Here is a 58,112-nt window from a genome sequence, read left to right as displayed (position 1 = left end):
GAGAGCCCTTATCATAACTCTTCAATTGGTGTGGTCAAGGGATCATTGTATGATAATATATTTGCCGTAGATTGTTTTGGGCTCCATTTAGATGAATTGATTGGGGTATTCACGAAATATTTTAGATCAAATAATATATCTACAGATTTCTGATCTTGGGCAGCTATTAGCAATGATCCATCACGGTGAATGTTACGAGAAAACATTGATTTTAACATTTTGAAAATTGCAACCCTTATTGTAGTAATCTTTGTTATTTCAAAGGGGGTATTAGGAGTAATTTTGAGGTAAATGCCTAAGTTTTGGGAAGGAGAAACTTGGACAGGGGGAGGGGAATTACTTTTGATTGGGGACGTTTTTTTCCTTTTTTTGGAGCTACTAGAAAGGACCACTTGAAATACATTATCATCTATTGTGACATTAGCTCCAAAACTGATAAGTGTCCTATTCTCAGAATTTTAGCTTTCATGTGAGCTTTGTGATAGAGAGCTTGACCAGCCAAGATGGGTCAAAAAGTGATCAATTTCATTAGTATTTAGGGTGGGATCCGGAGGGAATTTTTTTAGGGGGAGTTCTTTGCATTGCCTATTGGAATAAGCTTTAAGCTAAACAGGAAAAGATAGTAATATGATCCAAGACCGTCCGCACTCTACTGTGGGGAAAACTTTACCATCCACAAAAGAAAACACCACAGTTTGGCCCTGAGGAGGATTTTGAGCACGATTGGTTCGGTACAACTACTGATAAATCGAGACAATAATTCGCAAGAAACTTATTTTTAAATTTCTTAAAACGTTGCTGCTGTGTTGGTGATTTTAGTTGTTAATGATCGTGATCGTGATAATGATTGTTAAGCCTTATTTGTTAATGATCGTGGTGTCGCAAATACGTCCAAAAAGCGAATTTATTTCAAAGCAGGTTCGGGCTAGTTTACATGGACCATTTTTCTATTGAACTTGGCATTAGAAAATTAAATTCAAAATTTGGGCACATGCTTTCTTAGTGTTATATTTATCTGGTACAAATGTCTTGTTTTGTGTCTTTTTGTTAACTTGGAAAGCTTATGAGTCATGAATTGGGAGTATACCCAATGGATAATATCTAAAAATTTCTATTCTATAGAATGTAAAAATAATATCCAACCACACTTAGTTATTGCCAAAATTATCCAACTAGTTAGCTATCTGAAAAATCCTTCTAAGCAAATAAGAATTCTATCCAACTAGGAAAATAATTAAAATTTGAGAGAAAAATAGTTTTATCTTGCTAGCCAAATACAATAAAGCATAAGAGCCAACTTAGTATCTCTAACTAGTTGGATAATACTTTAACTTAATGTTTCTGATATATTGGCTATCTAACTAGACAGATAGGCCTAAGTAAATTCTTCATACAAACTAGTGATAATATCTAACTGGTCGGACATTGTTTTCTCTTAGACATAGCATGAACGTCTAACTTGGTGGATATATCAGAAGATCTAAGACTCAGCATTATCTACCTAGTTAAATATTCTTGCAGTGCCTAAGAGAAACGCCTTCTCTGGCTAGTTGGATATTATCCCAAAACTGCATAGCCTAATGGAATTTACTTAGGCTATCCTCCTAGTTGGATATATATCAGGAGTGTTAAGACTTGGTATTATCCACCTAGGTAGATGTTCATGCTGTGCCTAAGAGAAATGAATTATCTGGCTAGTTGGATATTAACCCCAAACTGATTAGAGAATCTTTTTATCTGCCTAGTTGGATATTTATCAGAAACGCTAAGGAACATTATTATCCCACTAGGTAGATAGCTATTGTCTCTGGCTAAGAGAAACAATTTATATTGCTAGTTTGATATTATCCAAAAACTGCAGAAACGTATATAATATAACATCCTCCGCGTTTGATAGATATACAATCATCTCAGGAGTGCCAAGACTTGGTATTATACACCTCGGTAGATGATCATACTCTGCCAAATAGACATAATTTGTCTGTCTTGTTGGATATTTTCCCAAAACTGATTAGAGAATCTTCTCATCTGCCTTGTTGGAGATATATAAGAAACACTAAGTTACATTATTATCCACCAAGTTAGATATTCTTGCTGTGCCTAAGAGAAACAATTTATCTGGCTAGTTGGATATTATCCCAAAACTGTATAATGGAATTTACTTATCCTCCTAGTTGGATATATATCCAGAGAATCATGGGTCTAAGACAGATGCAATAATAGCGGCCTAGTTAGTGACTTCACCTTCCCTTAAGAGAAATTTCAAATATCCAACCATGGATCTTTTCTACCATAATACCATAATCATGGAGTTACTCTTTAAATATGACGTATATAATTTTGGAGACCACACTGCCTTTCCATGACGATAAATAAAAGTTCAAATAGGGATAAAATCCTTTTAATAGACAGTGATGATGACAACAGTGATAGAAATTCACAAAAATACCAGATATTTAGGTCACATATGCAGTGACTGTCATCAGTAATAAAACTAAATTAAAATAATTTAAAACAATAGTGTAAATAAAAAATCAAATAAAACTATATATTGTTTAATTCTTTTCAAAGCGAAGGCGGAAGCTAGCCTCTTTGACCTTTGTGAATTTGGTTCATTAGCATCCTTTAGTTTACTCTTTAGTTTTAAGTAATGAGGTAGCAAATCAGCAATTTCAACTGAATTAGGAAATTATAGCATGAGTTCAGTGTCTTCTTCTTGTTAATGAATTAAAGAATCATCCGATTGATAGGACTTCTCTTCTAACTTCAGATTTCGTTTACAAATCGATGTGATTATTACTATCATATATATTCTACCCATAAATAATTTTCATTTAGGACTCGTTGTGATACTTATTGTTGTATGTCTCCTAACCACAATCTAGTTTGGTTTCGTTTTGTTGCTTCATTACCTCGGCTATTTTTATATGCCTTTTGCCTGAGCTGTTTCGAGTCATTATCAAGAATGCAATCTTCTACCTGACGTCAGAGATAACAAATTTTTTTTTTCCCAGATGCTCCATAATTTTCATATTTTTCTCTTAATTTCATTGTTACCTAATTATGTAACGACGATAAATGTTCCAATGCCAATGTTCTATAACTCATCTATATTACGTGTTTGCATAATCACTGTTATAATCTTTTTTTTCAAAGTCAGGGGGTAGCAAATCAGTAATTTCAGTTGAACTAAGAAATTCCGACATGAATTTATTTCCTGTTTCGTGTTTATCCTGTACAGATCTTTAAACTAGTAAATGTGTATGATTCATGTATGTATGTATGAATATTTTTTTTTCCTTGAAAATGGCTCCATATTTTCTTTTTTTTTTAAATAGTAACCTTGGATTTTCTGTCCGAAAAAATTATTTAGATAGGTTACAAGTGTCTGTGTCATGGCTTTAGACTTTTAAAGTTAGGGAAGGGGGTCGTAGTCTGACTCTTGTTTGTAGTGATTTTGTTGGCTTTAAGCTTGATTTGCATATTTAATTTAAGTTTGACTCGTTTTAAGGTTTATTTATTCATTTACACTAGTGCCTATTGTATGTTTGTTTCCTATGAGTATATACTTTATTTCTTTTCGTTTTGGGTTTTATTTGTTCTCCAATAGTTATTCTTTTGGTCGTTTGAGTTTGATTTGTTCTAGGAATATATTTTTGCTGTTCTTAATTTGAATATTGCCTTTATTTTGAAAAATTTCTTTTTTGGAAACTTTTTTTATTGATTCCTCTTTTTTTTAATATCAAATGTTTCAAGTTTTCTAACATTCCCATTTAAAAATCTTTTTTATCAACAATAAAGCTTTATCAAAGCATCAAAACTCGTGTCATCCTTACGATATTAAAGTAAAAAAGTATTAAAACAAAGAAAGTATCAAAGTAAACAAAGAAACAATAAGTAACTTGCATAACTTACAGCTCTTGCGCCATAAAACAAAGCCATCCCGTAAATGAGTAAATCAAAGTAAACAAAGTATCTAAGCAACAATAAGCAGCTTGTATAACGTATTTCTCTGGCCTGCGAGCTGGGGGTGGGGGGGCTCAACCCCGGACTCATAGTTATTTCGGCTTCTGAAAAATTCAAACAAAATTTCTATTTCTAAATTATGACCAGATATGATTGGGGAAAAAGGTGCGTGGGGAGACTGGTTGCCATTTGATAACTTTTAACTATTAAAAAAGGAGCTGGAGCTTTCAATATCGAATCAAATTAAACTTGTCCAAAATATATTCGACCAGTCGCTCCATAAAACAGGGGAGAACCCCCTGAAAGAGCCTATAAAACTCGTATCCGAAGGTTGTATTGGTCCATGAGGTTATTTTATATTATATGCTGAATAGTATATAAAATAAATAGCCATAAACAAAATGATAAGGTAACGTTTTGGACCAGTGATTGTGAAGGGGGGGGGGGGGGTGTTAACCTGCTTTCAAAATTTAATCATAAAACAGTTAAAAAAAACTTTTGATTTTATGTTGAATGAGCCCCTTCTGAAATTCACCCCCCCCCCCCATTCCATATGAAGTGCCGCGGTGAAAATAAATTATGTTCATTTATATAGGCACCGATATTGTGTTGCCGTTGTTTTTTAGGGCTATATATGCGGGTTTGAGGGGGGGGGGCAATGTGTTGCCAGAAAAACAACCATGACATTTAAAAATAGCATAATATAAGAAATGTAATGGCTCTTTTGGACCTTTTCTTGCCAAAAATATAGTTTCTTTTCATCGCAAAGAAATTCTACGCATACCACAATATTGCATCCTCATAATTGACTAGGAACTGTTATAATGTGTTTCTTGCAATTATGACCATTTCCGTTATTATTTTTTGTTCTGTATATGAGTAAATGTATTTTCTGTTGCTCTTTGTGAAAATGCACTTTGTTTATATTGCTGACGATTAATTCTTTTAAGAGCTGTTTGTGAACGCCAAGTACCAATGATAAGTTCACTTTTTGGCCAGAAGCGAAAAAATATTTCGCCACCAAAACTTCTTGAGCCACCAGCAAATTTAGCTATTGATGAGAGTGCAATTATTCGAAAGCATGGAGATGTTGGTTTTGCAAAGAAAGGAGCATCTGTTGTGTACTATTGTTCTATCAATGACGTTGGATATGCTGCAGAAATCTATAGAAAGAAAGATGCGAACACCAGAAACAGTTTTGTTAAAGAAGCATATCTTCTTTAAACCCTTAATCATAAAAATATAGTAGGTACGAAGTATTTTTGTAAATCTGTGCATGCATTGATTTTAGAGTATTGTTCTGTAGAGTTCCCACTATAGAATGAGAAAGTTCGAAAAATACACACCTTAAAGGAATTTCTAGTTGAAATACAAATGAATATTTGTATTGTGGAAATATTAAAAATAGTAGCAATGGGTATCACAAATGGACTTTTATACATACATGGCAAAGGAATTTATTATGGCGATTTGAAACCAGAGAATGTCTTAATAAATCACGAAGCTGACTTGATTATACCAAAGCTCACTGATTTTGGGGAAGGGAGGAATGAATTAACCAATGCTAGCCGGTTGACAACAACCTCGTGTTCCCAAATCGGTGCTGCAAAAGGAACCATTAGTTACGCAAGTCCCGAACGACTTGCTGGCAAAAAAGCATCTCCAGTAAGTGATATATATGCATTAGGAATGATGCTCTACCAGATGGCTAAACCATCCCTTTCATATCCTTGGGCAGAAAAATTTCCCGACGCTTCTTTTAGCTGTCCAATAGAACAAGCTATAGAAAATGGACTTCGAACATCTTTCGATTCTGTCCATAGTGACTTAGCCACGATCATATGCTCATGTTGGGTGCATGACGGAAATGCCAGGCCCTCTTCGGCTGTTGTTTTACACCTCCTTGCTGAACTTCCAGACAGTGCTTTTGAATTGAACAGCCAGTCAATGGACATTGGTATCGAGTTTCATCATTTGCCTGATGATTCTACCAACCTTGATTCAGAAGTTGATCTAATCAAAGTGGATGATTTGGCTCCTTCCGTTGCTGGTCCGACACACCCTGAGTCACCTTTCAATTTATCCGCAAATTTGGACTTCCTGAAATGTTTAGAATCTGCGGAAGGACCAAACAAAGTTTTTCAGTCCTCACTTGACGAAGGTTTGATTACTAGTACTCCTAACTATTTGTTTTCTGAAAACCGTTCAAAAAAAGTCTATTATACTACTGAAGCTACCTCCATTTCACCAATTTCTCAAAAAAAGGTCTTCAGCCCTTTCGATGCTCGAATCAGAAGAGTTGTTCAGCATACCTGACGTACTTATGCCAGACAGAGAGAAAAGAGTAGTGGCAGTAGGCCTTGCTGTAGACCAGTTCGAGATAAAAACTTTGCGGCGGTTCCAACTTGCAGCAATAAATGTAACAACAAAAGAGAAAGATGTTTTAGTGGTAGCCGGTACAGGTTCAGGCAAATCAATTTGTTACCAAGTCCCAGCTATCATGAAGAACGTCATCACGATTGTCAGTGTACCTACTCTTGCTATAAGAATGGACCAGTTTCAGTTTCTGAAAAGTAAAGGTGCAGTAGTTTATGAAGTAGGAGCTAATATTTCAGGTGATGAGTACCGCAGACAAGAGATTGAAATCACGGAACAATCAGCTACAAACCCAAAAATACTTTTAGGCAAGCCAGAAACATTCATTGGTTCTGATATGTCGGATGGATACATTAAAATTAATGTCACTCTGATAAAGAAGCATTTAAGGTTATTGGCATTTGATGAAGGCTATCTTTTTGTTAAATGGAGAGCTTTCAAAAAGGCCTTCGGGAAAATGTCTGAAATATAGCTGGTAAAACCTGTTCCAATGAGTTCCAATGATCGCATTAACAGCAACACTTCTTCCACGTCAGATTCAGTTGCTTCAGACGGAACGAATTCAAAACCCTGTAGAGATCAGAGGCTCTGATGACAGACCGAATGTTATAATACATTTGCAGTTATCTCACTCCACCTTCAAAATAAGAACATCAGAAATGGAAAACTTCACGGGAAAACCTATCAAATTAATGTGTCACAATAGCAGCCAAAGGAAAAGGTCCAGCTATTATCTATTTTAGCAACAAATCTGATGCAGAACTGTTAAGTTGCTTTTTGAGTCAGAAAGGTATTCCTGCCTCTTGTTTCACAGGAAAGTTCTCAGGCTCAGACCAAAAACAGATCCACTCTAGTATGCTAGATGGAACAATTAGATGTCTATGTGCTACTCCAGCAGATGGGAGAGAAATTGACCTAAAAAATATTCGGACCGTTATAAGGGTCTGTCTAACAAAAAACTTTTCACTCTTGGTCTATGAACACTGTCATGCGGTTCGAGACTGTGAATCTTCTCGTGTTGTGATGCTAATATACAAATTTCGTTTTGTACAGAATTTGACATTCTGTAAGAAATCTGTTTCTGACAATGAAACTAAGACTCTTATTGTGTCTGACTTTGACGAGGACCAAAGAGATATCGAGGAACAAATATCATGATTTTGTCTGTTCAAACACCGCATAAAATATTTCGGAGAAGGACCTGATGACAATACAGTACGTGGGAAATGAAGATCGGGTTGCATGGTAATGCCCTCTTTTAGTACCCACGACAAAACAGAGGACTTAAAAAACATACAAAGTGTGTTTAGTATCTTACAAAGCAGAGGTATTCGTGAAATAGCAGACACGCGTCTATCTGCTTTTCTGCTTGGCAAGACAGATAAGTATTTGGCAAAAAAACTTTCAACTGAAGACTTTCAATCAAACGTTTATGGATGTATGTCTGATGGAAAATACTTGCCTGTCTTGTTGTGACAGGCTGTTGTTTTAGGTTACCTGGAAATGCATTTTGTTGAGCATTTTTTTACAGTGCCTGTTATGAATAAATTATTAAGACTTAGGGTACCAGTCTTAATAATTTCGGATCCAATATCTTTACCGTAAAAGACGAGGCCAAAGACAGAAGCAGAGATGTATAAGAAACAAAACAAGAAAATAACACGAGGAGGATCAGACAAGGTCCTGAGCTCTTAAAACAGAAAGATCTATAGAGACTTGCAACAGTACAAGATTTAAAATATATTGGCTATACCGACAACAGCTAAGACGAGGTTCTCTATATTCCTGACGTAAGAAAATTTGCAGACAATAGCTCCTGTGCTAAAGATTCCGATTTTGCAAAAAAGTTCTTGCAATTAACTCTGAAAAGTAGTGGACCTCTGATCACCACACAGACTCAGCTATTTCTGAATGATAAAGAATCTGATGTCATCCTAAAAATTAGGAAAAACCAATGTGCAGGAGTTAAGCAATGCTCAGGAGAAGCATGTGAGTACACGATGCAAAACTACTTTTCAAATAATAATTGTCTGTTATATCCTTCTTTGCACTTATCACAAAAAGAGTGTAAGGCCAAGATAGTATACATTAACACCTTTGAAGAAGAGAACTATAGAAGGTGGTTTATTGCAACGGGTGGCAAATCTACAAACGGACGACATTCCCACTCAGCGCCACCAGAAAACCACCTGATTCCTCAAGTATGGTGTGACATAGAAGATACCATTTTGAAATATTCCACAATCAGTTTTGCAGCTGTTCAGAGTGGAGTTGGACCGACATGTATCCCTGCCGAGAAGAACACGGCTGCAGCTTCTTTGCCTAGAATTTGAAAGGCAATATCGTATAGAACTAAAATGAGCAAGCAGTTTGCAATCGGCCTTGATCAAGTGTCGAAGACTGTTGATGTTCGGGCCAAAGCAATTTTGCATTTGAATATTCATTCCGATGCAAGGTAAATGCAGCGATAGAAGAGGCACCTGGACAGTACCGACGAACATACTCCTTGGAAAAGGGAAACAGTTTTTGCATCCTGATGTTTGATTTGAACATTGAACTGCTTGCAAAGGCCGATTTTTGTGAGCCTGACGTTACGTATCCCGACACGAACCAACCTTTTCGTTACCTTTTGAATATTGTAGTGTATGATGAAGTGACAATGGCTTACGTGGTTGTGGCAAGAGTCCTTATGTCTAACTTATCTGCAATGGCATACAAGACCGTTTTTGCTGAGATTTTTCGAATTGTAAAGGAAAAATATCCGACTTTTGAGCCACTTGACCTCATGGCAGTTGCCGACTTTAGAAAGGCCCAGAAAAAGGGTTACCTTGCAGCACAAAATGCATTAGGCAACAGGGGTTTTCCAATTACAACGTATTAAAGGATGTGTTGTTCACTGGAAGCGCAGTTACCATAGGGTATTACAAAAACTGTGCAGAACTTCTTTGGAAAGAGCTTTGTTCACATCTATTGCAGACAAGATCCCCTTGGCTAGGAACGAAGACGAAGCTAGTGCTTTATTTAGCATGCTCGAAGGGAAGCCTCATAAAATTTTTTTAATCCAAATTGTCCCAAACCTGAAGGAAACGGACTTCAAGGTGTGCTTGAACTGGACTGGAAATAAGGACTGGGCTGCCTGGTGGAGGCGAGCGAATAGACTTAAAATGATCTGTAAGTCAGTCTCAGACTTCACGGATGAGGAATGGAATCTTATTCCATCATCATCGAATGCCGTAGAGTCGCACAACCGCTTGTCTAGGGCACCAAGAAAAACAATCTCTGCTGCCATAAACTGGTATTTTGCGAGAGATCGACAAGCCATTACCAGGCATATTGCTCGATCTCTGGGTATTGTGATTGATCAGCAGGGCAAGCGTTGCCTAAAGCCTGGTGGGAAGAAGCCGAGTTTAAGTTCTGATGCCCTTTCAACAGATGTATGTGCATCGTCAAATAGTGAAAAGGAATTTATTGGGCCCTATATCCTAGTAGACACTGAAGACGAAAAAAAAAAATACGGTTTCCTGCTTGCCCTCGTATTTGAGCAGGACGATTTTGGCTATCGAGCTCGTTACCATGATACACCCGGCTTTTATGTCGATATTGAGGGCCCACAGGATCCTTTGTAAAGCTTAAGCCTCTTGAATTCGAACCTCCGCCACAAAGTAAGAAGAACAAAATTTGACCTCTTCAATACCATAGCCATTATTTAGGCTCATCTTCTGAAGAAATAAATTGTAATAATTATTTTGTTTTTCAAAATCTAACTTTTTGGCTCATTCTGCTGGGGAAGTGACTTTTATTTTTACATAAATATTGGACAAAAGAATTATTCTCTTACACTAATGGAACTAAAAAACTCTGTCAATTTACTGCATTCTGCAGAGGGATTAACCCACTTAATAGTAGTTTAAATCATTACTTTCGATAATCATGTCAGCTTCAAAACTCTTAAGCCCGTAATTTTGAGAATTGTGGATGATAAACCTTAAACAGGCTAAGTCAAGAATTCATAGCTAAAGTAGTTATTTTAGTTTGTAATGCATTTGCCACTGTTTAAATTCCGTGCACTATCTTATAGTACAACATATGTGCCTTAAAACTAAGAATAGTTTACAACTTTGCCATAGCTTTGTGATCAGGTAGAAGAGAACTCCAATTAATTTTATATTTTGTGCTGTATTTTGCTATTAAAATGCCATTAAAATGGGAATGTTGTATTTTCATTTTGTAAAAATTCACTTTGTTGAATATCCATATTTTCTGAAATGTACCATAAATTTCTTGAAGCATTTGATTCTAAGGTTTCTATAATATATAATCATAATATGGCCCAAAACTTTTGGTACAAATTCATTAGTCTTCGTAAGAAAGAAATAAGATAATGTATTGTGGGTGGGTATTTGTTTTTCATTATGTTTGTTGCTCTACCAATCCATCTGAAAATTAATTAAAGTATCTTTATTACCCTTGATCTTTCTTGAGAAGGAACACAGTCACTATTTGACCATTTTTCAGCAGTAGATATGGCTATGTCTACACTTTTTCTAGGGTGTAAAATCAGCTTCAAAATTCTCAAGTCTGTTAAGAGAAAACAGGTGTGATGAGTGTTAAAGAAATTAAATCCTTAATTCACTGCTAAAATAGCTTAACTCTTTGCTATCTGATATAGTCTTCGTCAGTTCTTTACTGCCTTGTACAGTTTCTTTGCCATTCTATGGTTTAACTTTTGTACCTTATAACCGAAAACATTTTAATGCTTAAGCCTTAGCTTTACAATTAGTCAGTAGCCCATATACACAGACATCAGATTGTGTGTTTCTAGTTACTATTTCAGTGATAAAATGTAAATTTCGTATATTTAGTATGTAATTGCATAGAATATCTATAATCTTTTGGTGTAGCATTGAGCTTCTGGAAGCAGTTGATTTTATGTTTCTCTAAATAGCTGATTCTAGTTTACTTTAACACTTTTTCTCATATGTAATAGCGTTTTCTATACGAATTTGTTGTAGAAATTATACTAAACGTTGATTTATCTATTTTACCAAATACATAAAACTCCTTAATGTAGTTTAAATATTTAAGTTACTGGATGTTTTTCGGTCTTTTTTTTGTGACATAAGTAGAGACCATATCTTTTTTTGTAATAATTAAGTTGAAGGTGATCTCTCCGGACAGTTATTTCTGCGCTTACATTGTTGCTGAGTAGCAGCTGCGTCTTTTGTCTTATAGATAAGTAATTTAGTATACGTTTCCTTTATGTTACTTTCTATAAATCTAAACTTTATTATTTCTATTGATAAAAATGTAAGCAAATTCACGCGCTTGGAGTTTTTGTTAACGATTACCGCTCTGCATATTTTGTCTTGCCTTTCTTATAACCCTTTATAGACCATCAGATCTCAAGCATTAAATACATCTCACAATTTTTATTTTATGATATTTTTATCTAGAATTTGTGCAAAATTCCTGAGGTCTCAGCAAAGTCAAAATATTTAGTGTATGCTTAAACCTGTGGTTTTGAAAGTTCCATTCTAGGAAAATGTGCTTAAGATTAGTCTGTAAATTGTGTTATTTCTTTCATTTTTAGTTGGATATGCTTTAAAAAGAAAAAGTAATTCCGTTTTATCGAGCAACTGTGATAAAAATTGGAAAAAAATTATTTTCGGTTTCATTAACAATTTTTAAGTATTTTGAATTGCCAATTTGCATTTGGCGAAAACCAAGCCTAAGAGCTGAAAAATTAATTAGGGAGTCTCTGAGTCAATTTTCTTTCTTTTATAGCTGTCTTTTATTTCTCAAGAAATATTGGTTACGCATTAAGTTTAAAATGTTTCACTTGTTGTCAGAGGAGTACAAAGAATTAATCTTTGGGCAAGGCCAATAACATTGTACTCCCACCGCGGTATTTTTTTCGATCACGACACTATGATGATGTAAATTTTTGTTCTTATTGGGTAATGTGCACTTAATAACAACCCCCTCTATCTGTTGCGACTTGATGTGTGTTATTTTAATGCTGAAATGTTTTTTATTTTTTAATTTTATATGAAAGAATTTATAATCAAAAAGTTTCATTGAAAATAAAAGCTTTGTGGTTGTGATTAAACTTGGAAAGCCCAAATTAAAGATAGGGCTAGGCTAACATGCAATAGGAATTTTTGTGAGTTTACTGCACTTGTGTGGTTTATTATGTTTACACTTACGACATATAATTAGGTCTCACTGTTATTCCAATCTCCTGATTTCTGCATATGTTTGAAGGCTGAAACAAATTATTTCTTTACTAACAGTAAAACTACATCTGAAACATTTAATAGAATTCATTCTAACATGCCAATTTATAAATTCTAAGGATTATTGCACACGTTTGTTAATTTCTGTGGCATTTATTATCCATGTAAGCACAAATTGATATTTTACCTTATTTGTGTAAGTCTTAGATTAATTTTGTTTTTGAACAGCATTTTAAAATTTGGCTCATACTGACAATATTTTTGGCATTAAAGACTTGCTTCTGTACACTGGAGACAATGAAGGTTATATGTTTGTTTTGGGCATCCTTAGTCGAACAGCAATTTGAAATTGTCCTCATCTTGACAAATTTTTTTCATTAATGACTTGATTACTTACTATAGAGAGGTTGATATTTTTATGTTTTTTATTGAACATCTGTGTATTTCTTATATGTCTTTTTTTTTTCATGATTAATAAATGTTTATATTGATTTGGTATATAAAAAAAAATTGATGTTGAGGGGGGCTTACAAAAAAGCTTTTAAAAAACATCAAAACCTTGTAGATATTCATAGGTTTTTCGTTGGACGAGTCTGAAACTCTTTTTTTTTGTGGTGGGGGGAACCTCCTACCCCCAGGACACAGCTTTAATAGCTGGAGACCAATTTTTTTTCTTTAAATAGTCTTAAAATAATTATCTAGCTAGGTATCAATTAGTATATTTGAGCCTCTCGGAATAATATCATAGTGCTTTTTAAGATTTCTTGTTCAGCAGTTGAAATTTTATCAACTACAGTTCACTGCATCTGCATACCATTGAAATGGTCAGACTTCTCCCAGAAGTCGGCTAGTGTGGCTATGGTAATTAAGTTAAGGAAAAGATATCAAAAACTGATACTTATGGCATTGAACTTTAAAGATAAAGCAATAAGACACTCCACCAAACCGTTCTTCTCCTTTTAAGCATCAAGACATACAAACAACAATTAAGACCCTTTGACCTCCTTTTGATTGACTATGGATTTTTGAAATTCGCTCACAAAGAAATCTCTTAAAAAAATCAAATAAAACAATTTTTTTATTCTGTTAAGATATTTAGCAAGAAATTTAAGAAAACAGGACAAATTGAAGAGTGTCTAATAGTAGAGTTCACAACTAACACTATTTACTAGATGTTTGCTTTAATTTTTATTATATGTATTTAATATTGAAAATTTATATATAAAACGATTTATTATACATGCAATTAAAAAATTATTATAACATAAAATTTATAAAAAATAAATTGAAACTAAAAGTGAAATTATTCAAACATAATTGCTTGTTGCCACTTTTCTGTGTAACGTGTACCAAATAAAATTGTCTTTCTGGTGTTTTCACTTGACAAGAAGAAGATTCAATTAGCAAGCAAAGAATAAAAATATTGGCTGCCTTAGATGTCAATGTAATTGTAAGATCAATCATTGGTTTTGATAAGGTAAGATTGAGTATATTATTTTCCTGCAAGAACATTTATACAAGAAGAATTACAATAACAAAACTTTTCCAGTTTTTGTCTTTAACTCTCAAGCTTATAAACTTTTGTAAAAATTTTTTTAACAAGACAAAAAATATACCCAATAATTTATTATATATGCAGTATATACAGCTAAAACGACCAGAAAAAACAACATACAGAACAGAAAAAAGGATTGTTGGCGTTGGGCGTTATCAAGGGTTATGCTAATGAAGATCAATGAAAACAGTCTTAAACAACTTCTTATGATATTTTCAGATGTACTAATTCAATTAAAATACTTCGTGTGAAATCAAAATTATATCATTTTATGGCTTATGTCTCATTTTTACTAAAGATGAGACAATCCTCTTCTGTCAAAAGTGTTCCTAGCTAATTCAAAATTAGCCCAATTTTGGCGTTTGTCTGCTTTTTTCTTAACAAAAGCAAACAAATGTCATATCTACATGCAATAACTCCCTAAGATAATATTTTTCTGTCAAAACTGGCTTATGTCTCTAACAATGCAAAATAAGACATTTCTGACTGCACCATTTGATCACTCGTGCTGAGTTTTCCCATGACATATGCATAACACATTTTCAACCAAAATCGCATATGTCACACTTTTAATTATCATATCAGAGTGGAACCTGTTCTTTGAATTCTTCACGAGCCACAGAGAAAATGACTTAGCTGGAGATTCTCGGGTAACAGGTGATGAAAGGGAGAGAAGAAGTAAATCCTATTGAAAAAGAGATTCTCTTGCACAGCCAAGGTTTAATTCTAGGTTGGCAGAAGGGAAAATAAACTTTTGTTTCCTAAAATTCTGTTGGCTCAGGTCCTTAACAATTAACTATAGAAGAAACCGAAGAATGCAAGCAGGAACAGTTCAGTCGAAAGATCTGCTGAAAGATATCTGAATATATCTAATAAATATGAGGCAATCAAGCCAGTAGCTCTGTAGCCCACAGAGTGAAGCAAAAGGAAAAGGGCTAAATAGTTTTACTGAAAAGGCCGTCGCTGTTAAATAGAAGAAGAATTATTTCAAAATCGAAATATATTTTCTTCTGATTATTTACGCTTCTAATCAGCAGTTGTACCAAACCAATTCTGCTCAACTCATCCTCAGGGCTATACTGTGGTGTTTATCCTCCCCATAGTATAGTGCAGACGGTTTGATATCTTTCTATTTTCCCTTGTTGTTTTAGTTTTATTTTGTGTTTAAAGCTTTTTCCAATAGGCAATGATTAGAAGTCCTCCAAAAAAAAAAAATTCCCCCCAGATCCCAAATCAAATTCCAGTGAAAGTGTCATAGTGAAAGATACCCATCCTGGCTGGTCAAGCACGCTATCTCATAGTTCTAATGATAGCTCAAATTCTGAGAATAGGACAATGATAAGTGTAGGGGCTAATGTCACTATAAATGATGATAATGGGTTCCAAGAGGTCCTTTCTAGAAGCTCTAAAAAAAGGAAAAAAAATCTCCCCAATCAAAAGCATTTCCCCTCTCCCCGACCAGGATCCTCCCTCCCCAGAACTTAGGAATTTACCTTAAAATTTCTCCTAATACCCCTTTTAAAATAAAAGAGATTACTGCAATAATAGTTGCAATTTTCAAATTGCTAAAATCAATGTTCTCTCTTAATATTCACCGTGATGGATCTCTGCTCATAGCTGTCCAAGATCAGAAATCAGCAGACACAATAATTAATCTAAAATCCCTTCTGAATAACCCAATTACTGCATATAAATGGAACCCAACGCAATCCCCAACAAATGTGGTAGTTTATGATGTTTCCCCAGAAATGTCCATTCAGGAGTTAAAAGAAGGGCTCTCAGATAGGGCTGGAAACACAATCCCTGTTGAAGATGCTATCCAACTTGGCAAACCTAACTCTAATGGCCTAAAAATAAGTAGATTCTTTTCATTTACACTGAAGGAAAAAATTAATATCCCAGAAAAGTTATTCCTATTTGTCAAACCGCACAAGGAATACATACCAAAGCCTATCCAGTGTCAGAAATGTCTCAAACTGGGACACACAACAAACAAATGCAATGAAATTCTCCTAGAGTGTAGTCATTGTAAAGCATTCCATCCCAAAGAGCTGACAACTTGCAACAACACTCAGCCTACTTGTATCAATTGCAAAGGCCCACATGAATCAACCAATAAATCACTATGCCCTGCATATAAGAAAAGAGCACTAACACTCCAAATAACAACAGAGAAGGCCATTCCATACCCATTTGCAGCAATGGAAGCAAATGCTTCCCAACAATACCACATAAAGCCCGTAATAAAACCAACAAAAAACCCCGAGTCAAACGCCCCGAATGCATCAAGTACCCCGTATAAAACACCATCCTCTAAGCCTCCTCGCTCACATCCCTATCCTAAGTACTTTCCAATTACACACGCCGCCTTCCCGTGTTTTATGTGGTCCGTCGGCCCCCCCCCCCTCTCAAGAAGAAACACCACAGACTGACGAGAAGGCATTAATCCGTTTACTGACAGATATGATGGATAACCGCACATGAACTCCCAAATATATGCTTCTTCATTTTCAACTGCAATGCAATTAAGTAAATTAGTATATATAAAGTACATACATCAGAAATCATGGCAAAATTGGAAAAAATCTACATTCCTTATGATATCCTCATTCAAACAAAAGAAGATCTTGATTTACTTTTAATAAAGCTGTACTCGCTATAGTTAGGTCTCACTGACGTCTGTACTACATATCTTGCTTTGTAAAGTGTTAAAATGCTTTAAACACCACAAAATCTCATTATCAGCCAAGAGCCTAGCCAACTATACTTGCACAAAGAGCATAGAAATCGACATCTACCATCTCATAATTGAACTCGAGTCAAAAGAGTCAAAAGATCTACTGAAAGATATCTGAAAATATTTAATAAATATGAGGCAATCAATCCAGTAGCCCTGTAGCCAACAGAGCAAAGCAAAAGGAAAAGGGTTAAATAGTACTACTGAAAAGCCCGTTTGCTGTTAAATAGAAGAAGAAGAAATGCTAAATAGAAGAAGAAGACTTGACAACAGTTTGGTCAATAACAAATCTGACTGTAGGTGAATAAAAAGTCTGAAATAAGATAATATATGTAAATTACTATTACAGTACTACCTTTAACCTACAAAACATAGATTTTTAAAAATTTAAATCATCATTTAGCAGTTCAGCTTATTTGGGAGTCCTCCTAAATCATAATTTTAAATACATAAAACAAGTAAAATCAATGTTGATAAGTTTCAGTGGCCATAAAAGGAGCTATATCAATTCCCAAATGAATTGAAAATGATCAGAAGAGGAGGAGAGGCACCTGCCATAAATATTTTAAACTTCAGTGTTTTGAGCGAAATTAGTCTTTCCTGGCAGTACTCTCTATTCACTTTAAAGCATGTTAGTTAGCAACTGTTCAAAAAGATGATATAATGGTAGAAGAAATAGATTGATGGTTGTATAATTTGCATTTTAGTAGAAGACTTCTTACCCACATAGGTAAATTGTCTCTATGCCTTAGAGACACAATTTCTTCTGATCGTTGGATATAATCGCCAAACTGCAGATAGAATCTTACTATCTGCCTAGTTTTAGATGTATCAGAATCATACGGCACCATTATTATCCAACTAGTTCTATATACTAGATGATTTAGATAATCAATTTATTTGGATAGTTGGATATTAACCCAAAACTGCTTAGAGAATCTTCTTATCTCACTAGTTGGATATATATCAGAGAAACACTAAGCACCACTACTATCCAACTATGTAGATATTCTCTATGCCTAAGAGAATCAATTTATTTGGCTAGTTGGATATAAACCCCAAACTGCTGAGACAATCTTCTTATCTGCCTAGTTGGATATATATCAGAAAAACTAAGCAAAATTACTATCAAACTTGGTAGATATTCTCTCTGCCTAAGATAATCAATTTATCTGGCTAGTTGGATATAAACCCCAAACAGCTTAGAGAATCTTCTTATCTGCCTCGTTGGATATATATCAGAAATACTAAGCTACATTATATCCAACTAGGTAGATATTCTGTATATTGCATAGACAGTCAAATATTCAGCTAGGTAGGTAAAGGTGTAAGAGTCTTTTTCTGTCTAGCATGATATTTTATCTTGATACTAAGTGTAGTTGGATAATATTTTTACATTCTATAGAATGTAATTTTTTTAAGAATATCCATTGGGCACCTTCCCAGATATTTTCTCAGTTTAGCTGTATCTAAATCTCTCATCTCAATGTCCTTATATACTACTACTTCTAGCAACTCATTACACCACCAAGGCCAACACAACTGCAAATGGTCCTCCTCAATTCTGATTTATTCAAATCTTACTGCCTTCCAAGAAGTTTTGGTAAATTTTCAGCAGTTCATATTATTGATTTACAAATAAGGTGAACATACTACTTGATGCCTTTTTATGCTCTTGACAAATATAATAATGATTTTTGTTGGAAATGAATTTTACCCCCACCCCTATATATGCCATTTCAGGGTATATGTTTGCACATTAGGGGGTGGGGGTGAATTTTAAACTTACCCCTCATTTACATCAGAAATAAACTTTACCCCTGCCCTCCTAATGTGCAAATGTATACCCTTAATTGGTATATATAGGCATGGGGATAAAATCCATTTCCAACAAAAATGATTGTTATATTTCAAAAGAGCACAAAAAAGACATTGAGTAATATGTTTACTCTATTCACAAGTCAATAATATGAACTGCCAAAAATTTTGCTATTTTTTTATGTTCCTTCTTATGAACTCTTCCACTCCATTTGGGGGTGACCTACTTTTTGCTTGGATAAAATTCTACTCGTTCTTGTCATTTGGCTCTCCAGAGATGTATATAAGTTTTCAAAAGAAACGTATTGGTCAAAAATTGCAGGATAATTGTATATTTTCTGTTTGTTCCATCCAAATTTACATGCAGGGGCTGTGAATATTATTAGGGACTGGGGGAGGTTGACACATGCTCCTCAGTTGTTATCAGATGATACTGTTGACAAAAATACTTTAAGAGAAGAACAGTATGGTTTTAGAAAAGGTAGATAATATATTGACCAAATTTTCACTCTCAGGTTAATAATTGAGAAGTGCTTGAGTTTTCAAATACTCTGTTGATCTTTTGTTTGAAGGAATCATTAGGTGGGTTTGAAGCTCACCCCTAGATGTTTCCTCATTTGGATGATCAAGAAGGAACTCCGTGCTCAGAAGTATGGTACTTTGGAACCTTGTCTAGAGCCTATAACCTTGTAGTAAAACCTTGTAACCTTATAGTAAAATTAATATTCAAATTTAATTTTAATTATTCATTGTTTTTTTGTTTTTTCCTGTAAAATCAAGTTTATATCAGATATTGCCTTTCAATTGATGGAAGCTGAGCTACCCCCTCCCCCCTACACAAATGTCATATTCTCCCAAAATGTGTCTAATAGAAACTTTGAGATAGCCAATCTATTCAAAATAGTCTAAATATCATATAACAAGGCTTTTTGGGTTGAAACAAATCCCAGAGATTTGGGGCAGGGGTTGTAAGTTATGTCCAGAGGGCATTTAATGTTTTTATGGAAGGGATGGTTGTTTAACTTCAGAAGAGGCTTAGTCTTTATCCATGAAAAAGACTATGTCAATATAAAACAAACTGAAATTAATAAAAAAAAAACTTCATACAAGATAAGTTTAAAAAAAAAAATAAAGAACTCTGTTAAACCAAAAATGAACAGAAATGGAACCAAATAATCTATCAAGCATACAAATACCACAAATCAGTATCAATAAATACATGAAACCCAAAACAAACAGAAATTGAAATAAGTCAAACTCAAAATGAGCAGAAATTATTCTGAGTAGGGTTCTAAACCCTATGCTTTTTAAAAGCCAGAATATAATTTCTACTTTGAACCTCCTGAGCCTTCTTTCTCTGTTGTCCAAATCCATAAAAATGGACAATTCTGGGTTTCAAGGCTTGTGTGATGCCTGGTAGGAATGATCTCAGTTGGCCTCACACCACTATCTTTGTAGGGGAAAATCCATCTTGCCTGCTTAGCTGAAACAGGTCAGTGTCTATATACTGGAAGGGGTAGTCCAGTATTTTGCTCACTATCATTGGCTCATACTGTTGGCTGGGGGCAACCTTTGCACATACCTTGCATTAGCTGACCAACCTTTTGATGTCTTGTGTGATGCTTGGCTAGAATACAGATGTCCTGGCCCTTTCTTTCCCTGCTCCTACATCAGAAACACATAGTTGGTCTAGTATGCCTGCTCTCATAGATCTTAGAATGGCCATTCACAATGAGTTCACTAAGTTCAGCCAATTCTTAATGGTAATTTTAGAATTATCTGAATTTTTTGTCCAGGTTTTTCTTGTTGCTTGACCAGCCCTCTTTTATAGTTTGTATCAGGGGGTTCAATACTTTGCCTCTTACTCTTGTAAGATGTATTTGGGCTAGCCTTTGGCTTGCTATGGGTATGATTTAAGCAACTGAGTGGATCACAGCTTCCATGTGTAACTGTGACTCCATGTCTATTTCTGCAAGGGGCATGTGAGATAGGGCATCCACCACAGGGATAGGGTTTTCAAGTCTGTACTTCAGCTTGATATCATATTACTGAACAGCTAAAGTCAGGCACTGTAGCCTTTGAGGTGCTTTTTTTTATGGATTTCCATATGATAAACTTAAGAGGTCTGTGGTACCTCAGATCTTTCTCCTGAATAGATATTGGTGGGATCTTTTGCAATTAAATGGTATTGTAATCATTTCTTTCTCCATTTGCAAGCAATGCTGATCTGGTTTGTTTAGGGAATAATATGCAAAGGCAACCGTTGCTTTGTCTATTATCAGTTGTGCATTCAGACCTTGCTGGGAAACATAATCATTTAAATCTCCTTGAATTCCAAATCAAAGTTTGAGAAGTTTTGTTGCCTTGTTGCTAGTGGGATTCCATACAAGTTCTTGCTCTGGATCAAGGCTGATGCTGCTTCTGTCAATCTTCAGCCAAATCTAGTTAAGAAGGTTGCATTGAAAATGCATTTTTCTCTTGAAACATACTCCATTGTTGCTTCTGACTTAGAGTACTGCCCTAAGTTTTGCATCATGTACAGCATTGTTATAACCATTGCCTGTTATGTTATCCACAATCAGCCTGACATCTAGTTTGGCTTAGTCATTTGAATAGGTACCAAAGATTAAAAAACCCATTAAGTGGAGTTTTGTTAAAGCTATTGTCTCTCCTTGTTTTGTTGCTCAAGGTAATTTATATCTTTGGATTAACTAGTAATCTACTTTTTCATAAGTCGGATACTAGGTGAATGGTAATTTATTCACAGGGCTAACTCATCACCTCTTTGAATAAAATACCCACCTCAAAATGGTACCATGCAGGGCTATAAGAGCAAACATGAGTTTGGGGTGGATGGTTCTCTGTAGTAACTTTGGCCCTTAAAAATGAATATAACTTTTAATTTCCAATTAAATAACCCCCCTTCCAAGTTTCTACTACCACTCCTTTCATTCAAAGTGGCCAGGGTAAAAAATATATGGAAGACATGGTGCTCTCTACTAAGACACTGCTGTTGTAGTGACTTTTATAAAGTGGCAATTTTTATCTCTTAAAGAAGTAGCTTTTTTGTCATACTTTTGTTTTCAATTTGAGAGGAACTTTCCAAGGACAATTGGATATGAAACCTAAGAGTTTAGGATCAGACAATGTAGAAGATGGTTGAAAAAACTTTAAGAAAATAGGATATAAAGTAGCAGAAAGTATCTTTGGGAGGAAAGTTGGGCAAGTAGAAAAGACATTAAAGTGTGAATTAGGGAAATGTGAAAAAGATGCCATGGATAAAATTACCATGTATCTGGAAGATGCCGCCAAACAACACAGTGGCAAAATATTTTATATAGAAATTGAGAGGAAGTAGTATTTCTGTTAAAGATAGGAACTGGACCTCAATTAGTTATAAAGAAGGTGCTAAAACAGATGGGCAGAACATTTTGAGAATGTGTTAAACAATCAAACAATGAGAATGTTTTTATGTAAATAATTGTTTTTGTTGTTTTTTTGCTTTTGTTCTTGATGTACTCCACTTCTTTTTGTTCATAGTGGGCAATAAATAAATTATTATTGTTATTAATCATAAAGCTGTAGGACAAGATGCAGAAAAAAGTGAAATTTGTCACAATTTGGAAGTAAATGAAGATCTGTTTTATGAGGAGAACTTAGTGATAGTACTAAAAAGATTAAATAAGAAGGCCTCAGGTGCTTGTAGAGTGGTAAATGAGTTTTTTAAATTTCATGGTTGCGAAATTAGAGATACAATACTCAAGAATATGAGTATAGATTTTGAATATGGGGAAGTACCTTGTGAATTCAGAAAAACTTTAATTAAACACCTTCATAAGAAATTGATAAGAGTGTTTACGGTAATTACAGAGACATTTGTATGATTTATGTAGAAAGCAAGTTACTAATTATGATAATGCTTATTAGATTAAGAGATGCTGTAGATACAGATTTAAGCAAGGTTTCTGTAGAGCATACTATTGTGCTCTGCAGAGATTCAGCCAATCAGGAGTCAGTCAGAAAATATACGTTTAGATATCAGGTGATAATTAATTAAGACTTCTAAAGCTGTCTGAATTGCTTGGAGCTCACACAGAAAGGATAGGAGTAAGATTTGGACAGAGATATAGTATTATTAATGAAAAAGGAATCAAAGAGGCAGTATCTTTATCATGTTCTTTATTTAATCCATCAGAGCACACTTTATAATCATCAGGGAAATTAGTGGAATTTTTCAAATTAGAATTTGATATACTACTGCGTTTGAGAAGTATGATATGTCTAGCAGCAAGAGGTAGAAGTGAAAAAAAAAAACATTGTATGGTCAAATTGTTTATCAGCATCAATCCTAGCAGAAACAATCAGTTAGGCTGCATAAAAAGAACTGACTGTACTTTAAAAAGAAATTCTGCTAGTGTATAAGATTATGATAATTTAGCCAGGATTGACTTGTTCATGAAGAAGAAGCAATCAGTCATTATTATTGTAAGAAAATCAGCATACTTTCTGTCAGGGAATTTTTTAAGGTCCATTTGACTAACAAATGGCAACCTGAAATACAATTTTAACTTGGTTGTAGAATTGTTTTGAGAATTGGGAAAATATCCTTGGTTCTTTGAAAATCCTTAATTACCTTGATTCTGATCAGTTGCCCCATCACTTAATTATTGCTCACCAACTTTTAGGGGTAGGGGCTAGTCAATCCTTCAATGACAAGCAGAAGCCTCAAAAATTGTATTTTTTTAATTGAAGTCCCCCTATTTTTCTAAGAGACTATTCAGGTCTGTCCAAAAGAGAAGGGGGTAATATACCCATAATATGCCTTCTTGACACTGAGGATATCAGTTATGCAGTTTGTTTAGAGCTATTTGACTGTAAAATTAAAAATTGGATTTATATGTACATGAGGGGGAGAGAGTAGGTGACATTATATCCAAGATTAATACTGCCCAAATAACCCCCACCTGACTTGGAACAGTGATGACTATAAATCCAGTTCATGTTGTTTTAGTCTTTGATCTTATCAGACAAAGTTAGTTATTAAATTTAAATTTTTTAAATGTTATTGTATGAAATCATGCGGTTTTAAAGGCTAGTAGAAAACTTCATTTTTGTGAAGTTTCAAACTAAAAATTTCTTATTCTATACTGCTTACTAATGTGAAGTTTTGCTTGATATGAATTTATCAATTTTGTTCAAGTCCTGGTCATCAAAATAAAATCAACTTTGATTGGTATTCCATCTTATTCAATTTCACAGCATGTTGATAAATATCTTTGAACAAAAACATACCATTTGGACAAATATTTGTATAACAAGCTCAACCACCAACTTCTACTGAAAAAGAAATCTTTTTATGACTTTTAGATGTCCTTCAATAAAGTCATACTGTAAGAACTTGGAATTTTTACTGTAAGAACCAAAGACTCGCCTTGCAACCTGCCCCCTAAATGTGCGAATTGTGCTGGCGATCATGTATCTTATAGCCTTAAATGTCCTAAGCTTTGTGAAATTGTTGCAAAATCTGATCAGAAATGAATGTAACATATACTAGTATATGCTCTTTTAATATTAATGGAACCAAGGACAAAGATATTTGCATTGACAGTTTGTTGAGCTCTTTTGATATAGTGTTACTTCAAGAATATTTATTGACCAGTGCCAGCGTTAATTTTTGCGTAGATGTCCTGATCATGTCATATTTACCAAAATTGCATGGCGTACACGTGGTCGACCCTCAGGAGGTCTTGCGTGTATCATCAAGCATCAACTCTGCCATTTCCCCCCTAAGTGTTATGGTTCTGATAATCATTATCTCGCAATCAGATTTGGCAATACTGTTATAATTAACGTTTACTTGCCGCATAATAAGAACAATATGCTTTCTTTTACTGCATTTACTAAGACCTGTGTCAAGTTGAAGAATTTAATCGATGGGATCTGTGCAAATGGATATGATTGGTTATTAATTGGTGATTTGAATTGTGATATAAATTCAAAGTCTCCCTGATCCGAAACCCTCTTAAATAGCCTCCCCCCCCCCCCGGTTTTTGGATTATAAATAAAGATTTGCCTTATACATATATTCATAATACTGGTTCTTGCTCTAACCTTGACCATTGTGTCTGCTCAGCCGATCTACCAACATCTAGTGTTCACTTTGACGAAGAAGAGAGGTACTATGACCACCTACCCTTATCGTTACAAGTTTTTATTTCTGCTAATTTGGTGATTAACTCTCCTTGTGTAAATAATTCCAAGTGGTTTAAAAATCGTAATTGGAATCGTACAAATTGGCCTTTATATCTAGCTACTCTAGCCTCCCTGTTTCACAGTATTAAAGTATCATATAACCTGTTATGTTGCAGTGTTTTTTCATCCAATGCTCGAGCCCAATTAAACATGTATTATAATGGCATTGTAGACTGCATGAAGAAGGCTGAAGAAGTCACAGTTCCTAGTGAAATGGTTCGTTGCCGTACTCGTAAACCTATGTGGAATATTAACCCTGAGTTAAAGAAAATTAAAAATCAAGCAAAATTGTGGCTCCGAATTTGGATTGCCTGCGGGCGTCCGTCTACTGGTAATGTTTCTGATATTAAACGGAAAACTAAAATTGCTTTTAAGCGTCGATTATGATGTATTTGGGAATCTGGTGCCGAATTTCCGAAAAGTTCCAATGAATGGAAGCATGTTGTTAATTCTTCAAGACTTGATGGTTCACATGTTGACAATATACCGCAACGATCCTGGATTCAGTATTATTCAGTTTTTTTTTTCTGTTGTAAATTATGCTGTTCAATTTTGAATTGCTGTTCAGTTATGTTTTCAATTCTTTTGTCTCGTTGTTTACCCCCTAAAGTGTCACAACAAAATGCCATTCCCGTTTCTGTTGACGCCAATATGCGCGTCGATTAAGCGACTGAAATGTCAGTCCTATGATATAGATGGTATTTGTGCTTTTCAGTTGAATCTGCATTCAAAAGAGTTGCTATCTCATTTACAGCTTTTATTTCAAATGTGTCTTTGTAATTCACTTGTTCCTGATAGTTTCCTTGGTGGCACGGTTACCTCGATTTTGAAGCGAGGTAAAGGTCCTAATAAGTGTGATTCGTATAGGCCTATAACTCTCGCATGTAATATTAGCAAGTTATTTGAGTATATTTTATTATCTCACGTTTTTGATTTAGTTAACTATGATGCAAATCAGTTTGGGTTTAGAAAACGAATTGGTTGCCCGCATGCGCATCGAGCCCTTTCAGTTCTTTTAAGAGATGCAAGCGTTAAGGGACAAGTTCTGCATATATATGCCCTTGATGTGTCCAAAGCATTCGACAGTGTTGTTAATTCACAGACCCTTTACTATTTATTTAAGCTAGGGACAAACGACTCTATTCTTTTGGTTTAAAAAGGTTGGAATCTTAATTCTTTTGTAAGATTGAATTCAAATGGTAAGATTTTTGGGATATACATGTTCGCCGTGGTGTTAGACAGGGAGGGGTGCTTTCTTCATATATTTCCAGTGCTTGTTTATCAAGTGCCCTTTTGAAGGTACCCTCTACCTGTTTTCCCGGATTTTCGGATGTGTCTGACTTAGGATACGCCGACGATCTGCTACTTATTAGTCGGTCGAAAGTTGGGTTAGCACAGAGTGTTAATAATGTCCGTTCTTCTCTTGAAAAAATTGGTTTATCCCTAAATACTGCCAAATGTGAATATTTGTAGTTTAATGATAAGTTTGGTATGGGTGGTTTAGATTGCCGTCTTTTTATTACTCCCCGTGTTTCTAGTCTCAGGTGGCTTGGGATCTCGATTTGTGATTCAGTTTCAGCTCTCCAGTGAAAAACTGTATCTGATATTAAAGATAAATTAAACATGGGTTATGCTAAGATAGTTGCTAATCTCGGTCGTTATAATAGGCGCGGTCTCACGAAATATTACTCGACTTTTTGTGATCATGCTATACTTTTTGTGTCTGGACTTTACCCTCTGTTTCGAGAAAGCGATCTGAATCTAATCCGCATTTATTATTTCTGGTATTGCAAGTTCCTTCTTTATTTTAAACGTCCCTACCGTAATAAAAAAATAGTTTCTCGGTTTGTTGCTACTGATATTATGCGTATTCTGCACCATCATCAACATGTAATTACTTCTGATGCGTGTTTAAGGCTGGGTCCTCATCATCGCCTTATCCGGTTGTTTAGTGCTGTTTGATATATTTGGTTAATTATTTATTTGTCATTTTTTGTAGTGAATTTATTTTTCATTTTTTGTAGTGAATTTTTATTTCTTTCTTTTCTTTTTTACTCCACTATTTTTGCTCATGTACGTGGGTTATAAATAAAAAAAATAAATAAATAAATATGTGCTTGAATGCCTTTTACTTTGTTCCAGGTAAAACCGTCTGACCCAGGTTCAAAATGGATCTTGAGCTTGTTTATTGTCCTAATTATTTTTCTATTGATGACATTGCTGCTACTGAAGAAAGAGTTCTGTGTAAATTCGAGAGACCCATATTAAAACTAGGATCATTGGACCCCTCGAGTGACTCACCTGATGTACTTGCTGGTACTAAACTGGAATTGCCATTTTGGCTGGCTTCATTTCTTTTTAAGCAAAGGATAGTTTCTATCGAAGTTCCCAAGTTTTACAAAGATTACTACAGGTAGGATCTTACAAACTGATATTTACATATATTTGTAGTTGGTGATGGGATGGTGCAATGGCACCAATTAGCAAAATCATAGAGAGGGGGGAATATAGTTTTCGAAATCTGCATAGGGAGATTTGTTTTTAAATTGTTCAATTAACGTGTGCAGAAAAGAGTTTTCAGTGAAAATTCCAAAAAGGCCATCTTTTAAGATCTACAAGGGGGGAGGCAATTGCCCCAATTATTTGTTATCCCTTTTTATCGTTAATTTGCTGTACTGATGTTTTGATCCAACGAATTAAATTGTTGCATTTCAATAAGGGCTCTCTCAAGCAAGGAACTATAAGATTAAGAATTGACATATGAAGCATAGCTGCTAAATAAAGGGTTCTCTATCTTCATTTTATTTTTCATAATCTCAGCCTTCCTTGCATAGTCTAAATGTATTTTAAATCCATTGTTTGACTTAGTGTACAAGTATTATAAAAAAAAACACATTAGTAGGCCTTTCATCCTTACAAGGCTTAACTGCAGCCAAGAACAAAAATATAAAACTTTTTGTACCAGCAAGTTAGCTAATTCGAAAAAAAAAACAGTATAAATATGGAAAATCATTAGATAAGTGTAAATACTTTTAGAAATCCCAGGCCCTGATCAAAAAGTATGCGTTCGTTGTTGGTAAGTAACAATAAAAGGAGAAAAGCCAGAATATTAGGTACATAGCCTAGAATAATATCATCTGTCTGTTCATGTATAAAGAGGTTTTACAAGAAAAAAAATTAAACCAAATCAAAAATGGTCATTTCCACGTTACAGGGAATTTTGTGGGGTTTGTTGAGCTAAATCAAAGCACACTATGTGCATGCAGGTTGTAAACAGGGTGTATACCAGGAACAGCTTAGGGTATTGAGTTGGAACTTACAGAGAATTATGAGGGGGATGTTCAGTTGACCATTTGGGAATTCGTGCTTTGTACTGCTACTTCTACTGCGATTACTACTAAGGCTATGGGTATTCCGGTGAAAGTTTCAGGGAGTGTTGGGGGTGGGGGGGGGGGGGTTTGGACTAAATCGAAACACACCATGTGTATGTAGGTTGACAAAAGGGCGTATAAGCAATATCTTAGGAACAGCTTAGAGCATTAAGTTGAAACGTACAGGTATGTTAAAGGAGATGTTGAGCTAACCGAAAGGCAATTACTTTTGATTTAAATTTTCTTTAAACGCATAGTCGCAAATAACTTTTCTGATTCGAGGTGATTTAAGAATAAATGATTCGTATTTCGGTTTTCTCAAAAAAGAACCCATTACATTATTAGTCCCTGATATAAACCTTGTGTCACCTTCCCAATCACATAATCAAACACGTCAACAACCCCTTAGGTCTCAAAGAGTATCTGCAAGAAATGTAATTGTTAAGATTAGAAATCAGGTGACCTAGTTATCTGATTTGTATAATTGCTGGTTCGTTTGTTTAAGTGAATGAATTTTTTCTTTTATTTCTTCAGTTGTTCGTTAGTATCCGCCGATGGCAGTTCAGAATTTTTGGATTTTGTGCAAATCGCGGATATTGCTGAATGACTCACTTTATGGTTGTTAGGTATTTGTTTTCAATTCTTATAACTTTGTCTTTTATTGAATTTTATTTATCTTTTAATTTTATGCCTGTTTTTTTTATTGTTTTTGTTGACTTTCCGCGTTTGTTTTTTTTCTTCGGCATTTTCCTTGTTTATATTATTTTGTTGCGCTGAAGAAGAGAGACGATTTTTTTTCTCGAAATATTCGCTTTGTTGTTTCTTCAGTATTTTTGTTTGGCCTTTAAAAACGCCATTTTTGATCATTTTCTTTCTTTGCGTTATGGCAGGCCAATGTGGTTTAAGAAATTATCTTCTTGAAGCTTAGCTTCAGTTAATTGTGGAAAGTCTCTTTAAATATTTAAATCCCTCATCTTCTTTGTCCATAGTCTTCACAAAATTCTTCATAAGTCCTAATTTAATGTGAAGTGGAGGAAGAAGAACTTTTTCCGATTCAATAAAGGGAATATACTTTATATTACTAATTCCAGGCTGAAAAGATGTTCTCCTTTGCCATATTTTATTTTTAATTATATAAAATGATTTTCTGTTGCATGGCTATACCACAAACATAATAGGCAACAATATTTTGTAAACCCACCTTGAGGACCATTAGTGTGGCTCAAATTTGCCAATTGAATCCCTGATACAAAATTGCATTTAGAATTCCAACCATGTCTGTATAAGTTTTTTTTTTTTTTTTTTACCGAAAGCTGAATAAGCAACTGGGATAGATGGTTTCTTGTTCTCGCTATGGAGCAATACAGTTTTTAAGCTATATTTGGAAGAATCTACAAAGAGGTCCCATTCTGGCGGTTCATCCTCGATGTCTAGTTCCTTTATTAATCCGTTTATATCAAAACAAACACAAACTGACCCTTTCATTCTATAAAACTCTGAGTAAAGACTCACTCTTGCAATTTAGAACAGAGAAGTTCTGTCCTTTGTTTGAATAGGCCCAAATCCCGCATTTAATTTTTGAATTCAGATTGAAGAATAAAACGCGGTTCGGTCGAAGTCTCGGGTCTAAAGTTAGGGTCAAAATTATTAATTTTGCTTTATCGATTTCGGATGCATCTTCAGTGTCACTCACCTTTTAAATGTCAAAATCTGTTCATTAATTGGTGGAGGTGGTATCGACAAGGTTTCGCCATGAAGAACAAGTCGGATTGCAGATGGTATATTAGGATATTCAATTTTATGTAGGCTCTTTTGAATGTCCTTCTGTGTTCGTGTGACAGAACACAGCACACGTGAGGAGCCTAATTTTTTGGTCACCAACTTTGCACCCAAAATACAGAAAATAAGGTTTTATGTTACTTCTTATGATAAGTGTCTGCCTTGTAATTTTTATTTTGATATAAAACGTCCGCAAATGTAACAAAATTGATCAGACACAGTTTTGCAGCATCTACGCTGAGATCTTGCCATTTTCTATATGAACTATTAAAGCAAAAAACTACATTTACCGAAGAATTTTACTATTCTGTGAAGCTGGAAATTAGTAAATAAGGCGGGGTTGCAGGGTTGCTAGTAGAGGCTGGCGCGGGCGTGTGGCTAAAAAATTTTGAAAATTGGACGATTCTGCTTGTTGGTGTAATAAAAACTTTACAACAATAGGCTATAAATTAATTATAAAAATAAGGTTGTTGTTAGCGAACCACTGAAAACAAGTTATATTATCAACTAGCTTACCAGTCGTGCACTGTTGTGATCTCAAAGAAAGGAAATGCAAGGAACCACACCCTCCCCCCTCCCGAAAAATTTCCCTCGGAAAACTCTCCTGCGAAAAATCCTCCCTGTAGAGAATTCCCCAACGTATTAATAACGATCGTATTTTCTTAATTGTAAAGTATTTGGAAAATTTGCCCCCAAAAATACCCCTGCGGACAAATTTTCCCCCGGAAAATTGCCCTCACACATTAATAATGATCTTATTTTTAAATTTAAAAGTATTTGAAAAATCAGTTTAAGACTATTAACTTCCGCTTTACCACCTCAGTCCTATCTATTCCAAGTTTTGTCTTCGGGAGTCTCTAAATTCAGTCAGCACAAGAAGTATTAGGAAGACGAAGAGGACATTTGCAAGAGTGTACTCAACGCCTTCTTAAAGTTTCTTGGCGATCGCGTAAACGGTGCAGATTGAACTTCTACATCATAAGGTGGTTAGCCTAACTAATTAGTACTGGTGCGTATAAATTTGATTTTGAGATTTCAGAAAGTTAAAGTAATAGATTTCTTTCATCAATTGTATTATCAGTTTTATCAGTTTTTCCTAGAATACTCTTTCAGTGTATAATGGTACGTATATAGGAACTTCTCCCTCATCCCTTAACCAAGGTCCACAGAAGGACTCCTCCCTAAAAGAATTTTAAGGAAAACATGATGAAGAGCAGAATAATAAGTCTGAGAGTTCACTTTATTTCTAGCAGAAATTCCTGGCAATGTTACATCGAAGGTGATTATTGCTGCCAATATCTAGCAATTTTTAGCACAATGTTCAATGGTTTTGATATCTAAATATGTTTATTGTAATTTCCTATACTTATCATAAAATTCAAAAGTGTTCTGCTTTTTATTTAAATTGACTCCCCTTGCCCTCATAAGAAATCATGTCGACCTGCCTGATCAGATCTCTTTTATGCCCTGTTTTATCTCGCGGCTGGGGATCAAGTTGAAACTTTCAAAACGTTTCATTTTGAAGGGGGGGGGGGGTAAGGGGACGTATAGTTCTGCGTTTGGAGGAATGCGGCAAAGTGTTTTTTCAGTTCTCATAAAAGAGTATATGCTACAATATTTTTCTTGTGTATGCCTATTGTCCAGCTGACTCTTCAGCTAATTAGCTTATGAAAACATCACTGAGCAACATGCTTTTTTGTGTTTTTTCTTTACCTGGAAGCTTTAGTTGACAAACAAAATTAATTGTTTTTAAAAAGAATTAAGAGAGATAAAATCTCATATTTTCCCATGCTTATTAGTTAATCAGTCCAAGCTGGACATAATGTCTTTATCCTTTGTTGTTTCTCCAGGTGATGCACTGAAATGACTACTCTATAGGGAATGTTGACCTAAGAATTGCTACCACTTTATAAACTCTCCTTAATATATCTTCCTCCTTTTTTTGTCATAAATTATCTAGGAAAACCCATTAAAAGTGTAGCCTAAATTTGAATTTCATGCTCAACCATGAATTGTAAAGAACAATTGCAAAAGTCAGTTAGCTTTTACTAGCAACCAAGTCAAATAGTTAAGTTTAGTTGCCTTTTATATTCTTTAAACTGAATTTGGGGTGGGAAAGGAGGGTATTCTACATTGTCTTTGATAAACTTTGAAATGTCTTTCTACTAAATGGCTACTCTTAATCTACCAGAAACTGATACGTCTAGCAAAAACTCCTCCCTTTTTCCATCTCGTGTAGAGCTTCTACTTTCTGCACGTACCTTATATATTTGAAGGTATTAAGTTCAGTTTTTTCTATAGCCTCATCCCAGCATATCTAACCTTTCTCTTAAGAGTTTGGTTCGTGCATTTTGACATATACTAGTCATCTCGTCACTAAACTACATGCCTAAAGTCATTCTTGTATATTTTCCCTGGAAAACCATAGAAATATGTCATTTATGCTGGTAAACTGGAGAAACATGTCATACGTGTTTGTTCCCTCTTTTATAGTGTCTATGCAAGTGTGCTGTAGTTAGCTATGATCATTATTGTCATCTCAAATGGCCGTAGATTTTTAAAATTCTTAAGATCCTTTCTTATCCTCTGTATAATTAGAAATGTTTCTTGAGCTGCTAAACCAGATCAAGGAATTCAAACCTTTATTTGGAGTCTCCAGCAGGGCAAAAGGAGTACGTAACCTTTCTCATATTCGGGCTTAACTTGGGATTACAGTAAGGGAGCGTGAGTTTTTTAGTTGATATTTTCAGGGATATCACCCATGTATATATTGAATTGAATTTATTGACAAAATCAAAAAATACATATATATATATTTAACAAAATCCACAGTATTTTACATACACAAGCAACAAATTACTTCAACTTAGTCTCCCCCGTAAGGCTCTATGGCCAGGAAAAAAAGGGGAGAAACAAAACGAAAAATTAAACAAATACATTAATCAAACATTTTTTAGATAACACACTCATATCACCAACCCAAACACCCCCCCCCCCCCAAAAAAAACATCCACAGTAGGTGACCAAAAAAGAAAAAAAAAATCTGTGGGCTTTGTATTGTCATTGGGCTTAGGGTTGAGGAGCCTTAGTAATTAGCGTTCCGTATCTTTGCATGATATTCGTTTTTTGTTGTGTTCTGTTTATAAATAGCTACCTTTTCACCAAATCAAACTTGGTATTACGTGTGTCTCCGAATTTCCAGGGAAATTTTGAATGCTGACCCGTCTGTTGTTGATCTCAAGAAATGGGGTCCGCATTATTATGAACTCGGTCTCCATCTGCAGAGACTTAACATTCGAGAACAAAGTGATATAAAGAAGATTCTCTATGACGTAAGTCTTTTTAGTTTCCGAAATAATGTTTAGTATATAGTTGATTTTCTTTTGCATAGAGAGAGAGAGAAAGAGAGAGAGATTCAAAGAAATACGACTACCTCAGAAAAAATATGAACCGTCCCCTTCTGCACAAATTATTTAAAAACCATGAACCAAAATGGAAGAACTTCTTTGTAATAGATACTTCAAAAGTTTTTTTCTTGCTCACCTTACAAAAAACCACCTTCTCCCCCAGTTAAATTCTGACCTCACACTTCATGGATCGTGTTAATTACATTGAGTTCAACCGAAATATTTTATTCTTGTCGCGAGGTTAAAGGATTATGCTAAACGAAAACTGATTTACAAAAAAAAACTTTAATCAGTAATTTAGATTGTTCATTTACAGCATAAATTAGTATGGACTCCAATTAACAAAAAGATCCATAAAGGAAAAATTATTTTATTTTTTTATGCGTAATTATGCTTTTGTTCTTGGTGTTAAAGAATGCGCCGTAGTTCAATTTTTATATTTCATATTTACCATTAGTAGGAATGTTTCGGTTCTAGATCTCTTTATTCTTTAATAAATATAAAATAATATTTTCCTTAGAAATGACCTAAAAGCACAAACAACCACATACTAAATAAAATTTTATACGTTGTCATAAAGCAGCCATAAGGGTTCAATGTATTAAATTTATTTATTTTTTCCTAGAGGCACTTTGTATGAAAGGGATGGCCGTATAAACTTCGAAGGGGGCTCCTTCAATTGCAAATTAAAAGTTCTAGTACCCTTTTTAAAAGTCAAAGTTAACTGAGGGAAACAAGTGACTCCACCACATCACTTTTTCCCCAAACGCATCCGATCAGAATTTTGAGATAGCCATTTTGTTCAAAATAGTCCAAAGGTCACAAACCATGCCTCCGGGTTTGCCCCGGGGGCATGGATTGTAAGCTATGCAAGTTCCCTATTGTTAAGATACACGATTTAATTGGAAGGGTGGTCAAATAAACTTTGGAAGGGGGCTCATTCAATAGAAAAAGTTCCAGTGCCTTTTTGAAGATTTAGCCTACTTTTCAGCCAGTTGCTACCGAATGAGTTCTTACCAACCACAGTGTTTTTTAAAGTTTCTCTTACAGTTCAACGGCCCTTGTGTTTCAGCAGTCATTTTTAGAGAATTGTTACAAAAAGGCCAACTTTAGCATAAAGAGTGAGGTTTTGAGGAGGGGGTAGCCCCTCTCATATACGGAACAGTTTCTGTTTTCTTTAAGTTATAATATTACTCCTTACTTTTAGTCGAAAAAATTTGTTTTTTAATTCAATTTATGATTGTTCTAAAAATTGTATAAATTGTATTCCAAATAAACACACCATTTATTGCTGTTAAAGTGCATGTACCAATAATTGTAAAATAGTTATGTTTGGTATAAGTTTGAATATTATTTGATCATTTAATCCAAATTTTGGATGAACAGTAGTTTTGTTGAATAGGTTCTTAATAATAATTTTACTAAAAAACATTCCGGTAGACGGAGGCGGGTATTATTGTTCATGTGGATGGAAGTTTTGCGTGACATGGTCTTCTAAGTGACTGAAGCCATTACGGACTCTACAATAGTATTCTCTGATGTTGAACTGCATTGTATACATATGTTTATATACATTTAAACATTTTATATAGGAATAGAGGAAAATTGCCACTTAAAATCAGTGAAAACAAAGCTCATGGTAGTGCTTCTCACCTATCCCCCAAGATTTTCCTGGCCAGGCCCATGATGTCCTGCCTCGCCTTTTCCCCCTCAGTGCCAGTAGACATGTGAATGCAATATTTATGCTACATAGAAAAACAGACTGATAAACCAAATATCTATCTCAAAATTTCATTCGGACGTCTTTGGGGAAAAGAGGGACATGGGAAGGGGCAGTTCCCCTCCATGCTGTTTGGTCACTTAAAAGGACACTAAAGCTTTTAATGTTTGTTCGAATGAGCCCTCTCCCGATCTTCTTGGTTCCTCGTTTTGATATGATCATCCCTGGAATAAAACAACAAACAACACACGTCCATGAACTTTAAATGGTGACGAAGACCACACAGCATTTCGATCATAAAAACAATAAACATGAGAAAACAATATCGAATATCTAAACGTATTATCAAAACCGATATTTTTTAGGGGTCTCTAACCCCCTATGTTTCTCGCGGAAAATCCACCACATGAAAATTCTGCAAATTTTCAGCATACATCTTCGAGATCCTTTGCGGTTTGAATTCTTTCATCTATAATTGATTTTATTTATTCTTGTTTTACATCTTACCCTGGCATTTTTTTTCGCAAGAATTCATTTGCGGCTTTCAAGTCAGATACGTGTGAATTATTACCAACTAAGAAGGAAAAGCCCACAAGAAATATTGTTAGAATGAAAATTTCGCATATTGGATATTGTCAAAGCTGAATTAGCTAACCAGACTGGGTGAATTGTTTCTGTCAGAAAAATTTTGTAAAGGAAATGAAGATATCTATTACATATAGATTAAGATAAGGTAATCTAGCTTAATTGTAACTATACACGTATAATATATATATATATATATATATATATATATATATATATATATATATATATATATATATATATATATATATATATATATATATATATATATATATATATATATATATATATATATATATATATATATATACTATATATATATATAATATACACTGCTGATGCTATTAAGGCTCACCTTATAAAAATTGCCGCTGATTGGGGGATCAAGGAAAAGGTTGTTGCTGTAGTAACTGATTGTGGAGCAAATGTAGTTCGAGCCGTAAAGGATGCTGCATCCCAAGTAGGTACAGGTTGGACCATGTTTCGTGCTTTGCACATACTTTAAATTTGATGTGGGGGGTGCTATTAATGATACTGCTGAATTGTCGCCTCTCGTCTAAAAGGCTAGAAATGTTGTCAGCTTTTTCAGACCTAGTGTTGTAACTACTGACAAGTTGCGCCAGGTTCAAATCTCTATTGACAATGTTTGCACCAAAAAACTAAAACCTGATGTGACCGCTAGATGGAATTAGCTTCTCACCTATGTTGCGTAGTCTACAAGATTTGAAAGAGTCGGTAACAAGCTCGCTTGCGCTTCTCGGTAAAGCGGACCTTATACTCACTGATAGTGAGTGGGGTGTTATTCAAAACGTGATTGCGGCGCTTACACCCTTTGAAGAGGCAACTATTGAGCTCTCTTCTAAAAGATATACCCCATCTCGAAAGTCCTGCCTTTGTCTTAGGTTTTGAGACGCCACCTTGTTCAGTTAGACTTTGGTGGATTCCCAGATATGGCTGATGAGCTTCGAAAGGTTTTGCTGAATAAAATACATTGTAGGTTTATAAGCCTTGGTCAAGTCACACCCGTCGCAATTGCCAAATATCTTGACCCGCGTTTAAAGAAAATATATATTTCACCGGGCGATCTTCTAAAAGTTGAGAGCAAAATTGCAAACGAAATAGATTTGGCCTTGCTGGCTACTGAATCTCGATCAGAAGATGCAAGTACCATCGCAGTCCCTGCGATGCAGTCGAAATTTTTTGCCAGAAGAAAGATCACCGATGCGTTTTTATTTTTTTGTTATATATATATATAAATATATATATATATATATATGCCCCATCTCGAAAGCCCTGCCTTTGTCTAAGGTTTTGAGACGCCACCTTGTTCAGGTAGATTTTGTTGGATTCTCAGATGTGGCTGATGAGCTTCGAAAGGTTTTGCTGAATAAAATACATTGTAGGATTATAAGACTTGGTCAAGTCACACCCGTCGCAATTGCCACATATCTTGACCCGCGTTTAAACAAAACATATATTTCACCTGGCGATCTTCTACAAGTTGAGAGCAAAATTGCAAACGAGATAGATTTGGCCTTGCTGGTTACTGAATCTCGATCAGAAGATGCAAGTACCATCGCAGTCCCTGCGATGCAGTCATATCAGATCAAGCCAGTTTGTGGGGTTCACACGATGAAGCCCTTATAGTCAATGCGGAACATGCTTCTCTCAGGGAAAAACATTGACATGCGGATGCTTTTGAATAGCCAGTAGTTTATTTTTCTCTTTTCCTGAGCCCGAATAATTTCAAATCTGGGTTTTGTTATATTCAATTATGTAATCGAAGTTTTTTTTTTATTGTTTGTTTTTATATTATTTGAACTTTGAAAAAAAAAGATATACAAAATACCGTTTATTCACAATTTGTGTTACTGAACTTCGGCAAATCCATGAGATAGCAAAAAACTCAGTATCTTTATTATATATATATTTGTATCTTTGCTGTGTTCTTTAATCTCTGCTAACAAGAGGCAAATCCCTTCTCTGTTCTGCATATTCTTGACATGGAAGAAGCTCCTCGCTGATCGCAACCAAAGACGAATAGTTATGACGCCTTGATCCCCTAAAGTGCCCTCTGAAAAACAATCAATAAGATAGATGGCATCACAATACATCCAGTTTCATTAGCAGACTATCGATTGATACTTTGTATATATATATATATATATCATATATATATATATATATATATATATATATATATATATATATCAAGGCGAATAGTTATGACGCATTGATCCCCTAAAGTACCCTCTGAAAAACAATTAATAAGATAGATGGCATCACAATACATCCAGTTTCATTAGCAGACTATCGATTGATACTTTGTATATATATATATATATATAATAAAGTTTTATTTAATTTATATAAATAGTTGCTGTGGACGGCTCTCGGATATAGAGCCGAAATATTTTTTCGGAACAAATTTCACTCTTTTAGGGGAATTCCCAGTTGTTTTACTTGCTCTTGTTTTTATCCATGATCATTCTTTGGCAAAAAATAAACAATTCCAAACATTTGCAGATGAGAGCTGTTAGCTTCTACAGTAGGGTTCTTTGGTTGTTTTGTTGTTAGAGAGGGGGGGGGGGGGGGTACAGGACTCAGAATATGCATTTTTAATGCCAAAACATCCCAACTTTCATTGAGCCTTGAAGTGAATGCATAATTAGTTCTAAGGATGAGGCGGGAGGGAAAAGCAAATATTTAATCTCTTTTGATTTCTGGGAACATTTCTGGTCTCCGCCGTTGTCATGAAAGTAAAGAGTAACCTTAAACCCTAAAATGAGCGGAATTTATCAAACAATTCGTTGTAACGAACTGTAAGTAAGAGACGACCTGACTCAATAGTAACCGAAACTCTAAAAGACGGAATTTTGATACCAATTGATACATCAAAAGAATCTGATTTTTGTGCTGCTTTAATTACATAAGTTTAACAAGTTTAGTCTAGCCCTTCAAAAGTTACAAGCCTAAAAAAATTGCCTTATTTTCGAAAAAAGGTGGAAACACCCCCTATAAGTCATAGAATCTTAATGAAAAGTACACCATCAGATCAGCGTATCAGAAAACCTTACTGTATAGGTTTCAAGCTCCTATCTGCAAAAATATGTGGAATTTGGTATTTTTTGCCAGAAGAAAGATCACCGATGCGTTTTTATTTGTTTGTTTGTTTTTTCTTTTCCCCAGGGATGATTATATTGAACCAGTGGTTCTAGAATGTCGCAAAAGGGCTCATTCGAGCGGAAATTAAAAGTTCTTGTACCTTTTTTAAATAAATAAATAAAAAAAATAGAATCACAAAAAACTGCATTTTTGATGTCTTTTCATACTGCCGTCTTTTCAAAGATATGTGATTTTTGAAGCAAGTCCGATTTCTAACACTAATTGTCTACTAATAACCATATATTACATAATAAGGGACGTGACGTAAAAATTGAAAAAAAAATCTTTTTTTTTAATTTTAGTTTTCAGTTCAGAATCAGTAAAGTTATTATGTAAAATGCAAAAAAATATACGGTATCTGAGCAATAATTTTAATCTTTTAATTAAAACTAGAAAAATACCTGAAAACTTTAAAATTAGTTCTGTTTTTTTGCTAGGTTCTAACTACTCGGTACGTGATTTTATGGGAATGATTTTAAACATCGACAAGAAATGGTCTCAAGTGAACAAAAGAAAAGAAAGCATAAAAGAGAAAAGGATCAGAGTAAAGTAATTATAGTAATCCGGGTTGCAGCGGTAGTTAAATTAAAGAATGAACTATAGCCTATTGTAATTGAACTAAAAAGCACACCATTAGACTAATATGAAAGTTGGTCTAGTTGATTATAGATGGGAATTATGTAATCCGGGTTGCAGCGGTAGCTAGCAACCTAGTAAGAGACGATCACCTCCAATGTCAAGAAATATAAAACCCCCCAACTCCTAAAAAAAGAGTCAGATCAAAACAAAAAGTACACCATTAGAACCGCCTTGTCCGAATCCTCTATAAAGGAAACTTACCTCCCTTTGGCTTGAATAACAAAGAAAATATATTGGCTTGAAAATCAAGAAAATTGACTTTTACCACGTTATTCTCCACAAACGGGATATTTTTTTCTTTCCGCTTTTTCTTTCTGCTCAGCTAGCTGGGCACTGGAAAATCATAGAGAGCTGTATAATAGCTCATTTTAAAGGAAATTGCAACATCTAGTCACTTTTGTATTTAAAAATAAAATACTTTTTAAAGTAGAATCAATTTTGTCAAAAAAATTGCATTTTTGATGTATTTTCATACTGCAGTCTTTTCAAAGATATTTGAATTTTGAAGCAATAAAACAGTCCATGTAATGAACTCTATAGTAATAATAGCTACTTGTCTCAATAGTAACCGAAACTCCTGGAACCAAAATTTTCTTTTTTGGCTTAATCGCTAAAATTATTATGTAAACTGCAAAAATATTTATGATGCCTAATCAGTAATAGTAATTTTTTAATTTAAACAACAAAAATACATGAAAATTCTAAAATTAGTTTTGCTTTTTGTCTCCTGGAAGAAATTTTTTTTTCATCTCAGTTCAAATTTATTATTGCATCCTGTAACCCGTAAAGTACATATCTCCATATTATTGTCTCATAATTGCAATTATTTTAGTTTTCAGTCCAGAATCACTAAACTTATTATTTAAACTGCAAAAATATTTATGGTGTCTAACCAATAATACTAATTTTGTAATTCAAACAAGATAAATACCTGAAAATTTTAAAATTAGTTTTGTTTTATGCTAGGTTTTAGATACTCGACACGGGATTTTGTGTGCTTAATAATTTTAAATCTTGAAAAAATATGGTCTCACGCGAGTGGAAAAAAAGAAAGAATAACCAAAAACAATATCAAAATAGAACAATCCAAATTTCTACTAATAGAAAACTTTACTACACAAAAAATAAAGCTAACATCCTGAAATATAAGAAAAGTTTATTTAAAAGAGATAAAAATGCCACCAAACGCAATAAAGCTCGAGCACGCGTAAGGATTGCTACTAAGATGTCTTGTGATCCAGGATTTAAGAAAATTATAATAAAGAACGACCTTTTGCCTATATTAATTTATTTTAAAGTTTTATATTTAGATAGGAGGCAGCTAAACTAAGTTTCTTTTATACTTTAAATTTAAGACATATTGCTTTAAATTCAATATATTAATATATTGAGAATATATGAATATAAAAGAATGCATTAATTTGAATATTGAATACCCATCGGAAAGAATATATTAATATATTGAATTTAAAGCAATATCTCTTAAATTTAAAGTTTAAAAATACATAAAGGATCAATAATATTAATAGATTTATTGATAGCTGAATATCAAACAAAAAAATAAGCCCCAGGTGGGCTTGAACCACCATGCTTTTGATTAACGACCAATCGTGCTAGCCATTTGCGCCACGACGTCATAAATTAAAATTATAAGTCTGGGTTGCAGCGGTAGCTAGCAACCTAGTACGAGACGATCACGACCCATAGTAAAAACTAATGTTACCCAAAAATCGTGAGAAAAGACTCAGATCAAAACAAAACGTACACTGTAGAAACTGCCTTGTCCAAAACTTCTGTAGCACACTTACTGTCCTTTGGCTTGAATAACAAAGAAAAAATATTGGCTTGAAAATCAAGAAAATTGACTTAAAACCATGATATTCTCCAGAAACGGCATCTTTTTTTCTTTCCGCTTATTTCTTCCTCCTCAGCTAGCTGGGCGCTGGAAAATCACAGAGAGCTGTATAATGGCTCATTTTAAAGGAAATTGCTAAATGTAGTCTTTTTTGTAATTAAAAATAAAATAGTTTTAAAGTAGAATCAATGTTGTCAAAAAAACTGCATTTTTGATGTATTTTCATACTGCAGACTTTTCAAAGATATTTGAATTTTGAAGCAATCAAACAGTTCATGGTAATGAACTCTATAGTAATAATATCTACTTGTCTCAATAGTAACCGAAACTCTAAAGAACGAAATTTTGATATTAACAGATACATCAAAGCAAATAGTTCGTGATAACGAACTGTATCCGGGTTGCAGCGGTAGCTAGCAACCTAGTAAAAGACGATCACGCCCTATAGTAAATACTAATTTAACCCATAACTCCTGAAAAAAGATTCCGATCAAAACAAAAAGTACACTATTAGAACAGCCATCTCTATTACTTCTATACAGCAAACTTACCGTCCTTTGGCTTGAATAACAAAGAAAATATATTGGCTTGAAAATCAAGAAAATTGACTTTAACCACGATATTCTCCACAAACGGTATCTTTTTTTATTTCCGCTTTTTTTACTCCTAAGCTAGTTGGGCACTGGAAAATCATAGAGAGTTATATAATGGCTCATTTTATTATATTTAAGGCCATTATATTAAAATTAAAACCTTTTGTAATTAACAAAATTAAATATTATTATAAAACAAATTATTACGATGTGGTAAAGAACTAACTCTAGGCGATAGCAACTAATTTAATTTTGAAAAGAAGAAATCCGGGTTGCAGCGGTAGCTAGCAACTTAGTAAGAGACGATCACCTCCAATGTCAAGAAATATAAAACCCCCCAACTCCTAAAAAAAGAGTCAGATCAAAACAAAAAGTACACCATTAGAACCGCCTTGTCCGAATCCTCTATAAAGGAAACTTACCTCCCTTTGGCTTGAATAACAAAGAAAATATATTGGCTTGAAAATCAAGAAAATTGACTTTTACCACGTTATTCTCCACAAACGGGATATTTTTTTCTTTCCGCTTTTTCTTTCTGCTCAGCTAGCTGGGCACTGGAAAATCATAGAGAGCTGTATAATAGCTCATTTTAAAGGAAATTGCAACATCTAGTCACTTTTGTATTTAAAAATAAAATACTTTTTAAAGTAGAATCAATTTTGTCAAAAAAATTGCATTTTTGATGTATTTTCATACTGCAGTCTTTTCAAAGATATTTGAATTTTGAAGCAATAAAACAGTCCATGTAATGAACTCTATAGTAATAATAGCTACTTGTCTCAATAGTAACCGAAACTCCTGGAACCAAAATTTTCTTTTTTGGCTTAATCGCTAAAATTATTATGTAAACTGCAAAAATATTTATGATGCCTAATCAGTAATAGTAATTTTTTAATTTAAACAACAAAAATACATGAAAATTCTAAAATTAGTTTTGCTTTTTGTCTCCTGGAAGAAATTTTTTTTCATCTCAGTTCAAATTTATTATTGTATCCTGTAACCCGTAAAGTACATATCTCCATATTATTGTCTCATAATTGCAATTATTTTAGTTTTCAGTCCAGAATCACTAAACTTATTATTTAAACTGCAAAAATATTTATGGTGTCTAACCAATAATACTAATTTTGTAATTCAAACAAGATAAATACCTGAAAATTTTAAAATTAGTTTTGTTTTATGCTAGGTTTTAGATACTCGACACGGGATTTTGTGTGCTTAATAATTTTAAATCTTGAAAAAATATGGTCTCACGCGAGTGGAAAAAAAGAAAGAATAACCAAAAACAATATCAAAATAGAACAATCCAAATTTCTACTAATAGAAAACTTTACTACACAAAAAATAAAGCTAACATCCTGAAATATAAGAAAAGTTTATTTAAAAGAGATAAAAATGCCACCAAACGCAATAAAGCTCGAGCACGCGTAAGGATTGCTACTAAGATGTCTTGTGATCCAGGATTTAAGAAAATTATAATAAAGAACGACCTTTTGCCTATATTAATTTATTTTAAAGTTTTATATTTAGATAGGAGGCAGCTAAACTAAGTTTCTTTTATACTTTAAATTTAAGACATATTGCTTTAAATTCAATATATTAATATATTGAGAATATATGAATATAAAAGAATGCATTAATTTGAATATTGAATACCCATCGGAAAGAATATATTAATATATTGAATTTAAAGCAATATCTCTTAAATTTAAAGTTTAAAAATACATAAAGGATCGATACTATAAATAGGATTTATTGATAGCTGGATATCAAACAAAAGAAATCAACCCCAGGTGGGCTTGAACCACCAAGTTTTTGATTAACGACCCATCGTGCTAGCCATTTGCACAACGACGTCATAAATTAAAATTATAAGTCTGGGTTGCAGCGGTAGCTAGCAACCTAGTACGAGACGATCACGACCCATAGTAAAAACTAATGTTACCCATAAATCGTGAGAAAAGATTCAGATCAAAACAAAACGTACACTGTAGAAACTGCCTTGTCCAAAACTTCTGTAGCATACTTACTGTCCTTTGGCTTGAATAACAAAGAAAAAATATTGGCTTGAAAATCAAGAAAATTGACTTAAAACCATGATATTCTCCAGAAACGGCATCTTTTTTTCTTTCCGCTTATTTCTTCCTCCTCAGCTAGCTGGGCGCTGGAAAATCACAGAGAGCTGTATAATGGCTCATTTTAAAGGAAATTGCTAAATGTAGTCTTTTTTGTAATTAAAAATAAAATAGTTTTAAAGTAGAATCAATGTTGTCAAAAAAACTGCATTTTTGATGTATTTTCATACTGCAGACTTTTCAAAGATATTTGAATTTTGAAGCAATCAAACAGTTCATGGTAATGAACTCTATAGTAATAATATCTACTTGTCTCAATAGTAACCGAAACTCTAAAGAACGAAATTTTGATATTAACAGATACATCAAAGCAAATAGTTCGTGATAACGAACTGTATCCGGGTTGCAGCGGTAGCTAGCAACCTAGTAAAAGACGATCACGCCCTATAGTAAATACTAATTTAACCCATAACTCCTGAAAAAAGATTCCGATCAAAACAAAAAGTACACTATTAGAACAGCCATCTCTATTACTTCTATACAGCAAACTTACCGTCCTTTGGCTTGAATAACAAAGAAAATATATTGGCTTGAAAATCAAGAAAATTGACTTTAACCACGATATTCTCCACAAACGGTATCTTTTTTTATTTCCGCTTTTTTTACTCCTAAGCTAGTTGGGCACTGGAAAATCATAGAGAGTTATATAATGGCTCATTTTATTATATTTAAGATCATTATATTAAAATTAAAACCTTTTGTAATTAACAAAATTAAATATTATTATAAAACAAATTATTACGATGTGGTAAAGAACTAACTCTAGGCGATAGCAACTAATTTAATTTTGAAAAGAAATTATAATAAAGAACGAACTCTTCCCTATACTAACTTGCATACGCAACTTCACTATACTTAAGATTACAGTATTTATATTATACATCATTATAAATTATAAAAGGTTCAAATGTTCGAAGATACATGAAAATTCTAAAATTAGTTTTGCTTTTTGTCTCCTGGAAGAAATTTTTTTTCATCTCAGTTCAAATTTATTATTGTATCCTGGAACCAAACTTTTTTTGGTTTGTAACCCGTAAAGTACATATCTCCATATTATTGTCTCATAAATGCAATTATTTTAGTTTTCAGTCCAGAATCGCTAAACTTATTATGTAAACTGCAAAAATATTTATGGTGTCTAACCAATAATACTAATTTTGTAATTCAAACAAGATAAATACCTGAAAATTTTAAAATTATATAATAAAGAGCAAACTCTTGCCTATACTATATTAGATACTCAACTTAATTATAGTTAATGATATAGTAATAATATGGTTTTATTTATAGCTGAATTACAAATTAAAAGAAAACTACCCTGGCTGGATCCGAACCACCAACCTTTCCGTTATCGGCCGATCGTGCTAGCCACTTAGACTATGGCGTCATTAATTAAAGTTGTAAAATTTACAATATGATACACAAATAAAACATTTCGTGGTATTTCAAAACGTTTGTGGTAACGAACTGTATAGTCAGAACGACTCGCCTCAATACACAGTAAAGATATTAAAATTTTTCATTAAAAGACGATCATTGGAATAAAAACCAATCACATACATTGGATTTAGTTCGCTACTTTATTATTTGAGGCTAGTCTCTTACTATTTCAAAGAAGAAAAAGCCGTAAGCTTTTTCCTGTCTGTAATCATCTGGGTTGCAGCGGTAGCTAGCAACCTAGTAGGAGACGATCATGCCCTATAGTAAATACTAAAGTAACCCATAACTCCTGAAAAACATTCAGATCAAATCCGGGTTGCAGCGGTAGCTAGCATCCGGGTTGCAGCGGTAGCTAGCAACCTAGTAAGAGACGATCACGTCCAATGTTAAGAAATATAAAAACCCATAGTTCCTAAAAAAGGAGTCAAATCAAAACAAAAAGTACACCTTTAGAACCGCCTTGTCCGAAACCCCTGTATAGGAAACTTTCTGTCCCTTGGCTTGAACAGCAAGGGAAATATATTGGCTTGAAAATCAAGAAAATTTTATAATAAAGAACGACCTCTTGCCTATACTAAATTTTATACGCCACTTAATTATAGTATAGGTTAGTAATTCAACAGATAGCATGGCACTGGAACATCGTAGAGAGTTGTTCAATGGCTCATTTTAAAGGAAATTAATTGGGTTAAAAACCTTTTGTAATTAAAACAAATTATTTTTATTACATTAAGAAATTTTAATTATGTTCCTTAAGAAATCATCATAAGTAAAAATTTCCCGTACGGAAATTGAACTCAAGCCTGCTGGGTGACAGCTATCCCAACCTCTAGACCATATAGGATATATTAAAATATCCGATTAATGAAGTTTATGTTAAAGAACAAATTATAAACATAATTAGCTGCCTGATTATTTGAGGATCGTCTCTTACTATTCCAAAGAAGAAAAAGCCGTAGGCTTTTTCCTGTTTGTAATTTATTTTATAATAAAGGATGAACTTCAGGCTTTACTAACTGAAAAGTTTAGTATTTTTATATAGTAAAGAACGAGCTCTAAATGATAGTTGTAGCTATAGCTGCAATCAAGTGAAAGACAAACCGAAGCATATAGTAACTAAAAGTTTTAAATATGTTTTGGAAAATCATAATTGCTATAGATGGCAAAACCTAGTGAAAGGCGAACCAGAGCCCATAGTAACTAAAAATTGAAAAAACGCGCTTTGAAAACACGCTTTGAAAACATTAAAAGACGATCATTGGAATAACAAACCATTGCATACATTGGACCTAATTAGCTACTTGATTGTTTGACGTTCGTCTCTTTCAAAGAAAAAAGCCGTAGGCTTTTTCCTGTTTATTTTACATTAAAGAAATTAGCTAATTTCGGTTTTTAGAGTTTCTTATAATAAAGAACGACCTCTTCCCTATACTAACTTGCATACGCAACTTCACTATACTTAAGATTACAGTATTTATATTATACATCATTATAAATTATAAAAGGTTCAAATGTTCGAAGATACATGAAAATTCTAAAATTAGTTTTGCTTTTTGTCTCCTGGAAGAAATTTTTTTTCATCTCAGTTCAAATTTATTATTGTATCCTGGAACCAAACTTTTTTGGGTTTGTAACCCGTAAAGTACATATCTCCATATTATTGTCTCATAAATGCAATTATTTTAGTTTTCAGTCCAGAATCGCTAAACTTATTATGTAAACTGCAAAAATATTTATGGTGTCTAACCAATAATACTAATTTTGTAATTCAAACAAGATAAATACCTGAAAATTTTAAAATTATCCGGGTTGCAGCGGTAGCTAGCAACCTAGTAAGAGACGATCACCTCCAATGTCAAGAAATATAAAACCCCCCAACTCCTAAAAAAAGAGTCAGATCAAAACAAAAAGTACACCATTAGAACCGCCTTGTCCGAATCCTCTATAAAGGAAACTTACCTCCCTTTGGCTTGAATAACAAAGAAAATATATTGGCTTGAAAATCAAGAAAATTGACTTTTACCACGTTATTCTCCACAAACGGGATATTTTTTTCTTTCCGCTTTTTCTTTCTGCTCAGCTAGCTGGGCACTGGAAAATCATAGAGAGCTGTATAATAGCTCATTTTAAAGGAAATTGCAACATCTAGTCACTTTTGTATTTAAAAATAAAATACTTTTTAAAGTAGAATCAATTTTGTCAAAAAAATTGCATTTTTGATGTATTTTCATACTGCAGTCTTTTCAAAGATATTTGAATTTTGAAGCAATAAAACAGTCCATGTAATGAACTCTATAGTAATAATAGCTACTTGTCTCAATAGTAACCGAAACTCCTGGAACCAAAATTTTCTTTTTTGGCTTAATCGCTAAAATTATTATGTAAACTGCAAAAATATTTATGATGCCTAATCAGTAATAGTAATTTTTTAATTTAAACAACAAAAATACATGAAAATTCTAAAATTAGTTTTGCTTTTTGTCTCCTGGAAGAAATTTTTTTTTCATCTCAGTTCAAATTTATTATTGTATCCTGTAACCCGTAAAGTACATATCTCCATATTATTGTCTCATAATTGCAATTATTTTAGTTTTCAGTCCAGAATCACTAAACTTATTATTTAAACTGCAAAAATATTTATGGTGTCTAACCAATAATACTAATTTTGTAATTCAAACAAGATAAATACCTGAAAATTTTAAAATTAGTTTTGTTTTATGCTAGGTTTTAGATACTCGACACGGGATTTTGTGTGCTTAATAATTTTAAATCTTGAAAAAATATGGTCTCACGCGAGTGGAAAAAAAGAAAGAATAGCCAAAAACAATATCAAAATAGAACAATCCAAATTTCTACTAATAGAAAACTTTACTACACAAAAAATAAAGCTAACATCCTGAAATATAAGAAAAGTTTATTTAAAAGAGATAAAAATGCCACCAAACGCAATAAAGCTCGAGCACGCGTAAGGATTGCTACTAAGATGTCTTGTGATCCAGGATTTAAGAAAATTATAATAAAGAACGACCTTTTGCCTATATTAATTTATTTTAAAGTTTTATATTTAGATAGGAGGCAGCTAAACTAAGTTTCTTTTATACTTTAAATTTAAGACATATTGCTTTAAATTCAATATATTAATATATTGAGAATATATGAATATAAAAGAATGCATTAATTTGAATATTGAATACCCATCGGAAAGAATATATTAATATATTGAATTTAAAGCAATATCTCTTAAATTTAAAGTTTAAAAATACATAAAGGATCGATACTATAAATAGGATTTATTGATAGCTGAATATCAAACAAAAAAAATAAGCCCCAGGTGGGCTTGAACCACCATGCTTTTGATTAACGACCAATCGTGCTAGCCATTTGCACAACGACGTCATAAATTAAAATTATAAGTCTGGGTTGCAGCGGTAGCTAGCAACCTAGTACGAGACGATCACGACCCATAGTAAAAACTAATGTTACCCATAAATCGTGAGAAAAGATTCAGATCAAAACAAAACGTACACTGTAGAAACTGCCTTGTCCAAAACTTCTGTAGCACACTTACTGTCCTTTGGCTTGAATAACAAAGAAAAAATATTGGCTTGAAAATCAAGAAAATTGACTTAAAACCATGATATTCTCCAGAAACGGCATCTTTTTTTCTTTCCGCTTATTTCTTCCTCCTCAGCTAGCTGGGCGCTGGAAAATCACAGAGAGCTGTATAATGGCTCATTTTAAAGGAAATTGCTAAATGTAGTCTTTTTTGTAATTAAAAATAAAATAGTTTTAAAGTAGAATCAATGTTGTCAAAAAAACTGCATTTTTGATGTATTTTCATACTGCAGACTTTTCAAAGATATTTGAATTTTGAAGCAATCAAACAGTTCATGGTAATGAACTCTATAGTAATAATATCTACTTGTCTCAATAGTAACCGAAACTCTAAAGAACGAAATTTTGATATTAACAGATACATCAAAGCAAATAGTTCGTGATAACGAACTGTATCCGGGTTGCAGCGGTAGCTAGCAACCTAGTAAAAGACGATCACGCCCTATAGTAAATACTAATTTAACCCATAACTCCTGAAAAAAGATTCCGATCAAAACAAAAAGTACACTATTAGAACAGCCATCTCTATTACTTCTATACAGCAAACTTACCGTCCTTTGGCTTGAATAACAAAGAAAATATATTGGCTTGAAAATCAAGAAAATTGACTTTAACCACGATATTCTCCACAAACGGTATCTTTTTTTATTTCCGCTTTTTTTACTCCTAAGCTAGTTGGGCACTGGAAAATCATAGAGAGTTATATAATGGCTCATTTTATTATATTTAAGGTCATTATATTAAAATTAAAACCTTTTGTAATTAACAAAATTAAATATTATTATAAAACAAATTATTACGATGTGGTAAAGAACTAACTCTAGGCGATAGCAACTAATTTAATTTTGAAAAGAAATTATAATAAAGAACGAACTCTTCCCTATACTAACTTGCATACGCAACTTCACTATACTTAAGATTACAGTATTTATATTATACATCATTATAAATTATAAAAGGTTCAAATGTTCGAAGATACATGAAAATTCTAAAATTAGTTTTGCTTTTTTATAATAAAGAGCAAACTCTTGCCTATACTATATTAGATACTCAACTTAATTATAGTTAATGATATAGTAATAATATGGTTTTATTTATAGCTGAATTACAAATTAAAAGAAAACTACCCTGGCTGGATCCGAACCACCAACCTTTCCGTTATCGGCCGATCGTGCTAGCCACTTAGACTATGGCGTCATTAATTAAAGTTGTAAAATTTACAATATGATACACAAATAAAACATTTCGTGGTATTTCAAAACGTTTGTGGTAACGAACTGTATAGTCAGAACGACTCGCCTCAATACACAGTAAAGATATTAAAATTTTTCATTAAAAGACGATCATTGGAATTAAAACCAATCACATACATTGGATTTAGTTCGCTACTTTATTATTTGAGGCTAGTCTCTTACTATTTCAAAGAAGAAAAAGCCGTAGGCTTTTTCCTGTCTGTAATCATCTGGGTTGCAGCGGTAGCTAGCAACCTAGTAGGAGACGATCATGCCCTATAGTAAATACTAAAGTAACCCATAACTCCTGAAAAACATTCAGATCAAATCCGGGTTGCAGCGGTAGCTAGCATCCGGGTTGCAGCGGTAGCTAGCAACCTAGTAAGAGACGATCACGTCCAATGTTAAGAAATATAAAAACCCATAGTTCCTAAAAAGGAGTCAGATCAAAACAAAAAGTACACCTATAGAACCGCCTTGTCCGAAACCCCTGTATAGGAAACTTTCTGTCCCTTGGCTTGAACAGCAAGGGAAATATATTGGCTTGAAAATCAAGAAAATTTTATAATAAAGAACGACCTCTTGCCTATACTAAATTTTATACGCCACTTAATTATAGTATAGGTTAGTAATTCAACAGATAGCATGGCACTGGAACATCGTAGAGAGTTGTTCAATGGCTCATTTTAAAGGAAATTAATTGGGTTAAAAACCTTTTGTAATTAAAACAAATTATTTTTATTACATTAAGAAATTTTAATTATGTTCCTTAAGAAATCATCATAAGTAAAAATTTCCCGTACGGAAATTGAACTCAAGCCTGCTGGGTGACAGCTATCCCAACCTCTAGACCATATAGGATATATTAAAATATCCGATTAATGAAGTTTATGTTAAAGAACAAATTATAAACATAATTAGCTGCCTGATTATTTGAGGATCGTCTCTTACTATTCCAAAGAAGAAAAAGCCGTAGGCTTTTTCCTGTTTGTAATTTATTTTATAATAAAGGATGAACTTCAGGCTTTACTAACTGAAAAGTTTAGTATTTTTATATAGTAAAGAACGAGCTCTAAATGATAGTTGTAGCTATAGCTGCAATCAAGTGAAAGACAAACCGAAGCATATAGTAACTAAAAGTTTTAAATATGTTTTGGAAAATCATAATTGCTATAGATGGCAAAACCTAGTGAAAGGCGAACCAGAGCCCATAGTAACTAAAAATTGAAAAAACGCGCTTTGAAAACACGCTTTGAAAACATTAAAAGACGATCATTGGAATAACAAACCATTGCATACATTGGACCTAATTAGCTACTTGATTGTTTGACGTTCGTCTCTTTCAAAGAAAAAAGCCGTAGGCTTTTTCCTGTTTATTTTACATTAAAGAAATTAGCTAATTTCGGTTTTTAGAGTTTCGGTTACTATTGAGACGGATCGCTCTTACTATTTACATAAAGAATCGATAACGTTTATGATAAATGGGGCTAAGCTGCTTTCAGTGGATATAGCTGAAACCGAGTAAAGTCTGGGTTGCAGCGGTAGCTAGCAACCTAGTAAGAGACGATCGCGTCCAATGTTAAGAAATATAAAAACCCATAGTTCCTAACAAAGGAGTCAGATCAAAACAAAAAGTACACCATTAGAACCGCCTTGTCCGAAACCCCTGTATAGGACACTTTCTGTCCCTTGGCTTGAACAGCAAGGGACATATATTGGCTTGAAAATCAAGAACATTGACTTTAACCCCGTTATTCTCCCCACAAGGGATATTTTTTTATTTTTTTATTTTTTTTTATTTTCAAAAGATAGCTTGGCACTGGAACATTGTAGAGGGTTGTTCAATAGCTCATTTTAAAGGAAATTAATTCGGTTAAAATTACATTAAAAGACGATCATTGAAATAACATACCACTGCATACATTGGACTTAGTTAGCTACTTGATTGCTTGAGGTTCGTCTCTTACTATTTCAAAGAAGAAAAATCCGTAGGATTTTTCCTGTTTGTAATGATATAGCACAAAACGAAACCCAAGTTGTAAGTGACGTCATCCTGGTTGTTATAGTAATCCGGGTTACAGCGGTAGCTAGCAACCTAGTAAGAGACGATCAGGTCCAATGTTAAGAATCCGGGTTGCAGCGGTAGCTAGCAACCTAGTAAGAGACGATCACGTCCAATCTTAAGATATGTAAAAACCCATAATTCCTAAAAAAAGGAGTCAGATAAAAACAAAAAGTACACCATTAGAGCCGCCTTGTCCGAAACCCCTGTATAGGAAACTTTCTGTCATTTGGCTTGAACAGCAAGGGAAATATATTGGCTTGAAAATCAAGAAAAGTGGCAGCTACTACAACATTCTGCCTAAACGGGATATTTTTTTCTTTCTTGTTTTACAATAAAGAACGAGCTCAAGCCTATACTAACTGAAAATTTTTAATATAATCCGGGTTGCATATACATTAAAAGACGATCATTGGAATAAAAAAATTATTGCACACATTGGACTTAGTTAGCTACCTGATCGTTTTAGGTTCGTCTCTTACTATTTCAAAGAAGAAAAAGCCGTAGGCTTTTTCCTGTTTGTATAGTAAAGAACGAACTCTAGCCAATAATAAATTTGTGAACGAACTCTAAATAAGCATGCGCAGGATGATGCAACACACTTATATATTGATCTGATATATAATAAAGATCGAACTCTTCCCTATACTAACTTGCATAGGCAACTTCACTATAGTTAAGATTACAGTATTTATATTTACATTAAAGAACGATATTATATGTATGATGATACAACATACACTTATCTTTCGACAAGATAATATTTCACAAGCATCTTTTGAAAAGTTATTATTATAGTAAATCATGGTTACAGAAGTTGCTGCAACCTAGTATGAGGTGAACCACACCCATAGTGCCCAAAGGTTCAAAAATGGATATTGAAAAAAAACTGCCTAATGAGAGAAAGTTTCCAGCTGACAGTGACTTGAGTAGCTAGCAACCTAGTAAGAGATACATAAAGGATCGATCATAAAAGGTGTCAGTCAAGAGGATCTCATGTAGGGGTTATTAATAGAAGTTTTGTTTATCGTGTAAGAGACGATCACTCCCCATAGTAAAGATTAAAATAACCCATAACTCCTAAAAATAGTCAGATCAAAACAAGAAGTACACTATTAGAACCGGCTTGTCCGAAACCCCTATATAGGAACCTTACCGTCCCTTGGCTTGAACAACAAAGGAAACATTTTGGCTTAAAATTCAAGAAAAGTGGCTGCAACCACGATATTCTGCATGTACGGCATCTTTTTTTCTTGTTTCCGTTTTTTTATAATAAGTTCCGTATACGAAGGAGCTTCCTCTTTCTCATCTTTACCTCCGCCTCATGGTCTTTGAAACTTTGGATGATGCTCATTTGATCAGAAACTGAGAGTTCTAGTTCTTTTATCATAAGTCGAAAGGGATTGGAGACCAATCAGCCCCTATACTAAGATTGTTTTTTTTTATATTTGGTCTTTTTATGACTCATTAAATTATCTGGTGGGCATTCTGAGGTACCTATTCTCTACTTTTTCTTTGGCTTCTCAATTCTGCCTGTGAAGGAATTTTCCACGTGGGGAATTTTCTGCAGAGGGGGAGGGGTATACCCTGGCTCCATTAAAATATATTTAAAAAATAATGCTAAACTTTAATTTTTAATTTAAATATAATACTTAAACTTTTATGTTTAAGTACCATAAAGGGTAGGATCCTGAGTGTATGCTTCCTAAAAAAATTTCATTTTCGGGATAGAAATGCTGGGTGTAGCACTTGTACATTTTAGAGAGCTGTTTAAGGGCCATTCACAAGCTAATCTTTATTTCTAATTCCTGTTTATAAGTTCAACTGTAAACGTGGTCATTAAGCGCCATATAGCACCCGAAGAGTGTATTTTGTGCATCATTTCCCGAGTGGAAAGGCTGGCAAGAGTGAAAAGGGTACTATTATAATATTCGTGGTTGAAAACTTAAACCCTGAGGTTTATTAGTCCCCCTTCTTCTTCTTCTAAAAACTTCTTCTTCCGCAAAGCAATAATTTCTGCTCCGTTCAGTAATTTCGGTTCAACTCCGCTCTTTACTTTTATCAGACAAATTTTGTTTCTTTAAATAAATTTGTATAGAATATGTATTGTTTATTTTAATCCGCTTATACAGTTTATTGACTGCACAGTAATTCGCTTAAAAGCGAATCTGAAAATCGTGGGAAAGTGCATCCTTGGAAATTGATATATTTTAAAAGAAATTTTCTGTAACTGAACCAGCTGCCTAATATCATTCATCATTTACTCGTTTGACTTGTAGACATTGTGCATTTGGAACCAAATTTTTACTGGGGCACAAAATGACAGAAAGGGCAATTTAATGATGGTCAATCTTTTACCAATTAAAATGGGCGCTGGCCTGAAAATATTGCTTTACGAGCCTTCTTTCTGTTTTCTTAGGCCATTGACTCAATACGATCATCCCTGAAAAAGAGCACGCCAACCAAAAAATTCTAGAGTTATGAAATGCCAGAAAAGTAAGAATCTAGTTAATTATTTTCAATACTTCAAAGGGACATTGGCTCTTCACACGTATTTTAGCCTTATAAACATTCCGATTTCAGTCTCCTTCTCTATCTATATCTCTGTTTAGGTAAGAAAATCGATAGAATCTTTAGGCTTTAACTCATGCTCTTTCTGTAACATCAGGGACAATGTCGCCCCCTCAACCCTCATCTTAACACTTTTTTGAAGGTATTTGTTTTCAAAATATGTCCTTCAATCTTTCATAGCTGAGGCTTGTAGAAGAATGAGGAAAATGGAAAGTGAAGTTTTTTGGATTGATAATAGACTCGTAAATTGCTTTACGTCATTGACTTCTGGAAAAAAACGATATAAGATTTTATGTTATTCTATCATTTTAGACTTTATATTTTGAACTGTGATTTTGCTGATCTTTTTGGTAACTCAGAGATGTTTTCGAATTGAAATTTAATTTTAGTTGTCTAAAAAGGTTATGCTAGCCACAAACAGAATTGTAATTCTTTGACTATTAGAACTGTCACAAAATTGACTGATTCAAACAAATACTAGTTGTACCTCCCTCCCCAGTACCCCTGATTTTGTTTAAAACGTATTTTAAATTTCTAGACTAGAATATTTACGAAGTCAAATTGTAGCTCTGTGTTCCGTGTAACATATACTGAGCTCTGAATTCTAGCTCTATGTTGTAGCTCTGAATAGAGATCTGTGTTTTAGCTCTGAACATAATTCGGAATTAATAACTTGACTAGAATCGATTGTTTTGTCATTTAATCAGTCATAATTTGTCTATTTGTCTGTAAGAAGACAAATAAATTGTTGTTATCTGTGGAAAAAAATTGTGGATTCAAATAGATTTGGTTTAACTGTAGTTCGTAGACAGTATATAAATGTAAAGTATGGAATTCAACAATAGAAAGAGGATTAATAGTTTATACTCCGAAGAATTGACTAGTGAGTCTTCTTGCCCTGGTCACAGTTGCAATGCATGTTTATTTCATAACAGGTGGGGAGACTAGCCCTTATAAAGAAAAAGACATCTTCAGTGCATCTAGCTCATATTACTGGAAATAGTGTTATATACCAAAATAAAACCCACAAAATCCATAAGCATGTCGTAATTTTTACAAATGTTTTTTTTCTGATTTAAATCCTTGCAAATCAAAGACTATATAAGGTCTTTTCTGTTAGATTATGGAAATAGGAGATACGTCCCAGGATTTTGAGATCGACTTTTTTTGTACTTACATTCGGACAACTTTGTTTATGTCCTAAAAACTCAAGTTAAAAATAACCAGCATGTTTTCTTAAAGGGCAACGCTCTTATATAATCAATGCTATATCCCCCACTAGAATTTTTTTCAGTTTCATGTTTTAAGCTTCTCTTGTATATAGATGCATGCACATGGGGAAGGGGGAATCTCCTTTACTTTTGAATTAAAATAAACTATTCCACCCTGAAAATCCGACTTGTGAATTTATAAGGCATATAGTTTACCAATAAAAGTCATTACATTATTCTTCTTCTTTTTTTTACAGGCTCTCCGTCTTCGTACAAGGAATATATTAGATTCTTCTCTTCACAGTCGTCAAGAAGAACAAGGCAATATCTCTTCAATTCTCGATTCGCTTGAAAAGAAACTGTATGAAGCTGGGCGAAAAGCAACGCTTCAATTTGAATCTTGGCTGACAGGAGAATCAGAAAAAATTGTAGCTTCTTCGTTAGTTGAAAAATCTCGGAAAAGAAAATTAGCAGAAATCGAATAAACCTAACAGATTTAATTGTTCAAATGCAATTGTATATTTTCTAGCTTAATGAAATTAGTTTTGAAATTACCCACAGTGTAAAGTTTGTAATTTTGGAACGTAAATGAGTACAATAAATGTATACCCACAAAAATATTTATAGTGAAGAACATTATCTTGCATTCATAAATAGTTTAGTCATATAAAAAGTTTCAGCCTCTATGTGGCTCATTTAACTCTCTTTTACAAATTAAAGCAACTAATGGCTGACACTCAATTTTTATTTTATTTACACAAAGGGGTCCATGAGTTTGGTACTAAAGATCTCCCTCCAAGTTAAAGTTAAAATGTTGGCTTAGAATCCAATTTGTTAATGTTTCTTTTTCCCCTCTTTGAGTGTGCTCTCTAAACAAAATTTGATGCAACTGTTAAAGCTTCGGACCTGGGGTTTGAATCCTGATGTCGCACGGTTTGGCGACAGGCTTGCTGTAAAAAAAGACGCAGCAACTGGAACGTTGAGTTGAGGCCCTATGTGCCGTCAAGGGCTCTGGAGGATCTTTATCCCCCCCCTCCTCAGTTAATATCAGTGTTCCTCGTGGAAGTTTTTTGCTGTCCTTAAGTAATCCATCCATCTAACATATTATATTATTGAAATTTCTTTGCATTTATTTTAAGATGAAAAATGTGTCAGAAACATTAGAAAATACTTAAATGTTTCAAATGTTTTTTTTTAGCAAGTTCGATCATTCTAAAAGAAAAGTCTAATTAATATCATAGATCTGGCTTGTTGAGTTGACAGATCTAAAACTAAAGTATTCAGTGATCTAAGTATCTTGTCTTTTTGGTTCACGTTAAAGCTGTAGGTATTTTCCGGAATCGTTTATTTCAAAGGGAACATACAACCCTAAAATCCTTGAATATTAAAGACCATGCTACAATATTCTCAGAGTACAAAACAGCTGAACTACTTTTTCTTGCTTCTCAGTACCCCTTTTCTTTATTACCTTTGAAGCTCAAAACTTCAAGATCATGTAACTGGCAATGTGACGACTAGATTCTTTTTTATCTGAAGTTTAGTGAATTTTATATTCTTATTCGTTCTGCAATCGTAATTATCTTTCTTATCTAGACTAGTCAACATTACAATAAATAATTGCTGGCCTAATCACAGCTTTTCAAGATAATACAAGTATATCTCGGGGTTTCTACTCCTTATCCCTTTAAGTCACTCATAGGGGAAAAACTGTTTCGGGTTGGGCAAAGATGATGGAAGAAAAGATGATTTGCATGCTTGTTTGCTATGGTGACGAAGAGAAAAATTAAATTCG

General features: G+C 33.8%; 1 protein-coding gene across 1 annotated transcript; it reads left to right on the top strand.

Moving 5' to 3' along the window:
* Positions 1-994: 994 nt before the first annotated feature.
* On the top strand, positions 995-56,957 carry Psf3 (DNA replication complex GINS protein Psf3). Its single transcript, XM_089097479.1, has 4 exons — positions 995-1,018; positions 27,083-27,353; positions 33,293-33,422; positions 56,578-56,957. Exons 2-4 carry the CDS (start codon positions 27,109-27,111, stop codon positions 56,803-56,805), a joined length of 603 nt encoding a protein of 200 aa, XP_088953605.1. The 5' UTR covers positions 995-1,018; positions 27,083-27,108; the 3' UTR covers positions 56,806-56,957.
* The last annotated feature ends 1,155 nt before the right edge of the window (positions 56,958-58,112 follow it).

The sequence above is a fragment of the Artemia sp. Qi Xiang Cuo genome, chromosome 12 (assembly GCF_049724085.1).
Source record: "Artemia sp. Qi Xiang Cuo chromosome 12, ASM4972408v1, whole genome shotgun sequence".
Lineage (NCBI taxonomy): Eukaryota > Metazoa > Arthropoda > Branchiopoda > Anostraca > Artemiidae > Artemia > Artemia sp. Qi Xiang Cuo.
This window is presented reverse-complemented; position numbering and strand designations above follow the sequence as displayed.

What these genes read in the sequence shown, in the direction of transcription:
- Psf3 (XM_089097479.1), top strand. Translation starts at nt 27,109, where the DNA reads ATGGATCTTGAGCTTGTTTATTGTCCTAATTATTTTTCTATTGATGAC. An exon ending in TTTTACAAAGATTACTACAG is followed by an intron (nt 27,354 to 33,292) that starts GTAGGATCTTAC and finishes CCGAATTTCCAG; the next exon opens with GGAAATTTTGAATGCTGACC. An exon ending in TAAAGAAGATTCTCTATGAC is followed by an intron (nt 33,423 to 56,577) that starts GTAAGTCTTTTT and finishes TTTTTTTTACAG; the next exon opens with GCTCTCCGTCTTCGTACAAG.